Source organism: Bidens hawaiensis, unplaced genomic scaffold (assembly GCF_021521415.1).
Source record: "Bidens hawaiensis isolate Kalapana, Puna unplaced genomic scaffold, B.hawaiensis_p1.1 tig00009970_1, whole genome shotgun sequence".
Classification (NCBI taxonomy): domain Eukaryota; kingdom Viridiplantae; phylum Streptophyta; class Magnoliopsida; order Asterales; family Asteraceae; genus Bidens; species Bidens hawaiensis.
The window spans coordinates 57,045-129,133 of record NW_027491757.1 but is presented as its reverse complement, the minus strand read 5'-3'; the positions used below and the strand labels follow the sequence as shown (position 1 = coordinate 129,133).

Sequence of the window (72,089 nt, the reverse complement as noted above, 5' to 3'; positions counted from 1 at the left end):
ACGATACGCGTTATGAAAGTTTACTCCACATTGTTATATTATATTATATTATATTATATTATATTATATTATATTATATTATATTATTATTATATTATATTATATTATATTATATTATTGCAGGCCCCGCGCGTCTGGTACTTTAGAGATTCAGATGAGGGTGCGCGCCGATACGACACAGTCGGAGGTTTACTTCCGCATGTTCAGGCAGGACGTCCATCTCTCGATGGAGGAGTTCGCGGTTGCTCTGGGCTTATACACCGCGGAGGAGGTATGCAGCCCGATATACACGGAGAACATCCACCAGATGCCGGAGGACGACCTGCGGGTATGGTGGCGGGCCATCAACGATCACGACTTCGGGGATAGGGCCTTGGACACCAAGTCCAAGGTCTCGGCTATTAGGGACTCGCTGCACAGGTACGTTCTTAAAATGTATTGTATTGTTTAGTATATTATATTATATTATATTATATTATATTATATTATATTATATTATATTATATTATATTATATTATATTATATTATATTATATTATATTATGTGTTGTAAAACACACTTATTTTCCGCACCTTTTATCTACGTATTATATTATATTTTATGTATTTTAAGGTTGTTCTTCATAAGCTAATCTTTCATTTTAACTAATCTTTCATTTTAACTAGCTTCTTAATACTTAAAGCTTGATGTTACAACATATATATAATATACACTCCTTGTTTACCTTCGGTCTTTCATTTCTCCGGTCTCGGCCGGTTGAAATGTCGGGCTAGTAAGGCAAGGTTACATGGAGGACTTTGTAGTCCTTGTTTATATATTTAACAAATCTAACCATATAACTTGTTATACTTGCTTAACTTCTACATATTTTAGTTTATTTTTCATATTTGTCAAGTTCCATGGCATTGGGTATATGGTGACTAGCCTCGGTTTCATCCCGGGTTGAGAACCGAACCAAAAACCGAACTTTTGTTTAAAAGCTTTATTGTTAACTTTTTGAATGTAAAACTTGAGTATTATTATTTATAAGTTATTTTACAAGTTCCATGGTAATTGGGTATGTGGTAACCATCCTCGGTCTTATTCCGAGTCAAGGACCGAACCAAAAATACCGAACTAAACCGAGTTCACTCGCTTAAGACACACAAGTGTGTTTTTAGCCACCAAAACTCATATTTTTCTTCAAGATTATATTTTAAATCAATTTTAGTTAGTTTCTAAACATACTTGGCATGTCGGTAACCAACTTGATCTTATAACAAGTTCGAACCGATAAGGTCGTATACTCGCTTAACGAACGTTAAGGTTCTTCACAATAGAACTACATACTTGGTTATGTCTATTTTGATTTTATTGAGTTATCTCATAACATTTATTATTTTGGGAAGTTAACTGTGAGCTTGGTCAATTATCAAGTCTCGAACCGACAAACCCGAACACTCGTTTAAACCTCGTTTTGGGTATTCTTATAACCAAGGGTTTTGCAATATCGCATTTTAACCCACATTATTACTTAACATAGGTTGAGTAAAAAAAAGAAAAAAACTAATGAATAGAATACCGAGACCCGGTTTCGAGTAAACTTATTTTACAAAACTCGTTTCTTTAATTTCTCAAATATTTACATTTTAAATCCTAAACTTTATTTATTTACTTTATTTGTCATGTATTTTATTTTAAACCCTTCCAAGACTACCTACTAACACAAGACCCGTTTAATATAGGTCTTGCTCGTTAAACCGATCTCTCCGATTATTCACGACACTGTCTTTCAAGTTACTTGTTAATGTGAGTACTTTTTCATCCCCCGTTTTCCATCTTTCATTTTGGGGGTGACATTGCATACTTATTCAAATTCAAATGATTTATACTTGAGTCTTAAACCACAACACGTATTGTATATGTTTACTTAAATAAATGCTCGATTTGGTGTTATATGCTTTACATGATTATGTGCAAATTCTTGAATGCTAAGGCGGGTAGCCTTATCAAAGTATGATCATACGTTAATCCCGAGTATATATGGTATCCCCATATAGAAAGGTGTCGTCAATGTATTCTTATTGACGATTTCATTATTGTCGTCAATGTATTCTTATTGACGGTTTTATTATCTAAATTGTTGATATTATTTATTGTTTTCATATACTAGTTGTGGATTTCATACTATATACTTATTGTCTAAAACTATGAAAATTTCTCACCAACCTTCGTGTTGACAAACTTTATTTTATGCAATGTTACAGGTTTGATGTTAGCTTGATTGGATTACTTGAAGAAACTTATTATCTTGGCTTTAGGATATTAGAAAATAAAAGAACAAGTTATTTGTTTATCTATCTATTTGGTATTTTGTATGAACAATTGTTGTGTTATTTATGATGATATGGATTTAAATGAGTTGTTTAAATATTGTAACTTTATAGTGTCATTGTGCAATGAGCAATCATGTCGTGCCTCGATGTTTCCGCCTTCATTGGTCGGGGTGTGACAGCATCCGTTGCGTCGGCATGCACATTGTGCGTTCGTTCCCCAGGCCCAACGGCCCGCAGGAGCGACTGGTGGCCGGGCCGGGGGCACGTGCCCCTTACGTCCCGGTGCCTTTAGTCGAGCCTCCCCTGGTCGCGGCACCGGAGGTGGAGCTTGTCCATGAGCCTGTCGACGCGGGGGAGGGGGCGGGCGGGAATTCGGACGACGGTGGTGCCGGACGTGAGGATCCGGGCGCATCTCAGGTACGTTTTAATATATTATCGTTTTCTCGTTTCTTTTAATTTGACTTGGTATTAAGCGTATTTATGTGGTTTTGTTGTTAGGGGCCGACGCATCCACGCACATATCACGCGGTGCTTCTGAATCCCGCCACCGACGCTAGGTTGGAGGCCCTTGAGTTGGAGTTGAGGCAGATGTCGCGCCAGATTGACTGGCGGATGAGCCAGATGTCGCGCCAGATCGACTGGCTTGTTAGCAGTCCGGTAGCGGAGCTGTCTGGACAGCAGTTTACCGTGCCACCGCCACCACCCCTAGTTTTGACCACGAGGCGAGCACGTCTGTCTTGAGATGCGAACGGGTCGACGACGTGGATGCCGCGGACGGTTCGGGGCCGAGGCGCTGGGGAGAGGACGACGCCGACGTTGCCGACGCGTTCGGGGGGCTCGGCGGCCACGACGACGGCATGGGCATGAACATGGAGGACTTCATGTAGATTTTTATTTTATAGTTGTCGTATTTTCTTTTATTTGTACAGATATTTTGTTATTATTATTATTATTATCGGCCTATACGGGTTATAACCCGTTTAAGAGCTATATGGGTATAATATTAAATATTAAATAGATAATTAATATATAATCATAATAATAACAAAATAACAAAGAAAAAAAAACAAAAACATAATAAGACAAAATTGGTGGTGTTTTCTAGAAACACCGACCTATACGCCGTGTATAGTCCTATACGCGTGGCGTATAGGACGGTGTTTTAGCAAATGGGGTGATGTCCCTAGAAAATCCGTTAATAATAAATTGATCTTGCCACTTGATTTAAATATGTCACCCATTTGGGAATCGAAAGGTGACTTGCAAGCTTCAAACATATTACTATATTCAGAAGGTGGTGCACTATTTTACTTTACTTCAACAAGTTAATATTTTATTTAATTCCCCAAAATATACTATTTGTTCCTTACAAAATAAATAATATGCAATTTTATCTTCATTCGCATTTAAATATTTATTTTTTATTGTTTTATTCACTTAGTTGGTTGTCACCTTAAAACCATCTATTTGAGTTTCCAAGGCAAAACTAGTCATATTTTAATAATGCATTGTTCAAAAACATAAAGAATGTATGAATTGTACATTTGTAAAGCTTAGATGAACAAATTCATGCACCATTTTCTATATTTCAAATATACATTTACTAAAAAGGATTAACAACATTTATGTAGATTTTTAAAATTCCACTACAAATGGACCAACTACAAATGGCTTGCCATGGTTCGAGTCCTGATCTCACCCGGTTTTACCCGCTTCTCACTGTCGTGCCGTTTGGCGGGCGTGGGGGTCGGGTTTTATCCGGAGAATCCCTCAATAGGTGGACCGCTAGGGGCTCCGTCCGTTCGGACTCGTGGCCGGCTCGGGCTACCTTTAGCTATTGGGGCCGCGTACGGAGAACCCGGCGTTACTTAGTTGGTCGTTCCTAAAAAAAAAAGGGGAAGTTTATGCTATTGTAGTATTGTTTAGTTATAAAAAAGTATTATCAAGTTAAAGAAAATTGAATGTGATACAAACATGCTATATTTATATATATTTTTTTAGTGTTTATAGTTAACATGTACAATGTCAAATTCATTAAAGATACAAGCCCATTCAGACTGAAAATAGATCAGATAGAAACCTAATCGGTATGAAGCATATCTTAAGGATCTAATAATGCAATCATTTATTAGTTTACGTGACAACCTTTCTCACCTCACTCGCCTTAGATCTGTCTCTAATAACGTACTAGTGAAATTTACTTTAGTATAATCACACTTTCACATCAATTTAATATATGAATAAACAGACGTAATCGTATACCAGGTCATGTGAAATTCCTTTGAAGTGAGACAATTATGGCCACAAGTTTTAATGAAAAAACGTGTACTCTTTTGTTGATGTAACATGCCACAATTTCTTAAGAAATACTTGAACAATAGAAACATTTTTTTTATCTTAAAACATATTAGAAAAGGTCCAAGATACACATCTCAAGATAATTATAAATTCAATAGTTTTTAGTTCTTATAAAATGATTCAATCAACTATATTTTTTCAAACGTAATTAAGAGAAAAGTAAAAGTAATATGATATTCAGTGAAGATAACGTTTTTTTAGTGTACTAACATATGAGATGTTTTTTTATTGCCAGTAGAATCCCAATAACCCCTTAAATAACAAAATGAAAACTTAAATAAGAGGTTTTGGGAGTCTATGGGCAATCAAATTTAACGCTAAATAGATCAAAAGTTAATAATAATAATAATAATAATAATAATAATAATAATAATAATAATAATAATAATAATAAAATTGACACACCATCACAATAGGAGCTCTCCTAAACATATCCAATGGAAATTTTCGATTATACAATATTCATAAAAAGATATGAATTCCTTTTTCCCCATAATTTATGAATGAATAGAGGTAAAATTAGTTAGATTTTACTTATTTAGATACAATTTTACATAATGAAATACTTCTATTATTATTTTTAAAGTAATAAAATATGAGTGAAGTATTTTGGGTCCTTATTCTAATAAATTTTTCAAAATTAAAAATTGATTGACGTGATGCCACAATGATACAGCTTTTAAGGGGTTGTAGAAATTAAGACTTCTCTTTATTTTTTTTAATTTTAGTTATACAATAATATAAATAAATTTAAGATGGACACCATATAAAAGTTATTTGATTCTAAAAAAAATATTGGAGAATAGTGAAGCAATATTTAATCCAAAAGAATTTGACAATGAAGGTTTTTTCACTTTTTAACTTTTTTTCTCGGCGAGCAAGATTATATTACAAAAAGCGACAAGCGAACTGCTAATCCTTACAGTTTACAATCACCAAATTACAATCATCGCATAATTTTTTAACACATCGTACAAGTTATTTAAAATGAGAAACTATCTCATTCCATCCATTCTCCCCCATGATTTATCCTAAGGAATGAGAATCACTATATATCTTTCTTTAAACGAGCGTATCGATACTTTTGTGTTAAAAAGTGTTTATTTTCTTACCTTCAACAAACATTAATATGGTGTAAGGATTATCAATTGATTAATTTCTTCTTTCCAACGAGTATCTTTAGGTTTAAATGTTTTTTAAAACTTAAAAGGGTATCTTACCTCGAACGCGTAGCTTTTAACTATTTAGCCAATATTATTGTTTTTTCATCACTTAAGATTTTGCCATTGGCTCAATCTTAAATATTAAAAAAATTTGATTAATATTGATGACCTACTTCACACACTTTTTCACCTTTTGTAAATTTACTAATTGTGCCGGCCATAGTAGGAAAGAGTAAATGAACCAAAATGGAAACTGAAGAGGTAGGTCCCAGCAGAGCCCGGTTGGACCCGTAAGACTCACCTTTAAGAGGGACGTCTGCGCAGAAACCAACTGGGTCCGCAGGACCCACCATGCTCAGAGACGTGACGTCCTTACGCGCAGTACACAAGCTGTTCCCGCAGGAAAAGCCTCCCAATGGTGAAGTACTCTGCCTGTTCCCGCAGCTGCGGATACAAGCCATCAGGGAAGGCTACCTGCGCAGCAAAGCTACACGCACAAGGCACTTAACTCTTAATTCAGTATTGTCACCTGAAGAAGGAGTGAGCAAGCCGGGAACACTCCCGCACAAAGCCGGGAGAACTCCCGCCCAAATGAGCCAGTCCGTATGATACTGGAGGATCTTTTGTACTGTACCTGACGAGGTATGGACAAAAGATCTGACCAAGGATACGACAGCTCACTGACAACAGTATGACGAGCAGCACGCTCTTGTACTGTATGTCACTATTAGCCGCTGCCTACTCACCAACCTGTCGGAGGACGTGCATGGCATGGCCTGCAGTTGGTGGAACAGGAATAGTACACAGCCGGCCTGGTCACTATCAGCCGCTGCCTATCCACCAACCACCAGCATGGCATGTGCGTAGCCCACAGTTGGCAGAACAGGAACACTATTCAGCCGGCTGTACCTGCTTGGAAACCTACCTTCGGCTATAAATACTCCAACACCTTGGAATGGTATCATCTTATCTCATATCTCATATCTTGATATATTACCTGATATCTGCTCTAGTCATTCTCTTAATATACACTTATATTCAAGAGCAATCTAGTCTGATTCTCACGCCGGAGGGTGGTCACAAGGAGGTACCCCCCCCCCCTTCTCAGTGACGAGCTCACGGTCTGTTTTGTAGGTTATCAGAAGAACCATCTTTGCCGGATCTAACCCCTCGTGGGAAACATCTATTTAACCCCCAGATTATCCGTAATCTACCCGGGGTCGATTAGTGTTTCTTCATTGGCGCCATCCGTGCATAAAAGCTAGAACTTAATTCTCAGTTTTCTCAAAACTTCTAGAAAGATTGTTAAAGTTACTCCGGTCCCAAAACCAACGAGTGACCAAGAAACCCCGGTAACCACAACCCCAGCTACTGGGGGGAGTACCGGCGACTACACAGTTTTTACGAACACTACCCCGGTTACCCAAACCGGGGCAAGTGCAATAAAATTTACGAACACTACCCCAGTTACCCGAGCTGGGGCAAGTGCAGTAAATAATCTTTCACTGGGATTCACCGATACCCAGTTAGAGAGACAACGGACGAAGCTCCCCCGCCAAACACTCGATGAAGTTAAAGCGTGGGCGGAAGCACGTCAAAAAGAATTCCAAGCTGAGTTGAATGAACGCTTATGTTCACTCCAACAGGCTGATGAATTCGGCGAGTACTTGGACGATGATTCGGAGGAATCCGATAGTGACGCAAACCCTCGTCATAGGGCGAAAGGGAAGCGTAAGGAAACGGACTCCCCACCAAGAAGGCATTTTGGAGAAACCTTCAAACCAAAAAACGCGGGTGGAAACCCACGTGACTTCTCCAAAACCTTCAGACCAACTGCTACAAATGCGGGAACGTCCAAATTTGCAAGGGACATTGCGGAAGCAATCGCCCCGAAAAGTGCCAAACAGATGTCCAACATCGGCACTTACGATGGTATATCTGATCCAGATGATCATTTGAACAGATTCATAGCGGGGGCAACCGTCAGTAATTGGACGGAACCTACGTGGTGTTACATGTTCCAAATGACGCTTGTTGGGGCAGCTAGAGCGTGGTTCGATCGTCTACCGTTCCACCACATCTACGATTGGGCAGACTTCCAGCAGAATTTCAGCCAACACTTCAGCCAACAAAGAAAGTATACCGAAGAGCAATGGACAATCCTCAACTGCATCCGAGAGGAAGATGAGTCCTTACCAGACTTCATCACGCGCTTCAATTCAAAGAAGCTAAGTCTGGGCACTATTAGCGAAGATCTTGTTCGCGCTGCTTTCATCCAAGGCGCGAAAGACCCAGAGCTCATCCGCACCTTAACGGGTAAAGATGGCATGCCGTCCACATGGGATGCCATCATGACAGCAGCTAAACGCTTTGCGGAAACGGAGAAGCAACTGGGTAGAGATCTCCCCCAGAGCACAAACCTCTACACCCAGAAAACAAGAGAAGACAACGTCCTTACCGCCCGACTAAACAAAAAGCGGAAGCTAGGCATTTGGAAGTCAAGGGTAAACTTTGACACCTCATCCGGCTTGCAACATCGGTTAGGCGGAAGGGATAACGTACAGTCGAACCAGAACTCCAGATGGACGCCACTCACCAAAAGCGTCACCGAGATATTCGCCACGGAGAAGCTCCCATGGCCAAAGGCTCCAATAATCCGACATCGTCACAATGCTGATCGGAGCAAATACTATGACTTTCACAGAACAAAAGGCCACAACACTGAAGAATGCACAGACTTGAAGGACATCATCGAAGCATTTGTCAGAGATGGGACGCTCGCGCACCTCGTGGAGTAACGAACGCTGAGCAGGCTGATGCGTGTAGAACCCCAGTTGGGGAAAACACGAATAAAACTGCAGCTTCAATGTTGGAGACTACATACTGGGTAAACAACGAGATTCCGAACCAAGTGCATATCGGCTCGAAAGGCTCGATGACACTCCCAAGAACATGGAAGGGAGCTCAATTACACAGTCTGCATGTAGATCAATTCCAAACTTGTAAAAGAAAAGGCCCAGAACCACTTCTAATGGAAATGATTCTCCTTATCACATTGACGCTGATGGTCTTACATTTATACTTATTAACTTTCCACACTGATATGCCGGTCTTCACCGCATACATAAGTGGGGAAAGAAGTCGTTGCGTGTGGAAGGCGGCAAAACCCGCATAAACACAAAAAACGGCAAACCTTCACGCAGGTCAGTCATAGGTAAAGTTCGGTCATCCCACTAAATGAAAGTGCCGGTCTTAGCCGCACAAATCATGATAGAGGAAACCGAACTAACCTATTGATAACCGCGCGTCGAACGGTCAATTTATTCAAAACACTGATGCCGGTTTTCACCGCATAAATAAGTGAAAAAAGAAGTCGTTGCGTGTGGAAGGCGGCAAAACCCGCATAAACACAAAAAACGATAGGAATTTCTAACGAAAAGATGAGGAAAACCTTCACGCAGGTCAGCCATAGTTAAAGTTTGGTCATCCTACTAAATGCAAGTGACGGTTTTACCCGCACAATCATGATAGAGGAAACTGAACTTTTATCGACAACCGCGCGTCGAACGGTTAACTTATTCAGAACACTTAGAAAATATCTTCAAGAAAAAAATGAGGAAAACCTCCACGCAGGTCAGATATAGGTAAAGTTTAGCCATCCTACTAAGTGCAAGTGACGGTCTTACCCGCACAATCACGAAAGAGGAAGCAAAACTTTAACCTATTATCTGCCACGTTGATAGGTTAACTTATTCAAAGTACTTAAGAAATTGCTAAGTTAAACTACAGTATGCACAAGCGAATCATACATTGTTTATGCGGCAAAACAAGTGCCAAATTAAACTATAGTATGCATGAGCACGTCATATAACGTTTATAAAGCAAGTCATCCACTGAAAGTAGCGGTCCTACCCGCACAAAGATTTGTATCCATAATAATTCAAGTATTACAAGAATGGCCGAGTAACTACCCGCCTACAAGAATATAAATCTATACAATGTAAACCTATCCTAACAGTGGGAAGGGATCTAAAGGTTCAAGCTTCAGGACCACTCCCTCCAAACCCACTTGTATCCGCACCATCAGTTGGCTGTGGCGGTTCAAGGAAGGTCTTAAGAATGGTTAGCCCATCATCAGCAGCAGCAACTTCGTTCACCTTCTCCACCACCGGATGCGGGAAGGTGGCATACTGGTTCACTGCTTGGTCATATACAGCTTCAGTATCCACATCATATAAAGGGAAGTTGGAAGGCGGGATGCCCTTCTCAACGAACCCTAGACCAAGCAGGAAGCCAGCCTTTTCCCCATCCTCATGAGAAGCGTTGAGAGCTGCGCTCATGGCATCGTCGTATGATGTGTCCGTGAAGACTCGATGCACAACCTACAAGAAAAAATACAAGTATCAAAACCTTTTCTATGTACAAAGAAAAGCGTAAAGATATTATAAAATTACGCATACCTGAGACAACGCTTCTCGAATAAGCCATTCCTTGGCAACCAGAGCCTCCTGGAGGGCAGCTTGAGCTTGGTTACGAGCGCGTTTGGCTGCACTTTTGTTAAGGTTGGTGAGCAACACTTCCTTAGCAGCAGCCTCTTCAACGGCCTTTAGCTTCCGCTCAGTGTGGTCAAGCACGCCCCTCTAGTCCAAGATCTCTTGGAGCTTCTTGGCGTCTTCCATAGCCAAGGCATCATGAGCCTGCTGGAGCCTCTCTATCTTGGCTTTAAGCTCCTCATTCTCAATGCGTAGAGGCTCAGCAACAGCTTCAGCCTTGGTGGCCCTCTCAGTTGCGTTCCGTGCAGTTTCCTTAGCCAGCCGAAGCTGTTCGTTAACAGCTTGGGCAGCCTTGGAACGGGCCTCGAGACGGGCCTGAACTTCAACTTCAAGGGCCTGGAAGGCCTTCTCCTTTTCCGCAGCCACTGCGGCAAGCCTCTTGTTCTCCTCCCGGATGGCCCGCACCTGAGCCACTTCCAGGCTACGCGCCGTCTTTAACTTGTCGTTTTCACGACAAAGTAACTCGACGCGCGGCTGCATCCGGGCAAGAAGAATCCGCGGTTCATTCGACAGCCTACCCTCCTGGTAACTGGACATGGCTTCCCCCAGCGCACCGGCGGGGGCGGCGTGGCGCGCCCATTCGACGCATTCTACAGGCGTCCGAAGGGTTGTTCCTCGGCGGATGTTCCATCGTGGAACATACACTTCATTGGAATCCGACACTGCAAAAGCAAAAAGCAGTTAGGAAAAGAAAAAAAATATATATATATATATATATATATATATATATATATAATAAAGGCCAAAATAACCCTACGCACCTGTAGGGTCGACAACAGGCCTGTAGCCGCCAAACCCATCACCCGAACCTAACGGATATCCATCCAAGAGGTCAGGCAGATGGGAAGGAGGCAGAGATTGGCTTGACGCCCCAACCCCGGACATACCTGAAGGACCGGCCGTAGTCGCCGGCGCCGGAGGAGGCATAGCGGAGGCTGCCGCGGTAGAAACCAGCGGAGGTGAACTCACCAGAGGTGAACTCACAACCGTGGCCGCGGCTGCGGAAGAATCCACAGTAACACTCACCGCCGGCTAAGGGAAAGAATCAGTGAATATGGCACTGACAGCCGGCGGGGACGTCGTCACAGTTGGAACAGTTGGCTCAACAGGGTGAGCAACTGAACCAACTGAAGCAGGCGCAGTCGCCTGGGTCATCGCCTCAGGTAGGTTGACCAAACCTACCTTCATGGGTCCAGAACTGCTACCTCCCGCTCCACCCTGGAATGCGGTAGCATCCACGCCTGCACAAAGAAGATATAAGTATAATGGTGGAAAGCTATGCAGTAAAAGTAAAGGAAGATTATACTTACGGGTTTTCTTGAGCCTAAAGGTGCGAACAGGCGGGGACGAACCCGATGGAGCCGGCCTCTTTACGCCGGTCACCGTCGTCGTCCTGGGCTGCTCGGAGGTGACAGTCGTCTCAGCCTCCGGAGCAGTGGTCTCAACACCACCTGGGTTCCCCGCCGCCTCCTCGCTCTCGGTCTCCGAGTTTGACCGGTTCCCCTGATCGGCGGTGGAGGCAACCTTCGCCTTGCCCTTTCCGCCAGCAGCCTTCTTCTTCCGCGTGAAGAAAGGACCGTCTGCTGATTCCTCATCAGAAGATGACAGAATTAGAGGAATTCCAGCAGAGGTTTCAGCATTGAGAGGTCGAGGGTTGAATAACTCCTTACCTGGCCGCGTGGCGCTCAGAATCGGGTGGCCTGGCGGGTACACCTCCACAAACCGATCCCTCGTTTGCTCCAGGATGGGCAACTCGTTCTCATTAAGAGCACGAGTACCCATCCGAGCGGGACCATCAGCCTCCCGCGGATGCAGGAGCGACTGCAAGTCATTCCCCTCTGAAATAAAAAAAGAAACAGTTAGAAGAAAAACCTATATCAACAAAGACAGAGCATACCGTAAGGGACAGAGTTCAAACCGTATTCGAGGACGATGGGAATCTGTGACGCCTCTTTCCACACCCGGCTCATCCCGAGCATCACCATCCCGGACTCCGCAAAGCGGTACACCGGAGTCTGGATCCGGGAGATCTTGGCGAACCATTCCGCCTCCTGGTGGTTGAGGGCGTGAAGGGCGGGGAGTGCTCTCCCATTCTTAAACGTCATCGCAAGGGGTATGACGCGAGCGGGGATATAAAAAAACTCCCGCTTCCACGACCGAAGACTGCGCTCGGTAGCGCAGATCTTCAACCCCTTGATCTGATTGACCAAGGTGTACCACCCCTGGATGCACCTCCAGGAGTAGAAGGTCATCAATCGATCAACGTGGGGCTCCACGCCCAGAATGAGGCACACCCACTCAAAGTGGCGGATCTTGGCGATCGCCATCGGGTGTACCTCAATGAGATGCACACCGTGTCTCTCCAGAACACGGTATACAAACTTCGTCAATGGGAACCTGAGATTCCCATAGACGAAGAATGCAGCGTACACCCCTATCTTGCCCTTGGGGGCATCGTACACCGTCTGGTGTGGCTCCGGAAACTCAGGCTCAAACGGCTCGAGCATGAACTTCCGGACGGCGTACTGATAGAGGTCGGCCGGAAGAGCACACTGGCACTCGCCAGCAGTACTCTTGTCATCCTTATCGGAAGTGGACGACGGATTCTCGACGAACAACTCAGACTCCTCGGCAGTGGCCTCAAAATCACGGGTAGAAGACATGTTTTGGATGTATCAGAACAACGATTTCAGAAGAATGCTCGACGGAATAGTGAGTATTCGCCGGAAATCGTTTAGAAGATGAAGAGAGAAGTGAAAGTGTGGACTAAGGTGCACCCTCTCGCCCTTTATATACTCATCGCAATTAATGCGATGAATTTAATGCGGAAGAGAGAGAAATCGCAGGTGCAATGAAACTATGACACGTGGCAAAGAGCAAGCTGGCAACAGCTGTTGAAAGGACGCGTGCCATTAATTTCGCGGCCACGCGCTCGAAAAATCGCACCCACGCGCCTGAAAAAGCGCCTGGAATGACCATATACTGTCACGTCGCCATAACTTCCTGCACGTGCTGACACTGTCAGAAGAAACCGTCGGACGACGTTTCAACAGTTAGGACTGTTCTTATCCTTTCACCAACTCTTCGAATTTCAAAAAGATTCAAAAGTAAGCGGGAATATACCCCTTACCTTGGCAACCAAGTAACTATAAGACAGATGCGAGTACAGTGTTAAGGCAAAACCCTTCACATACTTAGCACCTGCAGGGAATTAAAGCCAAGAATACCTCGGCAACCAAGTAACCATAAGACGGGTGCGAGTACAATGTCAAGGCAAAACCCTTCACATACTAAGCACCCGCAGGGAATTGAAGCCAGGAATACCTTGGAAGTAAAGTAACTATAAGACGAGTGCGGGTACAGTGTCAAGGCAAAACCCTTCACATACCTAGCACTCCGCAGGGAATTGAAACCAAGAAGAATCTTCTGGGCCATGCTTGTGGAAACGAGAATGACATCCCCGCATAGCGGGAACGTCGAGAACTAGATTGTTTGAAGCTCCAAGATGGAATTGGTTGTTTAACATAATTGATCACTATGTTCAAAACTACCAAAACCTCATGGAGAATCTACACAAGAGGTACTCAACGCTCCTGACTTGCGAGGAGGTTACAGACCTACCCGCATCATACCCAAAGATCAAGCAGAAAAGTCGGGAATTTCTGCACGTGACATTAGGACTTCCGCGGGAAGAATCCCCATGGAAAACCTTAAAACTAAACCCTTTTCAAAACCCTTTGCTTAAGTCCAAAAGTTCACCTCACTTATTAAATTCATGAAAAGAACATTGGACTGGGGGGACTTGAAGAGGTAGGTCCCAGCAGAGCCCAGTTGGACCCGCAAGACTCACCTTTAAGAGGGACGTCTGCGCATAAACCAACTGGGTCCGCAGGACCCACCATGCTCAGAGACGTGACGTCCTTACGCGCAGTACGCAAGCTGTTCCCGCAGGAAAAGCCTCCCAATGGTGAAGTACTCTGCCTGTTCCCGCAGCTGCGGATACAAGCCATCAGGAAAGGCTACCTACGCAACAAAGCTACACGCACAAGGCACTTAACTCTTAATTCAGTAATGTCACCTGAAGAAGGAGTGAGCAAGCCGGGAACACTCCCGCACAAAGCCGGGAGAACTCCCGCCCAAATGAGCCAGTCCGTATGATACTGGAGGATCTTTTGTACTGTACCTGACGAGGTATGGACAAAAGATCTGACCAAGGATACGACAGCTCACTGACAACAGTATGACGAGCAGCACGCTCTTGTACTGTATGTCACTATTAGCCGCTGCCTACTCACCAACCTGTCGGAGGACGTGCATGGCATGGCCTGCAGTTGGTGGAACAGGAATAGTACACAGCCGGCCTGGTCACTATCAGCCGCTGCCTATCCACCAACCACCAGCATGGCATGTGCGTAGCCCATAGTTGGCAGAACAGGAACACTATTCAGCCGGCTGTACCTGCTTGGAAACCTACATTCGGCTATAAATACTCCAACACCTTGGAATGGTATCATCTTATCTCATATCTCATATCTTGATATATTACCTGATATCTGCTCTAGTCATTCTCTTAATATACACTTATATTCAAGAGCAATCTAGTTTGATTCTCACGCCGGAGGGTGGTCACAAGGAGATACCCCCCCCCCTTCTCAGTGACGAGCTCACGGTCTGTTTTGCAGTATCAGAAGAACCATCTTTGCCGGATCTAACCCCTCGTGGGAAACATCTATTTAACCCCCAGATTATCCGTAATCTGCTCGGGGTCGATTAGTGTTTCTTCAGAAACTTTCATCTTTGAGTATATCCAAATGTGCCGGCCATAGAAGGAAGAGAGTAAATGAACCAAAATGGAAACTTTCATCTTTGAATATATCCAAATGGTCCCCATCCAAATATGGTACAAAAGGTAAACAAGAAATGAGAGGATCAACCAAAATGAGTATGGTGTGAAACCAATTTCTATATAAGTGGCTAAGTCATCATTAAAGAATATTGTACATAAAAGTCATATTAAAAAGGTATATTGGATTTTCTTAATCTCAGATATTGTATTTTGGTCATTGTCGGTCTCAACTAATAAATTGGTTACTGATGGCCCCAACTTTTAACGTATTTGTTCATAATGGTCCACCACTAACATAATCCTAACGCCGTTAGTTTCAGGATGTCGCAAAACGCTTTTTGGCCGGAAAAGTCAAATTTGTTGCTAGAAAACACCACCTGAACACCGCAACCACCACCAATTGACTCACCGCCAACCAACTACCACCACTTGAGCACCATCAACCAATTCCGACGATAGTTCTAGGGTTTCCGACGACCTCAATAGTTAGGGCTTTTACTATAAAAAGGTTCCTAAATGTCCGATACAAAGTTACCGTGTTTGAGACGAAAATGTTGAGTTTTCGGGAAAAAATTGAATTTTCCGGCCAAAAACGTTTTCCGGCGCCCTAAAACTAACAACGTTAGGATTTTGTTAGTCGCGGATCATTAGGAACAAATACGTTAAAAGCTGGGATCATCAATAGCCAATTAATTAGTTGAGAACGGTAGTGACCAAAAGACGATAGCTGGGATTAATAAAACCCAATATACCTATTAACAATAAATCAAGCATCCAATTATTAATGCAAAAAAGCAAATGTAGGAAATGAGCAATGTGAGGTTAGACTCTTGGGTAACATGAAAATGTTGGGTGTATCTTGAATATTATGCCAAAGATTCCCTTTATTATTATAGTTTGTTTATTTTTAACTATAGTTGTTATATTCCCTTTATTATCCACTATTCTCATCAATAAACCTGAAGCGTCAACTGCAGCGGATAACGACCTATATAACGAGTCTACTTAGAGTGTATTTGAATCGTCTTCATTTAAGCAGGTTGGCTACTGGTTGAAGAAGCTGAACCCATAAACTAGATTGACTTGACTGGGTGGTTAGACTGTATTTCAATATTCATTTATCGATTTGGTGAGAACCTTATGCTTCGTAATACAATGGCTTTGAAAATATGTTGCATGCATACTCGCCAATCAAAATTAATCGCAATAGCTATTAATGACTTAAAAAATATATTCGAGGAAAATTATATGTACTCGCATGAGGTTCCCTTGATCGATGGCTTGATCTTCTATGTAACGCGTATAAATATGTACGGTTATTGAACCAAAATCTAAATCCGCCAAACATAACTTCTATATGGTTAAACTATCTAACAAGTTCGTGTACTACTTAAACTTCACCTATTTGAATCTAATGTTTAGTGTTAATATCATAAAATAATAATAAAAAAAACTAACATACTATCCTCTTCTTTTTTTCTTAAAAAGCCAAACAACATAATTTTGGCATATTAAGAACCTTAAATGTAAATTTGCACTTATATGAAAAACATGTGATTAACGTTTTTAAATTGTTCAAAACTTAATATAACAACATTTAACTTCTTTTACACACACACACACAAAAAAAAAAAAAAAGAACATTATAGAATCTTATTTTGACTTATTTAAAATGTAGCGATTCATTATTTTAAATATTTGTTTATAAGTTCATGCATTCTAGACAATTGATCAATAAAAATTAATTAAACTATATATTTTTTTCTAACATGCTTAGCGAGAACATGATTAAACTATGTTTTTTTTTCATATTTAAGAACGTGCGATGATTTTTTAAAAATATCTTATTTTCTTTAAATCAATATTTGTTAGAATTATTCATCTATGTATTCATGTTATTTTGGTGGCAAAATCAAGGGTAAAATTGTAATTTGAGTGGTAAAACGATGTCAAATCAGAATGATAGGACTCTTTTTGCCTTTTTGGTGATAAGAAGGGTAGTGTGGTCCATTTTATCTACTACAAGTTTTTTTCGTCCTCTTTCACTCTTTGCTTTTTGTTGACATTGATTTTCTTTCTACTTTCCAGTCGATTGATTTTTTGAACCTTCGTTTATCTTGAATTTATTATTTTTGTTTATTCAAAAGCATTTTTTTTTCTTTTTTCCCTAAAATATTTTAGGAAAATTACAGTTGGCGAGATATAAAATGAAAATCTGTTTGAGTTAAAAAAACTTGTTAAAAACCTATGAAACATCGGTTTTTTTACATTTTTTTATTTGTTAAAAATATTGTTTTCAGGAGAGAGAAATTGTTTCGTAATTTTTTTTTACATTTTTTTAACTTTCAAACATATTTTTTAGGAGAGAGAAAATGTAACTTTACTTTTATATTTTATATTAATTTTAATTGTGAACCGTAAGATTCAAAATTTAATTAAAATCATATGGTTAAGAATAAGTTTTTAAAGTTTTTTCAACTCAAATGGATTTTTATTATATTCACACTCATAATAGAATGTATATTTATTTTAACTACTCTATCGACTACAATTTGAAGGGCTAAGCAATTAAGTTATAGACACTATTCTTTGCCTATGGTATGGTATATACACTATTCTTCGCAATTGAACCGACTAGTTAACAGGTCCAGTTGATTTTTTTAACAGGGTCCAGTTAATTACTCTTAAACCTTTTCATATATAATTTATTTATCATTTCAAAATCATATTTACTAAATTGATTTATTTACTATTAGAAGCTCCCACATGCCCCACCTTATATTCCTTTTTTTACATCATAAATTCGCATAAAAATACTTAATTATATTGTTTTTTACTTAAAAAAAAAAAGAAACCAACATTATCCGACCTAATTATGAAAACACTAAATTCAACACAAAGCAAATTAATTTAAGCCTTTATTTTAACAATTAAACATGAATATATAAGCATACAAACATTTCTGTTTCAATATTGTTTGCATGTTCTTTTTTCTATAATTGGTATAGGGGTCAAATTTGTCCCATGCTATTCTATTTGCATATGTTATTGAAATTTGATTTTAACTGCTTGGCACCTACATAGCATGTGCATCATAATTGACATGTCCTTTTATTTATACTTTTTTGGGTTAAATTGATAGTGATGTGGAATATGTTTTTATTCTTAATTTAAAGTAAACAAGTTTAAATATAAAGATACAAGGGTTACATATTTGTACCAAGGACCCGAATTAAAATTCGAATCGGTTTCCACTCGTTTAGAGTCTTAATCTTTTGAAGGTAAAATATCCGGGGTAAGTTGTGTCTAACCTAATGGGTTTCCATTAATTAGCAGCCTACAATTTATCTAAAAAAATTATCGTGTTTGCGTAAATGTAGACAACCTTTTCATTTAATTGTATTTTTAACTACTCTCAGCTTGTTTATAATTCTAATCATTTTATATTTAGAGTAAAGATTAGCATTACATGGACAGCATACATTTATCATTTGTGTCTAAAATGTTAAAACCAACCCAAACCCTTTTCAAACTCTCAAGAACAAATGGTTTGACCCAAGTAGGCATTGTTAGGTAGTAAATAGTAAAAGGACTAAAGTGTAAATGTTTAATAGTTTATAGGTAGTAAATAGTAAAGGATTAAAGTGTAAATATTCAATAGTTTAGGGTTATAATTGTAATATGTTAGTATACATATTCAGGAGTCGTGAATGATGAATGTATCAATGAATTGAATTGGGTTTTACCCTTCCTTCTCTTAAGTGTTTTTTTTTTCTCTTTATTGATTTTATAGCTCAAGTACAGTTTGTATCATAATAGTCTTAACTTGGGCCACCCAAGCAATGCCCAAATTGGCTTGTTTCTTCATCTGTTAGGCTGAGCAGCTGAGCCTAGAGGTGTAAAAAAACTAGTTTGGGACCAGTTTTATGCAAACCGAACCGAACCGGTTTCACCCAAAACGGTTCCCAAACCGACCCAAACCGTCAGTTACCAAACCGGTTTGAGAAAAACCGGTTCTAAACCTGACCGAACCGACCTAGACCAGGCCGGCCTATCTTGCTTCTAAACCGGTTTATAAACCGAACCGGTTTAAGTCAAATCGGTTTTGACCAGCCGCTGACCAAACCGGTCTTGTACACCTCTAGCTGAGCCTATGGTGGAAGGTCATGGGTAGACAAGCACAAACCGGTTAACTGGTTATTCGAAGACCGGTTATTGGTCAACGGTCATCTAACCGGTTAGACCGGTTTATCGGGTCGGGTACTATCTTGCTTTCAAACACAAAAACCCTGACCGGTATTACCCCAGTTAGCCGATATAACAGAGAAAAAGCCGGTTTTAAAAAAATAATTTAAAACTAAAACCTGTTTCGTAACCGATTTTGGGGCCAAAATGAAAAACGGTTACTGACCGCTGGTTTTTTCCAGGTAGAAATCAGTTATAGAGGGACCGATTACTAACCGGTTAGAGAATCAGTTAGAAACCGGATAGCCAGTTTTGATGTGCACCTCTAGTCATGGGTTCTAACTCAGACAGGGGTATTTTAGTCATTCAGAAAAAAGTGTAGAGTAGCTTAATTATTTATAAGCACCATATACAATAATTGACTTATTTGGGTTCATGGGTCCTTAATGAAGTCTTGATCTACAATTATTATTATGTGAAATTGTGTTTTAACCATCAATTAATGACTAAAAAACATCTTTTGATATGTTTTGGATACTTAGCAATTTAGGAGCTTGTATTGCTGAGGCAGGTACATTATGTTTTATTCAAAAGAAAGTAGTCGCTAAATTATTCGCTTCAAGGTTAAGTATGTTTCAATGTGCCTCGATACTTTTCGCGCAACTAAGTAGTTCGGTAGCTTGTGTCCAAAATGGATTATGCCTATATGGATATAAGTAAAAGTATATATATTGTCGAAAACCGTTGGTAAAAGTATTAACAATATGCAAACACCGGAAAACGACGAATTTGTATCATCTTAGATAACATCATTCATGGATGAAATATAAATGCATCTTTTTTATACTTCACACGTTGATAAAGCGCAAAACTACATTTAGACAAGCAGCAGCAATGTTGTTGCGCTAAGAAGAGTAGAGGCAATCTAACACAACTCTATAGCATAAAGACAAGTTACAGGTAGCACACAGTTTATAAACAAATAATCATGACAACATTATTTCACATCAACTTCAATATGGTATCTAAAAGCATTATCTTGTTATAACCGTAAAATGGTTCGAAGGGTATCACAAAGGTTCTGAATCGTTTGTTGTTCCTGAGTCGCTTGTAGTTCCTGCAATGGCATCTCTTCATAGCACCTGCCACGCCAAATCAAGTTTTATTAATATACATAATTCACCATATATAATTTGTGGTTGCGAATGCTTACATTTTATGATATGATAAAGCCTGCGCAAGATTCATCAACGTCGGACTTGAAGTCAGTCTTTGGTACACACTTGGAGGAAGAGGCAGCTGCAACACATTAATAATAATAATAATAATAAATAAATAAATAAATAAATAAAAGTCAACCCGATACCTCATTTTGTCTTCGGGTCTTTTTAGATTGACCGTCACTAGTGAAAAGCTCTTGCAATGCTTCTACAGCTACATTTCCAACGTTATCCACGTGTTGACTTCCGAGCACGTTTTCAGATAATAATGCAATTGGAGAAATATCAGTTGCCCTTAAAAAAGGAATAGGAACTGTGTTGCCAGCTGCATATATTGACCATAACTACAAAAGCATAACAAACAACAATAAGTGTAACAGAATTTGTTATAACTGATTTAACAGAAAACGGTTTTAAAATTTACCTTGTCTAATGCTTTGCGGTTAACACCTTCATTCTTGGTTGTACCACTAATAGCTTGTGATGTGTGCTCGGTAGTTGGTGAGTCAACCTTACGAAGTGTATCTGCAGATGCGTTGACTTTCCTGGTCAACCTGAGAGAGATAATAACCGATTATATGCAAGATTTTATACAAATTATTATGAAAGATTTATATTACTAGATTCAAAAGAATGTACGGCTGTAAACGAGCCGAACGTTCAGCGAACTGTTCGTGGCCGTCCAACGGGAGGTTCGTTTACGTTTGTTCATTTAATAGACAAATGACCATGAACAGGGGTCATGTTCGTTCAATGGTTTTCGTGAACGTTGGGTAATGTGTTCATTCATTTACTTTCGTTAATGATTGTTCATCTACGTTCGTTTGATTGCATTTTATATTTGTATTAGTTTATTATCACTAGAAACCCAAGTACTTAAATTTATATTTATTTTGAGTGATTATGTCTAATACTTGAGTTTAAGAATGCTTATTTTTATTTGTTAAATTAATATAAGTTGGTTTGTGTTTGTTTGCTCATTACTTCATTTGTGTTCATTTATGAAATAAACAAACAATGCCCTGCTGGCGGTGCACGCATATAATGTATATATGTGTGAACTCTCGGGTGGGCAAAAGTAAAATTGCACTAATTTTGACGTTATTTTACTAATCTCGTGAAAATAACGTTAAAAGTGGGGGAAGGTTAATCAGGCATCATGTGGTGGCGTTGATAGCCGAAAGACAAGGGCACATGCACCAATCAGCCGGTGTCCCGATGATTGAGTGCTATGTGCCTTATGTCCAAGGCTTGATGCAAAACTACTATCGAGCCGGGGGTCTCATCGGAAGCAGCCTCTCTATCCCTATGGGGTAGAGGTAAGGTTGTCTACATCTTACCCTCCTCAGACCCTACCATAGCATTGCTATTGGTGGGATATACTGAGTACGATGATGATGATGATGATATGAAATAAACAAACACAAAATCATTTCCATAATGAATGAACACGAACAAGAAATTCCGTTCGGTTTGTGTTCGTTAACCGTGTGTTTGTCCAATAAATGCTTAACGAACGACCATGAACGATTTCTTGTTCGATTCATTTACAGCCCTAAAAGCATGTTTTTTATTACACTCAAAATGTTTTTCGACTACTAGTCAAGAACTATATTATGAAATAGAACCCTTAAATAAAAAGAAAATGTACCATGGACTAACTGAATCCTCTCCACGGTCAACTGTCGACAAACTTTGACCGTGTGCTGTTGAGGATGAAGCGTCCTTTGTGGTAGCAACCGGTGTTTTAGTAGCGGTCTTATGTATTATGACACTTCCAAAATCGCCTGCTAACAACACTTTCAGATATCACTTTTCTTTAGTGTATACTAAATTATAAAATTTATAAATTTGATACACAATAAAACTATAAATACCTTCTTCAGCCTCTTCCAAATCACCAGCTTTAACTGTACCTCCATTAGGGACCGGAAGAGGTTTCGATGGAACAGTATCACCAAACTCTTCATTCTTTTTTGCTCCAAGTGTCTACGTTATATAATACAAAGTACAAGTGAGACACATACACACATAATAAAAATAAAAATAATAATAATAATAATAATAAAAATAATAATAACATAAATAATAATAATAAATAACTAGCTTTTAAGAGCCTCACGTTGCGGCAGGACCGTTAAACCGAACATAAAATAGACGTAAAGACAAACGTTGAACCATACAAGCACCTTATTTCACAAAAATTAGACCGAAAAGTAAAACATAGAAAAGAATAAATAAGTTGAAATGGTAAATAACGTAAAGCATAGAAAAGAATAACTAAGTTAAAACGGTAAAGAACATTATTCAAGCACCTTCGTCTATTTTCAATGATCGATGAAGGATCAAAGGTGCATATTAACAGTGATCCATGGTTGTAATACATCACATGAATGCGTATGCAGCGTATCAAATAACCTGTTTAAATCGTGGTGCATATTAAATAATCAGATTACATGCATCACATAAGTTCATGTTAAATAATCAGATTAAAATTGATTTAATCATGGCAGATAAAGATGAGACAGTACTTGTACATGATGCACATCAACTTGTACAAATGATGAATAGTATATTTTGTGAGAGGAGTGGATTTTGGTTTTTAATAGTAATAGTAATAGTAATAGTAGTAATAATAATAATAATAATATAGTTGTATTTGCATACCCCGTATCCTGGTATTGTCTCTGAAGGAGCATTTTCTGCTTCAAGTGCCATTGCTGCCCTATTTTGCTTTGCTTTCTCAAGCTTAGGTAACATTGCAGAAGCTCCAATTTTGCATTTTTCTATGAATTTATGCTGTTTCAAGTGAAAAGAAACATAAATACGTAACAGTTATGATTTGGGTTTAAAGAGAACATCGTTACAATAATGTGAAACTTAACTTTACAATACCTTTAGTAGTTCAGCTGCAGTGGGGCGTATACGAGGGTCTTTTGTAAGGCATTTTGCAATGAAATCATGGAACACAAGAGACCTGGATCATGAATTATGTGAGCCAAAAATACAAAGATGAAAATATAATGAAAGATGGAAATAATAATATTCATCAAGACAAACCATTTCTCTTTATCTTCAAGCATTGGTGCTGGTTCAATGGAGATCATAAATAACACCTGTTACAGATATTAAGCATGTCAGTCTTCTGAGACCGAGTCACTTAGCTAAATGTTTTAACTTAAATAAAACACTTACTCTCATTGGATGCACATTTGACCTTGGAGGAAGACCCTGAAAGTAATAATATTACCAGACTTGGAAAAAAACCACTTGCATTGCTTAGAATTTATTATTATTATTATTATTATTATTATTATTATTATTTGTACAATATCAGTGATTATACCTCAGCCATTTCGATTGCAGACACCCCTAGGGCCCACACATCTACCTGCAGACAGAAAGCATATTATGCATAAGTTCATTTCCATGTTGTAGTGCCACGTGTCATGTTAGCCAAAAAAGGTTCATTTTACCTTCCCATCATATCGGCTCTCCTGAATAACCTCTGGAGCCATCCAGTGGGGAGTACCAATAAACTGAAAACGGAATATAACAAAATTAATTACAGAAACATGAACTCAATCAATCGATTGAGATGCAATGGATGAGGTTATGGACTGAAGACAATCATCATTTATGTGCACAATAAATTATGGATCATGATAAATCATCAGAGTGAATAATAATAACTCAAGGATTATACCGTATTACGTTTGGACATCGTTCTTGTCAGTTGTGCAGCAACTCCAAAATCACCTGTTTAGTTGTAAAGAGAATTAACCATGCACTTAATATCAGTATACAGCAAAAAAAAAAAAACTGCAGTTTCAAATGTCGAAATTGTCAAAACAAGACAACAGAGTTCTAGGTCATTTTTTTTTAAATGCAATATTCTAAATGCAACTCACCCAATTTGACTTCTCCTTGTTCAGATAACAAGATATTACCGCCCTTAATATCACGATGCACTTTAAAAATTGAGTGCAAATAGGATAAACCCTGCATCAAATGCAACAGACGATCAAAGGTACGCATTCCAAATTTACAAACCTAATGGCTAGAACTTGTATAACTCTAAATCTAAGTGTACCTTTAATGCTTCTTTACATATATATGCTATTTGATACTCCTCTAAAGGCTCATCAGTAACATTCATCAAATCAGCAACACTTCCTCCACCACAATACTCCATTACAATCTGCCAACATATTGAAATAAATTATAAAATCAATACAATGAACAATCATTGTAAAAAAACACAAGTAAATTTAGGATTTTTATTTCATACCCATAGGTACTCTTCACCCTGGTAGCTTCCAAGATAACGAACTACATTAGGATGACTGCATTGCTGCAACATTTCGATCTCACCACGAATCTCTTCATAACCTTCTTCCTGATATTAACAAAATAGCAAAAGATATTTGAGAAGCTAATTACTGTACTCAAGATGAATAAAATGCAACTACAGCATACTGCATACCCCTTCCGATAATGATATCACTTTGACTGCAACCATTTCTGAAGTCTGTAAATCACGAGCTTTGTAAACTGATCCGTAAGAACCTTTACCTGTCATTTTCATGAGCACGACACTGATTTTCAATAACTGAGGTGTTAGGATCAAATACAAACGGATCTTAACATGACAAGCGTACAATAAGTAGAGTAATTATATTAACCCTAGAGTAGGGGCGTAGGGCACAACATGACACAAAACAACGCCGAGTTAAACAAGTTTGGGTTTGAGCTTAACAGGTTTCGTGTTCTTAAACATGTCGACGCATTTAAAATCACAGTTAAATTCCTGTCTAAATAAACTTTTGGCAGCCTTTGTTTAACTACATATGTGATATTTATCGTGTCTCTAAACATGTCATGTCGTGTAACCTGTTTCTAAACAGTTTCGCGTCAGTGCTTGAAAAAGCTAACACGATTAGTTATCGTTTCGTGTTCAGTCTTACCCAATTGTGTCTGACTTATTTTAAACTAGAGTCATTATTATTACTCCGCCACTGCATTTCATTGTATCATAATAATAATCATAACAATAATAATAATAACTTCACATAAAGTGTAATTGTACCGAGTTCATGCAGCAGTTCATACTTCGTAGACGGGTCTTCCCTCGTAACACTCTCCGCAATCGACCCCGACGACATTTTACTTGTCTGCTGCCTCGAATGCCCCAACTCACCCGACGCAGTCCCGCCCGCCTTCTTCCTCCCAAACCCTTCTCCCACCGCCTGCATACTCGCCACCGCCCGACTCATCGTCCCACCCCCACCACCAGCACCGCCGCTAGTCCGCCGTACAAATGTACCGGAAATTGACTCATCATCGTCATCATGATCTCTATCATCAGATCTAACCACAAACGTACCAAACCCACTTCCATCTTCATCTTCCTCGTCAGATTCATCCATTTGGTACGGCAATTGACCACTCCGGCGGCCGGATTTGACAACCAGCGTGCCGGAGATGCTGTCTCCGTCGTCGTCGGAGTCCACGGCGGCGCCAAAATCCTTTGGCAGACGCTTCAGTAGCGGAGGTAATGAATCATCGTCGTTTGGATCGTCTTCATCGTCGTCATCATCTTTACATAACATTGTGGCGTATATATCTCCGGTATCGGAATCTTTAGGGTTTGTTTGTGGTGGGTTATTGTTATTGTTATTGGTGGTGGTTTGTTGGTCTTTGTCTTCGTCGCTGTGGACTACAAAGGTGGAGTATAAGTCGGGTTTTGTTGGGTTTTTGGCCGGCCGGCGAGTGGCCGGAGAGAAAGCCATGTCTCCGGTGAGTGTGTGTGGATTTAGCTGGCGATGGTCAACTAACTAAACATTATTATTTTTTTTTATAATAGTCCTTCGACTTATATAATTAGTTAATTTGGAGTTTTGGACTATTATTTGTTAATAGATTTAAGTTATCAGGGCTAAAGTTGTAACCGGATTGAGTTAAATGTAGGGCTGGCATAGTGGCATATCATGTAAACCCGTAGACGATAAGATACGAACAAGAAACATGTATACCTGTGTACGACACGAAAACTTATCGTGTACCTGTATCCCAAAAACGAACTTGTTAATACCAAGTATACACGATAAGAGATTACCAAGCAGGGGTTAAAAAGCAGCAAGCCAACAATGATGGGTTTTGAACTACGATGAGGCGGGAGGGAGCACTGGAGAATGGAGATTGGAGGCCGGAGGGAGCAACGGCGGTTGCGGCTGACGGCTGTGAATGTGGCGACACGGTCACGCAAGGAATGCCGGAGTGGGAATGTGACGACTGTGAATGTTTAGACTTTTAGTTATAAAAAATCTAATCAGGTAATTAACAGGTAAACAGATATTTTACTTGTTTAGACACGAAAATTAGAAGGTAGATTCGTGTTTGCCTATTTAGTACACGAAACCTATTAAGGCCTTACCCGATACCTGTTAAAGTCATGTAAGTTCGTGTTGTGTATTCGTGTATCGTGTCTAAGTTGCCAATCCTAGTAAATGATAAAACTTTATTTGTTGCTCATTTAGTTTGAACCGAATTAAAATTCTCAAGTCTAGTTATGTATGTTTGGTTATTGTACGAATCTAGTTCTCTAGTTCTGAATCTACTCACTTAATCATGTATATGTTGGAATGTTTTAAAAAAAAGTTATTGTTTGTTTTATTTTAATAAAATAGTGTTTTAGTTAAGAGACATTTGAGGTTAGAATATAACATGAATTCGGTTCAAAACAAGTATGTCGAGTCACAAGATTTTTCATTAGTTATGAATGAAACATGAGTTCTGTTTCACATGCTCAAGACAATCAAGCCTCCGTAGCATAGTGGTAGTGCGTTCGCTTCGTAAGCGAAAGGTCGCGAGTTCGATCCTCGCCGGGGGCTTACTTTATATTTTTAATGCTGTCATTTTTTTAACAGGATTGATCTGAAGAGTATATTAAAAACCAATGTGCTGCTAATAGTTTTAGCAGCCTTTCGGGTTCTACGATAGCAAGCTTAACCGTGGTTCTAATTTCGGAATGCTCACCTTTCATTTCAATACATTTGTAAGGTTTCGTGGCGCTATATGCAGGTTGAGATTGGGAACTATGATTCAATTTAGGTGCGTGTATAACGTATACCCTGATGTGACCCTGATGTGACCGGTGTATTTGATTATTTCCAAATATACAAAAATTAATTTTCTCACTTCATCCCAATAAATAATTCATGTTCAAACTTCACAAATATTGTATTGACATTTTCATCACATACATGTTTCAGAATACAGCCTTCAAATAATAAAGCATATATTATTGTTTGTATGGTCATGATTTTATGACTTGTAACAAACCATAGGGTTATTTTATTCAAAATTCTAACTGACAACATAATATTCTCATGAACTTTATAAAAAACATACATCAGTACAGTTAGAACACTTTTATTTCAAAATCCTTTTGTATCATCGCGATAACCAACTTAACCGATCTACCGTTGAACAGACGGGGCAGGTATAATGCCCCATCTAGACCTCACTACATCCAAATCTTCATGAAAATGTTTTTCATAATAAACACACATCAGGTCAGTTGACTTCATACCAGCCCGAACTGCCCAAGGGAAGTAATGCGTATAGAACAACGATCTTTGTTTGTCGTTAAACCTCGCGGTTCCTCCTATGACAGACAAGAAGCACATTGGAAGCATCATTTGTTCAAATTCTATGACTTTAAGCGCTGACTCGCCGATCAAGTTTGTTGGAAGGTTAAAAAGGGTGTGCCAGAAATCATGCACTTCGCGTGCACGCATTGCCACGTAAGCAAGTTCTTCCGTTTCCATGAATCTCACGGGTGGTCGGTCGTCTGGTGAGAAGTTTCTTGATCCCATGAACTTTGCATATGCAGCGCCAAATGTGTTTTCTGGTAGGTCCCACGCGTGGCCCACGTTGCTGGAAATGACACGTGGACGGTCCAACAGTATTTCCTGGAATATAGGATGTTATTACTCATAACTCATAAGTGTAAACGAACCAAACATTCAGTGAATAGTTTGAGAACCGTTTGCCGAGAAGTTCGTTTGCGTCTGTTTATTTTATAAATGAACAAACATGAACACAGGTCTCGTTCGTTCATTTATGTTCGTGAACATTCAATTATTTAAATCCGTTTATATTCATTCGTTTATGTTTGTTTAAGTTCATTCAGTTACGTTTGTTAATATATTCATTCAAATTTCTTTTTGCCTGTTACAACTTAGTTTAGTTTAAAAAAGTTTTTAGCCCAATACTTTTAGCTGGTTTTAGCTCAATTATGTTCATTCATCTATGTTCGGTTATGTTCGTGAACCATTCTTTTATACTGTTAATAAACGAACATAAACAAACACAAGCATATCCACTTTCTTAACAAACAAACACGAATAAAATAACCCACATTACTTGAAATGACATGCGTAACGTCCAACAGTATTTCCTAGAATATAAGATGCTATTACTCATGGGTGAGCCTGTAAATGAACCGAACGTTCGAACAACAAATTTTGTTCATTTAGTTAAACGAACGAACATGAACACACGTCTCGTTCGTTCATTCATGTTCGCGAACATTCAATTATTTAAATCCGTTTACATTCGTTCGTTTACTTTCATTTATGTACGTTTGCTTAAGTTCATTCACTTACATTCGTTAATATATTCATTTAAAATTTTTTTGTCCGTTTGGCGGGAACTTCATTTATTTAATAAATGAACAAAATGTTTTGTTTAGTTAGTTAGACGAACGAACATGACCACATGTCTTGTTCGTTCATTCATGTTTGTGAACAATTACATTCGTTAATATATTCATTTAATTTTATTTACTTTTTGCCCATTCATCTATGTTCGGTTACGTTTGTTCGTTTGCACCGTTAACAAACGAACACAAACAAACACGCGCATATTCACTTTCTTAATGAACAATCATTTGTTCGGTTAAAGTTAAATGAATCATACTCTGCCTTCGGGATTCCTTTTCATTCTATCAAGCACTCTTTCAAAAGCCGGTTTCCCGGTTGTTTCACCCAAAGCGGCTATCAAATCGGCTCGCCTCGGGTCCACTAGCGCCCCAACCGCAGACCCGAGAGCCACTGCCGCTTGCTGCCAACCCCTCAGTCGGACCCGGGCACCTACCACCATGCTGATGAATCTGAAAATATAAAATCTAGGGTTTTAAATTTTAATCTAAACTATTTAGACAATTAGTGACATAATAATAACAATAATAATAATAATGCATTTGATTGAGTTAGGGTTTAAGCTCAAAGGCATCTAGAAATGAACATCATATAATTAATTATGAATATGCAAAACTCAAATTGTTACCTTTAGAGTTTGAGAGAATTTGGGCTCCGATTTGGGATCCGTTTGGTGTTAAAGGAAGAGGAAAGTGCGGTTCTTCTTTTATTTACTTTTAAACAATGTGGGTATTATTATCAGTATCAGTAATCGGTTAGTAATGGTAATAATTTATTATTATTTAATTTTGGAGGGTATTATTGTCTCATTTTGGCCAGACTATATTGTCTTAACCAGACACTCGTACGCTTTGGAGTTTGGTTTGGACGTTTCCCCGGAAAACCATACAGCTGTCAGTCTGCCACTTAACAATCGTTGTGCTGCCACAGGAGCAGAACTCTCTGGCGTAACACACGGTGGGACGTAAACCCGGGAGGGCTCGGGGTTCGAACTAACAACCTTGCACATGGCATAGCTCAAATCCTATATTGTCATAATTCATCAAAAGTGTCATAAGTGAGGATCGAATTTGGGTTAACTGGATAACTCAAGTCTTCTACCACTAGACCACAAATAGTGGATTTGGTAATAATTTATTTAAGGATCAAAATTATTTATTATTTATTAGATACTTAATTTATATATTTGTTTTTGAAGAATTTAACCAAATTGTTATGTTAAACTTAGGGGAATAAACTTGCCAAATAGGCAAAGTTTTATGTTTTATGTTTCTAAAGGACCAAAATTATAAACGAAAAAAATGTTCATGGTTCATTCATATTTTTTTAAGAAAAACTAGAAGCGAACAAAAAACCAGTTGTCTGTAAACACCAACTGAGACTGTTTTGGACCTCAAACCAAACCGTATAGTTTTGGGGTAAATGGGTTTTAACCCGAATAGACCGTCTACCCCTAAAAACCAATTTCAAATCATATTGATTTAAGCCGAAACTAGTGTTGATCAGTTTCGACAAAACTCAAAAATAGATTGAGCCCAAAAGCCAAATTGCGCACCTCACAATCCTATCAACGTTATATATTTTGGTATTTATAGATTAATTACATTTTTCATCAAACGGTCAAATCAAATGGTCACATAACCATTGTAAACATCATTGGCAAACGTATCCTCATTCACGATTTTTTTTCATTGTTAGCGATTGGGACTAGCAAGCGACTAGACAAGAAAACGTACACATGATTACAAAGGACTAAGTACATTAAAGTTATGCCCTATCTAAACGAGACAAGTATCGCCCTATTTTTTTTAATCCAAACTTATATCTCCTATATAATTCTTAACCAGTTCACCTCCTTTCTGTTGAGAACTTTAGAGCGTTATATACACCACACTATGGTTAAGAACACCGTTTGTAAAACAACCTATCGAGACTTCCTTGGAAAAGAATTGAGAGGATGCGCCAAACCTCTGAAATAGTTGAAACTATGACTATGGGATTTTACACCAAAACCCGATTTGCCTCCATATATATCGAGAAACCTCACAAGTAATCAATAGATGGTCGCTATTTTTTTTCTCAACACCACAAAATGAACATAAAGTGCTTGTATTCGGACGACTACCCTCGAAAGTGCACTTAGAGTCGGTCTTTTTTGTTGAATTGTCTTTCAACCGAAAAAGTTTACTTTTATCCGGACAATTTATTGCATGCAAAGTACAAGTTATAATTGGGAAACAAGCTGTTCTCGATCAATACTGAAGAAACACTAACCGGACCCCGGGCAGATTACGGGTAACCTGGGGGTTAGATAGATGTTTCCCACGAGGGGTTAGACCCTTGGAAGATGGTTCTTCTGATAACCTGCAAAACAGACACCGTGAGCTCGTCACTGAGAAGGGGGGGTTCCTCCTTGTGACCACCCTCCGGCGTGAGAATCAGACTAGATTGCTCTTTAAATATAAAAGTATATTAAGAGGTTGCTAGAGCAGATATCAGGTATATTATGATGATAATGTAATAAGATATGATAAGATGAGATGATCATACCATTTGTGGTATTTATAGCCGAAGGTAGGTTTCCAAGGGGTTTAGCCGGCCCAACACGCTACCAACTGTAACCTATGCACGTGCCCTGCCTGTGAGTGGTGGATAGGTAGCGGCTGACACAGAGCAGGCGTGTCGTGCACTCTTCCTCTTCTGCCAACTACAGGCTAGGCACGTGGTATGGCAGGAGTTGGTGGGTAGGCGGCGGCTATTGGTCACAGTGCTGTGGCGTGCTGTCTGCCATGCTGCTGTCAGTGAGCTGTCGCATCTCTGATCAGATCTTTTGCCCATACCTCGTCAGGTACAGTAAAAGATCCTTCAGTATACGGACTGGCTTATTTGGGCGGGAGTATTCCCCCTCCCGCCTCTGTGCGGGATTGCTCCCGGCTTGGCTCATTCCTTCAGGTGACACTGAACGATTGAGAGCTAAGTGCCTTGTGCGTGTAGCCATGCTGCGCGGGTGGCCTTCCCTCATGGCTTGTATCCGAGGCTGCGGGAACAGGCGGAGTCCTTCACCATGGGAGGCATTTCCTGCGGGACCAGCTTGCATACTGCGCGTAAGGACGTCACTTCTCTGAGCATGGTTGGTCCTGCGGATCCAGTTGGTCTCTGCGCAGACGTCCCTGTTTAAGGTGAGTCTTGCGGGTCCAACTGGGCTCTGCTGGGACCTACCTCTTCAAGTCCCCCCAGTCCAATGTTCTTCTCATGAGTGTTTAATGAAGTGAGGTGAACTTTTGGACTTGAGCAAAGGGTTTTGAAAAGGGTTTTGTAAGGTTTTCCATGGGGATTCTTTCCGCGGAAGTCCTTGTCACTTGCAGAAATGCCCGAGTTTCCTGCTTGGTCTTTGGGTATGATGCGGGTAGGTCTGTAACCTCCTCGCAAGTCAGGAGCATTGAGTCCCAGTTGTATGTATTTTCCATGAGGTTTTGGTAGTTTTGAACATAGTGATCAATTATGTTAAGACCACCAATTCCATCCTGGAGCTTCAAACAACGTAGTTCTCGATGTTCCCGCTATGCGGGGATGTTATTTCCGTTTCCGCAAGCATTGCCCAGAAGATCCTTCTTGGTTTCAATTCCCAGCGGAGCGCTAGGTATGTGAAGGGTTTTGCCTTAACACTGTACCTGCGCTCGTCTTACGGTTACTTTACTCTCAAGGTATTCCTGGCGTCAATTCCCTGCGGGTGTTAGGTATGTGAAGGGTTTTGCCTTAACACTGTACCCGCATCCGTCTTACGGTTACTTGTTCACCAAGGTTCTTGGCTTCAATTCCCTGCAGGTGCTAGGTATGTGAAGGGTTTTGCCTTAACACTGTACCCGCAGCCGGCTTACGGTTACTTGTTTGCCAAGGTTTATTTGGCTTCAATTCCCTGCGGGTGCTAGGTATGTGAAGGGTTTTGCCTTTACACTGTACCCGCATCCGTCTTACGGTTACTTGCCAAGGTTTATTTGGCTTCAATTCGTGCTAGGTATGTGAAGGGTTTTGCCTTTACACTGTACCCGCATCCGTCTTACGGTTACTTGCTTGCCAAGGGGTAAGGGGTATTTTCCCGCTTACTTTTTAATACTTTCGAATTTTGAATTTTGAAATTCGAAGAGTTGGTGAAAAGATAAACCTCTGAAACGTCGTGCGACGGTTTCTTCTGACTGTGTCAGGACGTGCAGGAAGTTATGGTGACGTGACAGAACATGGTCATTCCAGTCGCTTTTTCAGGCGCGTGGGAGCGATTTTTCGGGCGCGTGGCCGCGAAATTACTGGCACACGTCCTTTCAACAGCTGTTGCCAGCTTGCTTTTTGCCACGTGTCATAGTTTCATTGCACATTTGATTTCTCTCTCCTCCGCATTAAATTCACCGCATTAATTGCGATTACTATATAAAGGGGGAGAGGGTTATTTGCAATTCACACTTTCCACTTTCATCTCTTCTTCTCAAGTAACTTCCGGCGAATTTTTCTGTTCAGTAAAGCATTACCCTGAAATCTCTTTTCGTCTTTCTTCTACCATGTCTTCTCATGATGCTGATGACCAGAAGACTGCTGGCGAATGCCAGTGCTCTCTTCCTGTCGATCTGTACCAGTATATCATCAGGAAGTTCATGCTCGAGTCTCTCGAGCCTGAGTTTCCTGAACCCCACCATACTGTGTACGATGCCCCTAGTGGCAAGATCGGGGTTTATGCTGCATTCTTTGTCTACGGGAACCTTAGGTTTCCGTTGACAAAGTTTGTGTACCGTGTCCTAGAGAGGCACGGTGTGCACCTGACAGAGGTGCACCCCATGGCCATTGCCAAGGTCCGGCACTTTGAGTGGGTGTGCCGGATACTGGGCCTTGAGCCCCTCGTTGATCGCCTGATGACCTTCTATACATGGAGGTGCATCCAAGGGTGGTACACTCTTACAACCCGTATCAAGGGTTTAAAGATTTGTACCACCGAGCGGAGTCTTCGCTCATGGAGAAGAGAGTTCTTCTTCATATCCGCTCGCGCCATCCCCATCGCCATGAAGTTCAAGAATGGCCAGGCACTTCCGAACCTTCCCGCCCTCAACTACGAGGAGGCGGAATGGTTCTCGAAGATTTCCCGGGTCCAGTCCCCGGTTTTCCGTTTTCCGGAGTCGGCGATGGTGATGTTGGGGATGAGCCGGGTGTGGAAGGCGGCGAATGCGGATAAGGTTCCGATCGTCCTTGAATATGGTTCGAACTCTGTCCCTTATGGTACGTCTTGTTTCATTTTGCTGACTTCGATTTTTACTAACTTTCTTGTTGATTTCAGAGGGGAACGATCTTCAGTCGCTCCTGAACCCGCGGGAGGAAGATGGTCCCGCGCGGATGGGTACTCGTGCTCTGGACGAGAACGAGTTGCCCATCTTAGAGCAGACCGCGGGTCGGTTCGTGGAGGTTTACCCGCCAGGCCAAGAGATCCTGAGCCACCGACGGCCAGGTAAGCCTATCTTCTACCCTGAACCTCTCAATGCTGTGCCTGCTGCTGGAGTTCATGACATTTCTTCTTCTGAGGAATCCGCAGAAGGTCCTCCACTGGTGCGGAAGAAAAAGGCTGCCGTCGGGAAGGGCAAGGAGAAGGTGGCCTCTACGGCCGACCCGGTAATCCTATCTGACTCGGAGTCAGATAATGCAGAGGTGGCGGGGAAGCCCGGTGGTGAGGAGACCACCGCTCCAGAGGCTGCAGGTGTTACCTCCGGGGAGGCAGCGACGACGACGGTTACCGGTGTCAAGAGGCCGGCTCCATCGGGTTCGCCCCCGCTCGTCCGTAGCGTTCAAGCTCAAGAAACCCCGTGAGTACCCCCATAATTCTTGTCTAGATTTGTTGTTTCAAATAAATTTTTCTAACACTTTTGCTTGTGCAGGTGTGGATGTTGACGCATTCCAGGGTGGAGTTGGAGTAAGTATTCCCCCGCCAATGACGGTAGGCTCGGTCAGCCTTCCCGAGGCGTCGACCCAGGCGTCTACGCCTGCTTCCGCTGGTTCCAGCCTTCCTGAGGCTGTTCCAGCTGAGAAGGTGTCTCCGCCGGCCGTGAGTGCAATTTTTACAGCATCTTTCACGGAGCCGGCGGTTACTGTTGCTGAGGAGGTGGCGCCAAACATGGCTACCACAGCGGCTGCCACTATACCTGCGCCACCGGCACCGACGGCCGGACCATCAGGTATGCGCCAGGCTTCCCGCCGATCTATGCCACCTTCCCGTCTGCCTGACCTGTTGGATGGATTTCCTTTAGGTTCAGGTGATGGGTTTGGCGGCTATCGGCCTGTTATTGACCCTACAGGTACGTAGGGTTCTTTTTCCCTTATATATTTTTATCATCTTTTCCTAACTGCCTTTGTTTCTTTTGCAGTGTTGGATTCCAATGAAGTGTATGTTCCAAGATGGAACATACGCCGAGGAACAACCCTTCGCACCCCTGTGGAGTGCGTGGACTGGGCTCGCCACGCTGCTCCTCATGGTGCGTTGGGGGAAGCCATGGCTAGCTACCAAGAGGGTAGGCTAACCAATGAGCTTCGGGTTCTCCAGGCCCGAACGCAGCCCCGCGTCGAGCTGCTTTGTCGTGAAAACGACAAGTTAAAAGCAGCTCGCGCCAAAGATATATCTGAAGCGCGGGCTCTTCGGGAGGAGAACCGGCAGTTGGCCGCTGCCGCAGCCGAGAAGGAGAAGGCATTCAAGGCCCTCGAGGTTGAAGTCCAGGCGCGACTCGAGGCCCGCTCCAAGGCTGCCCAAGCTGTGAATGAACAGCTTCGGCTGGCCAAGGAGACTGCGCGAAACTCAACTGAGAGGGCTGCCAAGGCTGAAGCTGTTGCTGAGCCACTTCGCGAAGAGAATGAGCAGCTTAAATGCAAATTAAAGGCTCTTCAGCATGCTCATGACGCCTTGGCAATGGAAGATGCCAAGAAGCTGCAGGAGATCCTTGACCAGAGGGGGGTGCTTGACCGCACTGAAAGGAAACTCAAAAGCGTCGAAGAGGCTGCCGCCAAGGAAGTTCAACTTGCCAACCTTGATAAAAACGGAGCCGAACGTGCTTACAAAGAAAGTCAAGCTACCCTCCAATGGTTGCTTCGAGAAGCGTTGCCTCAGGTATCTTTATCTTTTTCTTTACGCTTTCCGCTCGTAATTAGAAAATGTTCTAACTTGTATTCTTTTGTAGGTTGCGCGTCGGGTCCTTTCAGAGACCTCTTATGACGATGCGATGAGCGCAGCCCTCAACGCTTCTCATGAGGATGGGGAGAAGACTGGCTTCCTGCTTGGTCTAGGGTTTGCTGAGAGAGGCTTTCCGCCCTCCAACTTCCCTTTATTCAATGTTAATACTGAAGCTGCTTATGACCAAGCTGTGAACCAGTACGCTGCCTTCCCGCATCCAGTGGTGGAGAAGGTGAATGAGGCTGCTGCTGCTGATGATGGGCTAAACATCCTTAAGGCTTTCCTTGGGCAGCCACGCTCAGACGGTGCTGGTCCAAGCGGAGGTGGCCCTGAAGCCTGATCCTGAAGATCTCTTCCCACCGCTAGGATAGACTTAGCTTTGTATAGATTTCTTTTAGGCGGGTAGTTACCCGGCCACTGTTGTAATACATCATTGAAATATTAATCTTTTTGCGTATAAGACTGTTATTTCCTTCTTTGGGTTCCTTGCTTTATAAACTTATGACTTGCATGTTTAAATTAGCAATTTTCCAAGTGTTCAGAATAAGAACCTTTGAACGTGGTTGATAGTGGGTTAAAGTTTCGCTTCCTCCTTCGTGATTGTGCGGGTAGAACCGTCACTTGCACTTGGTAGGATGGCTAAACTTTAATTTTTATCTAACCTGCGTGCTGGTTTTTCTTATTTTTTTTAGGATAAGTTAACCTTTGAACGTGGTTGATAATAGGTGTGAAGTTTTGCTTCCTCTTTCGTGATTGTGCGGGTAGAACCGTCACTTGCACTTAGTAGGATGGCAGAACTTTACCCTTATCTGACCTGCGTGTAGGTTTCTCATCTTTTGAGGATAAGTTAACCTTTGAACGTGGTTGATAATAGGTGTGAAGTTTTGCTTCCTCTTTCGTGATTGTGCGGGTAGAACCGTCACTTGCACTTAGTAGGATGGCAGAACTTTACCCTTATCTGACCTGCGTGTAGGTTTTTCTCATCTTTTTAAGAATTTTGTTTTGAACCGTTCGACGCGCGGTTGTTGATAGGTTAGTGTTCATTTTCCTTTCATGATTCATGCGGATAGACCGGCACTTTCATTTTTGGGTGCTGAACTTTTTCCCCTTCAACTGACCTGCGTGAAGGTTTGTCACGTTATTGGGTTCGTGCGGGTAGGACCGCCTTCCCATGTAATGACTTCACGTAATTATGCGGTGAAAACCGGCATATTAGTGTCCAGAAAAGTATAAATGTAAAATCATCAGCTTCGATATTCTTAAAGAGAATCATTTCCATTAGAAGTGGCTCTTGGCCTTCTCTTTACAAATTGGAATTGATTACATGCAAACTGTGTAATTGAACTCCCTTCCATGTTGGGATGGGAGTGCCATCGAGCCGATACGCACCTGGTTCGGGATCTCGTTCTTTACGCAGCATGTAGTCTCGATTTTGAAGCTGGAATTGGTTCGTGTTTTCCCCAGCTGGGGTTCTATACGCACTCGCCTGCCTAGCTTTTATTTCGCCACGAGGTGCGCGAGCGTCCCATCTCTGACGAATGTTTCGACCATGTCTTTTACGTCTATGCATTCTTCGGTGTTGTGGCCTTTTGTTCTGTGATAGTCACAGTACTTGCTCCGATCAGCATCGTGACGATGCCGGATTACTGGAGGCTTTGGCCATGGGAGCTCCTCAGTAGCAAATATGTCAGTGACGCTTTTAGTAAGTGGCGTCCACCTGGAGTTCCGGTGCGGCTTTACATTATCCCTTTCACCCAATCGGTGCTGTAAGCCGGATGAGGTGTCAAAGTTTACCCTTGACTGCCAAATGCCTTGCTTCCGTTTTTTGTTCAATCGGGCGGTGAGGACGTTGTCCTCTCTCGTCCTCTGGGTGTAAAGGTTTGTGTTCTGCGGAAGGTCTCTACCCAGTTGCTTCTCCGTTTCCGCATAGCGTTTGGCTGCTGTCATGATGCCATCCCATGTGGATGGCATTCCATCTTTACCCGTTAGGGTGCGGATAAGCTCTGGGTCTTGCGCGCCCTGGATGAAGGCTGCGCGAACAAGATCCTCGCTGATATTGCCCAAACTTAACTTCTTTGAGTTGAAGCGAGTGATGAAGTTTGGCAGAGATTCATCTTCTTCCCGTGTGCATTTGAGGATTGTCCATTGCTTCTCGGTATACTTTCGCTGCTGGCTGAAGTGTTGGCTAAACTTCTGCTGGAAGTCTGCCCAGTCGTAAATGTGGTTAACCGGTAAACGATCAAACCAAGCCCTAGCAGCCCCCACCAGCGTCATTTGGAACATGTAACACCACGTGGGTTCCGTCCAATTGCTAACGGTTGCCCCCGCTATGAACCTGTTCAAATGATCGTCTGGATCAGATATGCCGTCATATGTGCCTATGTTAGGCATTTGTTTAGCACTTTTCGGGGCAATTGCTTCAGCAATGTCCCTTGCAAATTTGGACGTTCCTGCATTTGTAACGTTTGGTCTGAACGTTTTAGAGAAGTCTCGTGGACTTCCATCTATGCTTTTTGGTTTGAAGGCTTGTCCAAAATGCCTTTTCGGTTGGGTTTCCGTTTCTTTACGCTTCCCTTTTGCTTTATGACGAGGGTTCGCGTCGGAGTCGGATTTCTCCGAGTCATCCTCCCAGTATTCGAATTCGTCGGCCTGTTGCACGGAACGCAAGCGTTCATTTAACTCAGCCTGGAATTCCTTTTGTCGTGCCTCCGCCCATGCCTTGACTTCGTCGAGAGTCTGGCGGGGGAGTCTTCGTTTTTCAAACTGGGTATCGGTGGATCCCAGTAGGCGGTCATTTACTGCACTTGCCCCTGCTTTAGTAAGTGGGGTAGTGTTCGTAAAATTTACTTCACTTGCTCCGGCTTCGGTAGCCGGAGTAGTGTTTGTAAAAACTGTGTTGCCGGTATTCCCCCCAATAGCTGGGGTTGTGGTTACCGGAATTTCTCTAACCATCTTTTGTATAAAGTTTTGAAAAAACTGGAGAAAATTGTAGTTCTAGCTTTATGCACGGATGGCGCCAATGAAGAAACACTAACCGGACCCCGGGCAGATTACGGGTAACCTGGGGGTTAGATAGATGTTTCCCACGAGGGGTTAGACCCTTGGAAGATGGTTCTTCTGATAACCTGCAAAACAGACACCGTGAGCTCGTCACTGAGAAGGGGGGGTTCCTCCTTGTGACCACCCTCCGGCGTGAGAATCAGACTAGATTGCTCTTTAAATATAAAAGTATATTAAGAGGTTGCTAGAGCAGATATCAGGTATATTATGATGATAATGTAATAAGATATGATAAGATGAGATGATCATACCATTTGTGGTATTTATAGCCGAAGGTAGGTTTCCAAGGGGTTTAGCCGGCCCAACACGCTACCAACTGTAACCTATGCACGTGCCCTGCCTGTGAGTGGTGGATAGGTAGCGGCTGACACAGAGCAGGCGTGTCGTGCACTCTTCCTCTTCTGCCAACTACAGGCTAGGCACGTGGTATGGCAGGAGTTGGTGGGTAGGCGGCGGCTATTGGTCACAGTGCTGTGGCGTGCTGTCTGCCATGCTGCTGTCAGTGAGCTGTCGCATCTCTGATCAGATCTTTTGCCCATACCTCGTCAGGTACAGTAAAAGATCCTTCAGTATACGGACTGGCTTATTTGGGCGGGAGTATTCCCCCTCCCGCCTCTGTGCGGGATTGCTCCCGGCTTGGCTCATTCCTTCAGGTGACACTGAACGATTGAGAGCTAAGTGCCTTGTGCGTGTAGCCATGCTGCGCGGGTGGCCTTCCCTCATGGCTTGTATCCGAGGCTGCGGGAACAGGCGGAGTCCTTCACCATGGGAGGCATTTCCTGCGGGACCAGCTTGCATACTGCGCGTAAGGACGTCACTTCTCTGAGCATGGTTGGTCCTGCGGATCCAGTTGGTCTCTGCGCAGACGTCCCTGTTTAAGGTGAGTCTTGCGGGTCCAACTGGGCTCTGCTGGGACCTACCTCTTCAAATACCCTAAGGAATTTTGATGTGGACTGTCTTGAATCCCCGATAATCCACTTTCATCGGTCTTTCGAGTTTGTGGGAGCCATCTCGTTTAAAGCCTCTAGACCCTGTTCTATTTGTTTCTTTAAGAATCTTCTCTAAGGGGTCTTCTCTAATGGCAATTTCACTCAAGAGAATTACTATTTAAAAAAAAAAAAGCTATTAACATGTATAGATGTTAGTCGCACTAAGTTGAACAACCAGGGTAAACTTTACAAATCGCTTTGTTGTACATTGTACCTTTATAATTATGACATGTCGTATCTCTGTTAGGCTTGAATATGTTTGTAAAATACATGGTATGTATTTGGCACATCAAATTCTACAATGGGCACAACAATGATAAGCCCGTCAATAGGCAAGCCCATTAGGGTTTGGATCAAGGATTCTACTATAAATAAAAGCTTTCTCTTCCCATACAATTGTGTTCTTTATAGCTCTTTAAAATCTCTCTTATGATTTACACACTTGTATGCACAGAGGGATATCAATAAAGGCGATGATGACGCCATTCCAAGTCAGAGGTATCCCCTTAACACCACCGCACTACTAATAATGTTCGGGTAAAAAATTAGTGAATAAGTTTTATGATTAAACGAAGTAGTGAGGTGGTGTGCTTTCCGGATTATAGTAAAATGTGTGTGTAATAAGACATCATGCGACTTTGAATAGTACGAGGAAAGCCCTTAATACCTAGGGATGTTCAGCGTAAAACCTCGGGAGGTGATAATTATCACCTTCCTCCAGTAATGTTATTAAGATCGAAAAATGTTATAACTCTAGGACTGATTACAGAGAGTGCGAGTGTTGTGTGTAAAAGATAATATGTCCCTATCCACTATAATCAGCCTCGTTTTATATAAAAAGGAATAAACAAACTATTAAGTCTTTAGGCAGTTGGCGCAAAGATCTAATAGAACAATGTACGAAAAATGTTAGCATAAACTTTTCAATAAGTTCAGGACACCGACCTATCCAAGATCCTGCGTTCCAAACCGTAACCATGTATTAGAATCTCTACAAAAAAAAAGAAACAAAAAAAAAGGAAAATAGGCCCTATTGCATCGCTGGCAGTCTTTCGTGAGTGCAGCATGCACTTTTTGTTTGTTTCGGAGCCGTTTTGGCGGAGCGTACTAAACCCACTACGTACCACACCACTGAGTGGCTCACCTGAATGCCCAGTCTTTCTCTGTCGTCAACTTGATGTCGCCTCACCTACAAGATAAAGGCCATGGATCAATTATTAAATCTTGGATGAAAATTTGTTTTACCTATTTCTCAAGGTAATCTATTATTAACAACTTCCTTTTTCTTTTTCTACTTAAACTATTGTTATTCATGTGTTATTGTTGTTTAAACTTCTTAATTAGGGAATCAATTTAATAAACTATATGTTTCTACACTATTTTTTTCGTAAGCGCACACCAACTATTTGATGAAATGTCTGACTCAGTTTCGCTCATAATCACTTGCTCGGTTGATCATAGCAGTACAGTATAAGGTTGAATTGGAATTTTATTTACTTTCAAGTAAGCCGCATGTGTATTTTTAGGGTTATGGCTCACGTATCCTGTTTTTTTGGTTACTAAAATTGGTTCTTCGAGTTTTAGTTGATCTTTACTGGACCCGACCCTACTCGAGACTGATTGGACATGATATTTAAGATAGGATGTATAAGTTTGCAATTAGGGTTGGTCAGGGTTTGGGTTTTTTCGGTCCAGACCTAAATCTGCACACCCCTAAGTCAATGTGTTTGATTGGATGCTAGTTTCTATGTAGTATGTATAAGAATTTTTTTCAAAAGGCAAAGAAAAGTAGGCATCAATGCATTGCTAATCTAAGTTTAACAACATGATTTGTGCTTAATTATCTAAGTATGAGTACTCTAATAGGATAGGCTAATGTGATAAGGTGATAGCTAGTAATTGCTAGCTTGGTACAAGGAGGGGCGTTTACATCATTGCATATTATCTTCAAGGTCTCATATTAACCAAGTGTATAAATCAAAATGTATTCCTAATTTTTTGTTTTTATTTTGGTAGGTTAATAACCAAAATGGAAGCTACTGGCAATCAAAGTTTAGAAACTCAGGTTCAAAGGGTGATCAACCTCCTTAATGAGGTACATACTCGTAAAAACTATCACTACGTTTTGACTTATGAACATGAACAGCTGCATAACCCACTCTTTTTAATATATTTGCAGAAAAAAGAGCCGCTTACCGCTCATCAAGTTCTGCGACTGTAATGTCGATATCAATGCCAATAGTGTGGTGTTTGAGAGCCTCATAAGCGACTCAAAGGTTAACATGCTTCTCGCATATAAGGTAATATATAACACATCATTTATATATCTTTAATTTGCAAGTTTCTTAATTTTTTCGGTTATGTGTGTGTTGTATGTTATTTTTGTTGTACATTTGTCTTATGGTGATTAATATGTTGCACTACTTGTTTCTTTTGTTGTGAGTCTTCTGCCAGATTGTGTAGTGGCCACGTGTTTGTTTCCATGTTGTTTTGACGGACGTGCCTTCTTTTCTCTTAAAGTACTTGCATCATACTGGATTTGTTTTATGTCGTGCTTTCTCCTTATCGTTGGTCGACTGCTTCGGCTGTGGTTATCGCTGTTTTGTTTACTCAATTTAAGTTCGTTTTCTTGCTTCTAAGAGTTAATTATTGGTTTACTATTTGTTGTTTGACTGGTATTTGTTGTTTGAAGGACAGATGCATTGTGCCATTTGTCATTGTGTATTGAGAGTGTTGTTTGCTTTTGGTATTTAACTTGCCTATCAACTGTTTGATTAAAGGTCCATCGAAGATTTTGTTTTGTTTTGTTTTTTGGTCTTTTGCAAATGTTGTTTGCCTATCAGGTTTTGATGTAATGCTCTTGAAAGATTTTCTTTTTATTTGTGCTTTAGTCAACTTGTCGTTTATCTTATGTTTTTTCTAAATGCATGGTATGTTCTACTTATCCTATGCTTGTTACTTTCGTGGCATACTATTACACTGCTTAAGACGTTACTGTAGGAAACTGTTCATAAAATAAACTAAAACTGAAAATTTTATTAACAATAATCCATATTACAATACAGTACAATAAAGAAAATTACAATACAGAAACTAGATTACAAAAGATTAGAAAGAAATAGCAAAACGAGCAACAAGGTGACTGAGGCACGTGCAAAACACGTTTCCCTTAAAACAGATTTTTGGGCCACCCATGTGACCCGTCTGTTTCCCAGGGTACAACAGCCTAAGCAGATTGTATTGTCGGGATTAGCCTAGCACCTGAAATTATACCTGAAACAAGAGTACGTAAAGCAGATAAATCTAGAAATTCGTTTGGAGTTGTGTGTGGTGTATTGTTCATAAGGTTTTTTTTTCTTCTTTTATCAAAAACACAAACCTCTATTTATAAGGTTTCCAAAAGCATGTAAAGAGTCTAGACTAATTTAATACATAATTGAATTTATCATTCAATGTAATTGAATTGCAAACATTTAAATGGTATTGTCATGTAACCAGTATTATTGTGAAGAAAGCGATTGGGCAATTGTAGCATGCGTCATACCCTACAGCTTTTCCAGAATTGGAGGTTATGTAGTACTTCAGGTGGTCAATCCTCACAACTTATTTGCAGGGAATCAAGTTAGTTGTAGAAACATGATAGTAACAAAAAACATAAAATAGCGCGTTATACAATATATTTACTTTTTTATTTTTATTTTATAGAACGACTCATAATATACTCTTAATTCACTCATATTAACCACACATATCTTTGACATGAGTTTATGTATAAATGAAAGACAAGGTATATTACAATGGTTTTCATGAGACGATAATGCAGTATAAGCTAATATGCATACAACACGGTATATTACATTACCAGACCGCCATTTGGCTCAATTGGTTGCCTAACGGCACCAAACTTCTATTTTATACTATTAGATAATTGTACGGATGAGATAGGTATTGATTAACATAAACTAGTTGTTCTTTGTTGTTAACAACTATTCTAAGTATCTAAATATGTATACCCGAGTTTCATTTAAAGAGAGAAAAGAAACGACAGAGAATTAGAAGAGAAAAAAAAAGAAAGGGAAAATGTGTCATTTTGTGTACTAAAGTTTAATAAAAAAGAAAAGGAAAAAAAGAAAATTAAACATTTTTTTTTGTTCCTGAGTCAAGAGGAAAAGAAAAAAAAATACAGTTTTACTATTATACCCTTTAAATAAAACTAAATACAATTTTGTGTGTTTTGAATTTGTTTCAACTTCCTTACGACATGCCTCATTGGCCTTCCTGAGGCTGCTTCCACCATGCAATTCAATCCTAACTCCAACAAATCCAGTAACACCTTTTCCGGCCCCGATTCCCACATCGGCCGCAAAAGCCTCCTCCATCCGCCCCTCTCGACGAAGCATTGTCGCCCACGTAACAATAGTGTAACCATTTTGTTCCCTAGAAAACGACGGGTCCAATGCCCGCTTATTTGTTATTAATTCAAGCAACATAACTCCGTAGCTATAAACATCTGCTCTGTCAGATACCTGACACGCCAAAGCATATTCGGGTGCCACATATCCAAATTTCCCCGCCACCCCAGTTGTGACATGTGTCCTAAACCCCTCTAGAAGGCGTGATAACCCCAAATCTGGCAAGTAAGCGTCGAGGTTGTCGTCTAGTAAGATATTGCTTGGCTTCACGTCTCGGTGTAGGACACGTGGATTACACTCATTGTGTAAAAACGCCAGCGCGACAGCTATGTCGACTGCTATTTTATTAACTGTTTGCACAGACGTAACATTATTCTTTTTCAAACGGATAAAGTCTTCCAGGTTTCCGCCTAATAAACTAAAAGCCTTTCTGACGGGCTAGCGTAGTACTTGATTAAAGTTATTAAATTTGGGTGTTCAATTTGTTGTAGACTACGGATTTCCGCATTAAACTACGGGACCCCTTGACACATTTCAACCGTAAGTCGCTTAACCGCCACGGTGGTCCCCGGGATATCTTCGCCCGATAAGTTGATCCGAAACCGCCGCTCCCAATGCAATTTTTCAAAGCAAAATTTTCGGTTGCTTGAATAAGGACGTCGAAAGTCAACGGTGTGTTGACCGGTTTGAAAATAACGAGGCGCTCGGTTCCTGTGCGCGGTGGGGACTGGATGGTCTCCACTGGGGAACTGCGCTTAAGCTTCTTTCTATAAACGTAAAGGATGATTAGAGCCTTAACAATTAGAACAATTAGTAATGCTACCATAATAATCTCTAATTCGGATGGCCGCAACCCATTTTTCGTCCCAACGAGCAACTGTCGGTGGTGCGGTCGTGATCCAATGTCACCGGAAACAAAAGACATAAACATTAGATGAAACATAAGATTTAAAAGGTTCATTGTTTTAAAGAGTTTATTGTTGTGTTTGATTTTGCATGTACTTAAACTATGTGTTAAGATTTGTTTACATGTTGGTGGGGCCCACAGGAAGTCAGAGTCAAGAGTATAAGGAGTTGTAATATGGCCAACATTGCGCAGCCATTTGTGAATGTTTTATATAATTAGACAAAAGAGGAGTTGTAACGTGTATAGAACGGTAAAAAAAGTTTGGTAATTTGAGAGACTTTGGGTGTTTGTGGGACCATGTTAACTTGCTTTGAGGATTGGAGACAAATTATTGTTTGAAAAAGTTGTAATCATATTGTTATCAACTTTGTAACTTATATCATAGTGTAAACTAGTTTTTTCCCAACATGTTGCATCGGATGGGCAGGTAAAACTCAGACGGTGGTAAACACTTGACAGTTTCACTCAAGAGAATTACTATTGTTAAAAAAATAAAATAAATTAAAAAAGCTATTAACATGTATAGATGTTAGTCGCACTAAGTTAAATAACTAGGGTAAACTTTACAAATCGGTTTGTTGTACCTTGTACCTTTATAATTACGACATGCCGTATCTGTGTTAGGCTTGAATATTGAAAACATCAAATTCTACAATGGGCACAACAGTGATAAGCCCGCTAATAGGCAAGCCCATTAGGGTTTGGGCCAATGATTCTACTATAAATAAAAGTTTTCTCTTCCCGTACAATTGTGTTCTCTATAGCTCTTTGCTATCTCTCTTGTGATTTACACACTTGTATGCACAGAGGGTTCACATTTATTGAGGCGATGCTGACGCCATTCCAAGTGAGAGGTGTCTCCCCCCCCAACACCACTGCACTACATTTTTTTCCCGGAAAAATAATGTTTGGGTAAAAAATTAGTGAATCAGTTTTATGATTAAACGAAGTAGCGAGGTGGTTTGCATTCTGGATTATAGTAAAATGTGTGTATAATAAGACAGCATGCGACTCTGAATAGTACTAGAAAAGCCCTTAATACCTAGGGATCTTCGACGTAAAACCTAGGGAGGTGATAATTATCACCTTCCTCCAGTAATGTTATTAAGATCAGAAAATTTATCACCTCCCTCCAGTATTGTTATTAAGATCGGAAAATATTATAACTCGAGGACTGATTGCAATGGTGAACTAGATTACTAAGAGTGCGAGTGTTGTGTGTAGAAGATAATTTGTCCCTATCCACAGTAACCAGCCTCATTTTATATAAAAAGGAATAAACAAACTATTAAGTATTTAGGCAGCTGGTACAAAGACCTAATAGAACAATATGCAGAAAAAATGTTAGTATAAACATATCATTAAGTTCTAGACACCAACCTATCTGGAATCCAGCGTTTCAAACCATAACCATGTATTAGAATCTTCTACAAAAAAAAAGGAAAATATGCACTATTGTATCGCTAAAAGAGCCGCTTACCGCACATCAAATTATGCAAGACTGTAACGTCGATATCGATGCCAGTAGGTGGTGTTTGAGAGCCTAATAAGCGACTCAAAGGTTAACATGCTTCTCGCTTATAAGGTAATATACAACACATCATTTATATATTTTTAATTTGCAAGTTTCTTAATCATTTCGTTATGTGTGTGTTGTATGTTATTTTTGTTGTACATTTGTCTTATGGTGCTCAATGTGTTGTACACTTTGTTTCTTTTTTTGTGAGTCTTCTGCCAAATTGTGTAGTGGCCACGCATTTGTTACTTTGTTTCCATGTTGTTTTGAGGGATACGCCTTCTTTTCTCTTAAAGCACTTGCATCATAGTGGATTTGTTTTATGTCGTGCTTTCTCCTTATCGTTGGGTGGCTGCTCAGCCTGTGATTATTGCTGTTTTGTTTACTCAATTTATGTTCGTTTTCATACTTCTGAGACTGAATTATTGGTTTACTTTTTGTTGTTTGACAGGTATTTGTTGTTTGAAGGTCATATGCATTGTGCCATTTGACTTTATGTATTGAGAGTGCTTTTGCTTTTGGTATTTAACATGCCTATCAACTTTTTGATGAAAGGTCCTTCGAAGATTTTGTTTATGATTTTGCTTTTGTTTTTTTTTTTCGAAAATGTTGTTTGCCTATCAAGTTTTGATGAAATGCTCTTCAAAGATTTTCTTTTTACTTAGTGCTTTAGTCAACCTGTCGTTTATCTTATGTTGTTAAATGCATGGTAGTGCCATGTTCTACTTATCCTATGCCTGTTCCTTTCGTGACATATTGTTACTCTGTGAATAAAAGTATACAATATTGTATATATTTATATAAACTAGCATTAAGCAACTTCACAAAAGTAACATGTATTGTACCATGGTGATTTGATTATATACTTTTATTTACTGAAAACAGGAGCATGATGTGAGGGACAAAGAAAACTTTTGGTTTGATTCGTACTTATGAAGATGTCATTTATGCTAAGGATGCTCAACAGTCATACCTGAGTGCCATGACGAATATAGACACTTTGGAAGCTAAAGGCGAGATTAGGGTGTTAACGGGAAAAACACATAACACACACTAGAGAACTTGTACATTGATATCTGTCGAATCACGAAATGAATCTAACCAGATCCATGACGATGTTTTCACGGATTTTCGAGATGAACGAACCACGTCTTGATCTTCTTCTTCTGCGGCTGCGCCTGTGACCTGCAATGGTTTCGGGGGTGTGGAGGTGACTGCTAAGATATCCTGAGGATTTCTTGTTCACAGACACAAAAAGGTGGTGGTGGCTCTTATTGAGCATGACCCTTGATAAGGAGGTGGAGACCTCCTTATATAGAGTCTCATAGCCACCATCATGGTACCCTAATGGGCCTAGCCCAGTTAGGGTTGCCTCCACAAAACCCCCTCAGCCCAATAACATTGTATTAGTCCATGTAATGAAATAAGCCAAACATAATAGATTTAGGGTCGTAGAACCGGGTTTTAGTACCATACCCCTACAAGCCCCCCAAGTCCAGTGTTGCTCCTGGGCGCGCAAGCGTCTAGGTGGAGCGCTGGACTTTATAAGGTGTGAGGCGGTTTTTTCCCCTTTTCTTTGGCCTTGTCTTTATTGTCTGAGTTTTGGGAGGTTTTCCTCATGACGGTGACAAGCTGTAAAAATAATGAAGCCTGCGCGTGAGGCGGCTTACGAGCTATAATAATAGAGCCTGCGCGAGAGACGACTTGCGAGCTATGAGAATAATAATGCCTGCGCGCGAGAGGCGACTTACGAGCTAAGAATAATAAAGCCTGCGCGCGAGAGGCGTCTTACGAGCTGAGAATGATATAGCCTGCGCGTGAGGCGCCTTACGAGCTATGAGAATAGTAAAGCCTGCGCGCGAGAGGCGTCTTATGAGCTTTGAGAATAATAATTAAGCTGGCGCGCGGGGCGACTTACGAGCTGAGAATAATAAAGCCTGCGCGCGAGGGGCGTCTTACGAGCTGTAGCATAATAAAGCCTGCGCGTGAGGCGTCATACGAGCTAAGAATAATAAAGCCTGCGCGCGAGAGGCGTCTTATGAGCTTTGAGAATAATAATTAAGCTGGCGCGCGGGGCGACTTACGAGCTGAGAATAATAAAGCTTGCGCGCGAGGCGTCTTGCGAGCTAAGAATAATAAAGCCTGCGCGCGAGAGGCGTCTTATGAGCTTTGGGAATAATAATGCCTGCGCGCGAGAGGCGACTTACGAGCTAAGAATAATAAAGCCTGCGCGCGAGGCGTCTTACGAGCTAAGAATAATAAAACCTGCGCGCGAGAGGCGTCTTATGAGCTTTGAGAATAATAATGCCTGCGCGCGAGAGGCGACTTACGAGCTAAGAATAATAAAGCCTGCGCGCGAGAGGCGTCTTATGAGCTTTGAGAATAATAATGCCTGCGCGCGAGAGGCGACTTACGAGCTAAGAATAATAAAGCCTGCGCGCGAGAGGCGTCTTATGAGCTTTGAGAATAATAATTGAGCTGGCGCGTGAGGCGACTTACGAGCTGTGAAAGTAATAAAGCTTGCGCGCGAGAGGCGTCTTATGAGCTTTGAGAATAATAATTGAGCTGGCGCGTGAGGCGACTTACGAGCTGTGAAAGTAATAAAGCTTGCGCGCGAGAGGCGTCTTACGAGCTATAAGAATAATAACTGAGCTGGCGCGTGAGGCGACTTACGAGCTGTGAAAGTAATAAAGCTTGCGCGCGAGAGGCGTCTTATGAGCTTTGAGAATAATAATTGAGCTGGCGCGTGAGGCGACTTACGAGCTGTGAGTATAAAGGCTTGCGCGTGAGGCGTCTTACGAGCTATAAGAATAATAACTGAGCTGGCGCGTGAGGCGACTTACGAGTTGTGAGTATAAAAGCTTGCGCGTGAGGCGTCTTACGAGCTATAAGAATAATAATTGAGCTGGCGCGTGAGGCGACTTACGAGCTGTGAGTATAAAAGCTTGCGCGTGAGGCGTCTTACGAGCTATAAGAATAATAATTGAGCTGGCGCGTGAGGCGGCTTACGAGCTGTGTGAATAATAAAAGCCTGCGCGTGAGGCGACTTACGGGCTGTAAGAATAATAACAGCTTGCGCGCGAGGCGTCTTATGAGCTGAATAATAAAAGCCTGCGCGTGAGGCGACTTACGGGCTGTAAGAATAATAACAGCTGGAGCGCGAGGCGTCTTATGAGCTGTAATAATAGTGGAGCTTGCGCGTGAGGCGGCTTACGAGCTACTTTATGTCACGCGCCACGTGCAGATGTTGCATGCGCGTGCGCGTAGACTTTGGTTTTGTGTTATGCGCCACGCGCAGATGTTGCGGGCGCGTGCGTGTAGACTGTGACATGTGTGAGCATGTGATGCGTAAGCATGTGTAATATGCGTGAGCATATGTGATGCGTGAGCATATGGTATGAGGATTCCCAACCCTTAAGTTTGGCGCGTAGCCATATGGGATATTATGAGGATTCCCAACCTTGAAGTTCGGCGCGTAGCCATATGGGATATTAGGAGGATTCCCAACCTTGAAGTTTGGCGCGTAGCCATATGGGATATTATGAGGATTCCCAACCTTGAAGTTTGGCGCGTAGCCATATGGGATATTAGGAGGATTCCCAACCTTGGCGCGTAGCCATATGGGATATTAGGAGGATTCCCAACCTTGGCGCGTAGCCATATGGGATATTAGGAGGATTCCCAACCTTGCGGTTTGGCGCGTAGCCATATGGGATATTAGGAGGATTCCCAACCTTGAAGTTTGGCGCGTAGCCTGATGCGCGCATGCACGGCGATAGAGTGATGACTCGTGAGTGCGCGTGCATGGCAGAGGTCTCTTGCGCAAAACCCAGATGGTGGTTTCCGCGGCGGCACATGCACGGCTGCGGAGTGAGAATCCACGGGCGTGCGTACATGGCGGCGGAAGTCTGGTAATTTCTGGATCTGCAGTTTTAGAGTCAGATCTGCAACTTTAGACCTAAAATCCAGGTCTGTAATCTAGACCTAGATCTGTAAATCAGATCTGGACAGATCTGAAGCCCGGAGCAGATTTAAAACCATCACAGATCCGGAGACCTGATCATTCGAACCAGGCCGTTTCTTCTTGCCCAGATCTGGAAGCCTCTTTTTAGATCTATGGATCTTTTTGAGCTTTAATAGAACAAGCTTTGAAGCCTTTTTCTGTAAACTTCCAGATCTGTGTTTTTCTTGGGAGAGATCTGACGGCCGAGATGAAGATCGAAGGGCAGTTCGTTGCCGTCCCACGGATGGCGCCAATGTCGAATCACGAAATGAATCTAACCAGATCCATGACGATGTTTCCACGGATTTTCGAGATGAACGAACCACGTCTTGATCTTCTTCTTCTGCGGCTGCGCCTGTGACCTGCAATGTTGAGACCTGCAATGGTTTCGGGGGTGTGGAGGTGACTGCTAAGATATCCTGAGGATTTCTTGTTCACAGACACAAAAAGGTGGTGGTGGCTCTTATTGAGCATGACCCTTGATAAGGAGGTGGAGACCTCCTTATATAGAGTCTCATGGCCACCATCATGGTACCCTAATGGGTCTAGCCCAGTTAGGGTTACCTCCACAAAACCCCCTCAGCCCAATAACATTGTATTAGTCCATGTAATGAAATAAGCCAAACATAATAGATTTAGGGTCGTAGAACCGGGTTTTAGTACCATACCCCTACAACATCCATTCATGTTTCCACTCAGACATGAGCTTACAACCTATAGTTCATGAATTTGGTTTAGTAGACACAATTGTTATCCCGAGAAATAAAGACACCATGTCATTGCCTGTGTCAACGGGTTTGGGTCAAAACACTTGTCCAAAAAAGTTGTACATTTACAAGTAATTATCAGTTATAAAGTTTGTATTGTTTAAATGATAATCTAACTTTTTCACTAAACCAGAAACAAACCCTAGAGAATCCAACCTCGCCCTTGTGGGATAAACAAAATTAAACTCTAATACCAATAAGCACTTTAACTAAAATGATTTAGAAAGTTTTATGCAAAATGCACTTTAAGCAACTTTTGAACTGTTTGACCGTTTGACACGTTTCGTTTTGACTATTTTCTTGTTTTACCGGTTTCAACTGTTACATATAAGATGAATCAAAACTGCCACGTGCCCACGTGTACTTAGAGATTTATAACTATTTTAAAAATTGACAAGCAGTGGTGAACCTTGTAAATGCACTTGCTCCGGTCTTCTCGGAAGCTTCAGTGATCCAATTGGTTCAAAGCACTCTACATCTTCAAGTGCTTCATTTACTATCATGAACACAATATATTGATCTTTAACATCATCAACTTGTGCCACCTGTTTCCTTTGATGATCTCTACTAACCACTAACAACCTAGGTTCGAGAACGATGTCCTATTAGAGTTATTTCCACTAACAGCATCTATGTTATTTTCAAAAATCATCCCCGCCTTGTTCCTGTTTGATTCTGAGTTAGACATTTTATCAAACACTTGGCATGTGTATTGGTTCACTCGTGATGATAACACAGGTGACGATTTCGATGAGGTTTTTTTTGCCTGATAGCTGCTGAAACCACATTAAGCCTTTTTTTAATAATGTGACGACATTTTCATTTTTGATTTTTGCCTCCTAATAATATAATATAACGTTATAAAAATCTTAAAGTATTTGCGACGTGTTATTACTATCTACATTTCAGTAAAAGTTTCGTTAAAAACCAAACAATATTAGTACCGTATCATTATTACTGAAAATCAGTACCGATATTCGTTTGTAATTTTGTATGCTTTTCATCTAACTTAAAAGAATAACTTAACTTTATTAGTATCAACTTTTACGTAAGACAAATTTCCTCTCTTTTTTTTTGTTTACATTAGACAACTTCAGTGTCACAAATTAAACTTAAACTCACATTATCAAGTAAATAAAAGTCAACAGTCAAAGGCGCGCTGCTTCCACCGTGCAATTTAATCCCAACTCCATCAAATCCAGTAATGAATTTGTTTGTATTTGTGTTGTGATGAGATATAAGTTAGAATTCCATGTGTCATAAATTTAATGAATTTATATTTGTGTTGTGATGAGATGAGATAGAACTCCATATATATCACAAACTAGTGTTACACCCGACGCGTTGTATCAGGGCAAGTCAGTAAAACCCGAGCGTTGGTAAAACTCAAGCATTGTCGGCCCAAGCGTTGAGGCGCTAAATCAACGCAAACTAGGTCGGTTTTGATTACATGCGTTATTGTATTGGAACCAAAACCAAAAACAAAACAAAAAAATGTAATATAAAAGTTAAGGTGGACCAATGAGGTGGCGTCTGTGAGTAAAACTCGATGTTGTCGATCCCAAGTGTTGAGGTTGCGAGTCTACAAATTCGGTCGGTTTTCATCGCGTTTGTTACGATACCGGAAGCCAAGACTCAAAATGGTTGAAAATATTTTAGCCAACATTATTGTGAAGAAAGGGATTGGGCAATTCTAACATGCGTCGTACCCTGCAGCTTTTACAGAATTAGAGGGGTTGAAAATATTTTAGCCAACATGATTGTGAAGAAAGTGATTGGGTAATTCTAGCATGCGTCCTACCCTGCAGCTTTTCCAGAATTGGAGGGGTTGAAAATATTTTAGCCAACATTATTGTGAAGAAAGCGACTAGGCAATTATATCATGCGTCGTACCCTGCAGCTTTTCCAGAATTGGAGGTTATGTATGTTGTACTTCTTATGGTCTATCCTCAACTTATTTGCAGAGAATCAAGTTAGTTGTTGAAACATGATAGTAACAAAAAACATAGAATAACGCGTTATACAATATATTTACTTTTGTATTTTTATTTTCTAGAACGACTCATAATATACTCTTAAATCACTCATATTAACCACACATATCTTCGACTTAAGTTTATGTATAGATGATAGACACATTATATTATACTGGTTTTCATGAGACGATAATGTAGTATATGCTAATGTGCATACAACATCTAGGATCATGGTTTAAAAAAACGGTCTAAGGCGGCGCCTCAAGGTGCGCCTCGAGATGAGGCGGTGAGGAAACAAATATGAGGCGGCGCCTCACATGGTTCTTTAATGTGTATGCCTCTATGGTCTGAGGCGGTGAAATTTGAGTGAGGCTGGGCGGATGAGTGAGGCGGTAGCAGTGTTGGAAATGATTTCAATGGGCAATTGCTAGGGTTAAATGGAGCAAAATGTGTACCTAGAACATGCGAGGGTCTTCAAACGACGCTTAGAACCCAAGTTTTGTTTCCATTGCTACCTTAACCCTAGTTTTTATATTTTCTAAAACACGTTCTTTCCTTTTAAGCTTTTTTTTTTCACAAAACTTCATTTTTTAACCCCAACTTTACATCTTTATTGAATTTAACCCTAGACATTAATACACAAATTTATACCTTATATTTAACTTTTTATAAAATATATATTTTTTATACTTATCTTTTATTCCGCCTCTGGCTTACGCCTCGTTTCGCCTCGAGGCATACGCCTCATGAGGCTTAGAGGAAACGCCTCGAGGCACGATTCCATACTTTTAAACCTTGTCTAGGATAAGCTGCTAACATTTAGAACATGCGCGTTGCGGTGGTGAGTTAACGTGAATTTGGTCGGTCTCAGTTACGTTCATTACGGTATCAGAACTAAAACAAAAAGGTCGGTAAAACCCAAGCGTTGTTGGTCCCAGGCGTTGCGGCGGTGAGTCGATGCAAATTCGGTCGATCTAAGTTGCGTTCGTTACGTACAGGAACTAAACAAAAAGGTCGGTAAACCCGGGTGTTGCGATGGTTAGTTGGTAAACCCTGAGCGTTGTCGCTCTCGGGCATTGTGGTGGTGAGTGTGAGTCAACGCGAATTTAATGATTTCAATTACGTTTGTTATAGTATTGTAACTAAAAACAAAAAAAACACAATAATATTGGTGTGGTCCAATACCAGACCGCCATTTGGCTCAATATGTTGCCTAGCGGCACCAAACTTCTATTTTATACGTATTAACATAAACTAGTTATTCTTTGTTGTTAGTAACTATTCTAAGTATCTAAATCTGTGTTCCCCAATTTCATTTAAGGAGAGAAAAGAAAGGATGAGGAATTAGAATAGAAAAGAAAGAAAGGGAAAGGAAAATGTGTCATTTTATTTTATGTTCTTAAGTTTAATGAAAAGAAAAGGAAAACAAAGGAAATTAAACATTTTTTGTGTTCCCAAGTTAAGAGGAAAAGGAAAAAAAAAACAATTTTGCTATTATACCCTTTAAATAAAACTAAATACAATTTGATGCAAGTTACCCTTTAAATAAAAAAAATACAATTTTACTATTATACCTTTAAAATACAATGTTCATTCACTTACATTCGTTAATATATTCATTTAAAAATTTTTTGTCCGTTTGGCGGGAAGTTAATTTATTTAATAATTGAACGAACATAACAACAAATTTTGTTCATTTAGTTAAACGAACGAGCATCAACACAGGTCTTGTTCGCTCGTACATGTTCGTGAACATTCTACTATTTAAATCCGTTTGTTTTAAGCTCATTCAATTACATTCGTTAATATATTCATTTAATTTTATTTACTACCATTACACTGTTATCAAACGAACATAAACAAACACGAGCATATTCACTTTCTTAACGAACAATCATTTGTTCGGGTAAAGTTAAACGAATCATACTCTGCCCTCGGGATTCCTTTTCATTCTTTCAAGCACTCTTTCAAAAGCCGGTCTACCAGTTGTTTCACCCAAAGCGGCTATCAAATCAGCTCGCATCGGGTCCACTAACGCCCCAACCACAGACCCAAGAGCCACTGCCGCTTGCTGCCACCCTCAGTCGGACCCGGACACCTACCACCATGTTGATGAATCTGAAAATATAAAATCTAGGGTTTTAATCTAAACTATTTAAGCAATTATTATTATTAATAATAATAATACATTGGATTGAGTTAGGGTTTAAGCTCGAAGGCAGCTAGAAATGAACATCATATAATGAATATGCAAAACTCAAATTGTTATTACCTTTAGAGTTGAGAGACTTAGGGCTCCGATTTGGGTTCCGTTTAGTGTTAGAAGGAAGAGGGAAGTGCGGTTCTTCTTTTATTTACTTTTAAAACCCGTCGGTATTGGCATCAGTATTGGTATCAATAATGAGTTAGTAATGGGAATAATCTATTATTATTTTAATTTTTGAAACGGTGACTTACTTTTGTGTTAGATCACCGTGCTCTTTAATCTTGGAGAGTCCCGTTGTCTCATTTTGGCCAGACTATGTTGTCTTAACCAGGCTCTCGTTAGCTTCAGAGTTTGGCTTGGACGTTCCCCCGAGAAAACCAAACCGCCGCCTGTCAGTCTGCCACTTAGCAGTCGTTGTGCCGTCGCATGAGCAGAACTCTCTGGTGTAACACACGGTGGGACGGAAACCTGGGGTTGGTCGGGGTTCGAACTAATAACATTGCCTAAGACGTAGCTCAAATCCTTTATTGTAATAATCCGTCGAAAGTGTCACAAGTGGGGATTGAATTTGGATCTCCACTAGATAACTTAAGCCTTTCTATCACTATACTACAAGTAGTGGATTTGGTAATAATTTATTCAAGGATCAAAATTGTTTATTATTTTATTAGATACTTAATTTATATTTATGTTTTTGAAGGATTTAACCAAATTGTTAAACTTAGGGGAATAAACTTGTTCATTACTAAGGAGACAAAAGTTGTCAAATAGGCAATGTTTTAATTGGGTCCAATGGATGATAAATATGTCTTTTAATATAGTTAAGTCATTTTTAAATGACCAAAATTATAAACGTGATAAATATGTCTTTTAATATAGTTAAGTCATTTTTAAATGACCAAAATTATAAACGTGATAAATATGTCTTTTGGTTTATTAATATTTTTCGAAGACAAACTAGAAGTGAACAAAAAACGTGTTGTCTGTTAACACCAACCGAAAACGTTTTAGACCTTAACCAAACCGTACAGTTTGGGGTAAGTGGGTTTAACCCGAATAAACCATCTACCTCTAAAAAACCAATTTGAAATCATATCGATTTTAGCCGAAACCCGTGTTGACTAGTTTCGGCAAAACTCAAAAATAATTTGGGCCCAAAAGCCGAATTGTGCACCTCACAATCCTATAAACATTATAGGTTTTGGTATTTATAGATTAATTACATTTTTCAGCAAACGATCAAATCAAATGGTCACATAATCATTGGAACATCATTGGCAAATTTATCCTCATTCATGATTTTTTTCATTGTTATCGACCGTAAGGGGGTGTTTGGTAGAGGGAATTGAGGGGTGAGAAATGGAATTGGAAAGAATTCTCTTGTTTGTTTATGAAAGAAAGAGGTGAGAAATGGAAATAAACCATTTCCATTTCTCTGATTTTGTTTCTCTAAAAAAAGCGGAGAATTGGATTTCTAGGGTTTCATTTCTCAGCCTCACTCTCTCACGCCTCTCCCTGCTGTTCGATCTACAGCAGCAAACTCACGCCTCTCCCTGCTGTTCGATCGACTTGCAGCCTCTAATCACACACAAATCATCTCCAATCCAAGAACCGAGTTCGTATTCGCGATCCTTGCTTCGATTCCAACGATCCTAGGTATGAAACTTTCATTTTTTCGACTTTCTTATGCTCGACCAGACCTAAACCTCGATCCAAACTCAGCTGCTGATGTCGATTGTTATCGTGGGATGTTTGTATGTTGTTGGTAATCGATTTAGATATGTTAGATTTCAATGGTTTATGTTTAATTCGACTCTTGATGAAATCTTTGATGTCTAGGTTGGGAATTGAACATTATATGGTATGAAATTGATGAGTTTGAATCATGAATTTTATGTTAGAATGATATTTAGATGCTAGGTTGAATGTTGGAACCGATAAATTGAATGTTTACATGAGTTGCTTGAATGCTGTTGCTGATGAAATCTGTAATGTTGTTTTGTTCAAACAATATTTTGATCATAACAGATGCAAATTGATCGTTTCTTGATTCTAACATTAAGTTCAAAGAGTCTAGTTTCAAACCCCACTGGTTTCGTAATTTTTAGAGAAGTTTTGATTACCCAAACGTGAAAAATAAAACCGAAGGTCAAATCTGTTTTTGACTGACAGATTTTAGGTCCAATTCTAAAGAGCATAACTCTCTTGTTTTTGAAGTTTTAGACTTCATTCCTCTTTCTAATGAACATTTTAAGTGTCTAGAATATTTCCCAATTGGCCTTGTATGCAAATCCTGAGTAGTCAATTTTTGAGAAATTTTGACATTTACAAACTCTGAACAGTAAGTTTTAGATACCTTTGATAATTAGCATTTTAGTTGAAAACCTTATGCATACTTTAAAAATTTGAGAAAAATATATAAACACCTAGAGATGTTGAAGTTTCTGTGAAAATATTTTCATAATTTATTTCAATTGTTTTGTTGATAAATAAATCTATATTTACAAACTCAAATCTGACCAAAAAACTCAGATTTCTACATATCAACAAATCATCACTTTTTACACCATTTTTATCTAGAAATTGACTTGTAACTCACATGGAAACCTTAGGGATCTTGTATAACATTGACTTGTAACTCACATGGAAACTTGGATGTTCAATTTCATCCAAAATAACATATATATTGATGTAAACATTGGCAATTAAACAACATTCAGCAAGTCAGTGAATAAAGTAGCCTGTAATCATTTTTCTTGCTTTCATGATCACTTTGTTGCTAATATTTGGATTATATTTTGGAGTTATTTGCTTTTCTTGAATTTTCTTATATTTTTATGTGTAGATGGCAAGATCACCTTCCAGACAAAGAATAGTTGCCATAGGTGCATTTTATGTCATTTATGTTACGATTCGTTGGTGGGTGTTGTGTACTTATCATTTGCGTCGGTCGATTGAGTCAATGACTTTACGTACAAAATATTTAATGAGTTACCATAATAGGCGTGAAAACATGGTGAGGATGGTTTATGAAAGTGATGTTACGAGTGTTGTTAACATAAGAATGAATATACATGCATTTACAACACTTTGTGATATGCTAGAAACTAGAGGGGGACTAAAGAATAGTAAAAACATGCTAGTCGATGAGCAAGTTGCTATGTTTTTACATACCCTTGCTCATAATGCAAAGAATAGTAGATTTCATCGGTCCGGGGAAACTGTAAGTCGGTATTTCAAGTTAGTCTTAAATGCTATATGTCGATTACACAAAGAACTCTACAAGTCACCCGTGCCAGTGCCAGATAATAAAACTGATGAAAGATGGAAATGGTTTAAGGTTAGTCAAACACATTTTTTATTAAAGATATTTTTTGCTAACATAAATTAGTAAGTAATGTTTTCTTTTAACTCAGGGTTGCTTAGGAGCATTAGATGGAACATACATTAAAGTTAAAGTCCCTGCAATTGATAGAAAACCTTATAGGACAAGAAAAGGGCAGATTTGTACTAACGTACTCGGAGTATGTACGAGAGACCTTTTATTTATGTATGTCTTAGCGGGATGGGAGGGTTCTGCAGCTGATAGTAGAGTTTTGCGTGATGCAATCAGTAGACCCATTGGTCTTAAAATAACTCCGGGTATGTGATAGACAATTTTCAAAGAATATACATAGATTTAAGTATGATAATTAACATAGAGTTTATGGTTAATTGTAGGAACATACTACCTTTGTGATGTCGGTTATACAAATGGTGAAGGATTTTTAACTCCATATCGAGGTCAACGTTATCATCTTAACGATTGGTCTCGTCCTCCTACGAATGCTAAGGTGTTCTTTAATATGAGACATTCATCGGCCAGGAATGTTATAGAAAGATATTTCGGAATGATTAAAGATAGATGGGCTATTTTGCGTGATAACTCATATCATCCCATAGAGTCCATGCCACGTATCATCATTGCTTGTTGTTTATTGCACAATTTCATACGAACAACAATGAGTGAAGACCCTCTTGATAACGAAATCCCAGTAAATCACACACAACCTGCAAATGACCATGACAATGTTTTTTCTATGATCGAGCCCTCACAAGAATGGACCGATCGTAGAGACCTTCTTGCTAATGAAATGTTTAATAGTTGGACTGCGATGCGTGCGCAGCGTGCCAACAATGTTTCTTAATTATGTTTGACAATTATGTATTTTTTATTTGTAGAACCAAGGATGTTTCTTATTAATGTTTATTTATGCACTTTATTTGTTTCTTATTAATGTTTCTTGTTATATTTGTATTTGTAGTTACATGAATTATGATTTTTAATTGTATAATTATGCATTTGTACGTAGACATGGCAGATTCAAATATAGTGAGAGGAGTTACTCGGAGCAAGCATACCTGGACAAATGATGAAGATGCAAAGCTAATTGATGCATTAATGGAGATACATGCATCCGGAAAGTATGCTGGTGCTGACAATGGATTCAAACCAGGTTATTTAAATGGTGTTCAACAATTGCTAGATGTAAGTCTTCCTAACTCTGGCCTCAAAGCAGAACCACATATAAAGTCTAGGATGAAGACATGGAAGACACACTTTAGCATTGTATATGATATGGTGCATACAAGTGGGTTTGGTTGGGATGAACAAAAATGTTGTATTATTGCCGATGATAGTGTTTGGAATGAATACGTGAAGGTATATTCTAAAAAATATATTTTTTAGATTTTAAAATTTTAGTCTAATTTATTTGTAATTGTCTTGTAGTCTCACAAAGGTGCTGTGAATTTTCGTGACAAGTCATTTCCTTTCTATGACAAATTGTGTACCATATTCGGTAAGGATAGAGCTACTGGTAGTAAAGCAGTTGACCTTGGAGAAGAAGATGTTGTTCAAGAGACGCAAAAAAGCTCACCTATTGATATTGAAGACTTTGATTTTGTTGATGAAGCCGTTCCAAATGTTGATAGATCTGAAGGACAAACAGGAAGTGTAACAAGCAAGCGCAAAAGAGGTAGAAGCACGGATGCAGATGAGATATATCGAGAGTCTTGCAAAGATATCAAGGAAGTTTTGCTTCGATTTGGGGAGATGGTGGGTGAACAACTTAGCAAAGAAGGTATGGAGGCTCGTGAAATCTATGAAAAGGTTAGTGATGAGTTGAAAGCTTTACCAGGTATCACTACGAAAAAACGGTTCAAAGCAGCTCATTTGATTGGTAAAGATGTGGATCTAGGACGTTCTTTTCTTGCGTTGACAATAGAAGAGAAAATTGAGATGGTCGAGTTGTATACCGATGGTTCAATGGGATAGTTGTGTATGGTTGAAGTATGTTTTGTATGTGAATTGGTTTTAACTATGGTTGATGTTTTTTGCTTAAAAACTATGTTTTGTATGTGAATTGGTTTGATCAATGCATATTTTGGTTGGAATTTATGCATCTTTTTATATGTTTTTTATTTTTTATTAAATATTTGTTATGAAAAAAATACTTGTGCTAATGATAAAGTTGATATAATTCTCTGTTTATTTCCTATGTACCAAACAAGAGAAATGATTCTCAGCTATATTTCTCTACTGAAATCTCTGTACTACCAAACAGAACAGTCAATTCTCATTCTCCAGACCAATTCCCTTTCTCTGCAATTCCATTTCTCTATTTCATTTCTCTACAATTCCATTCTCTGTACCAAACACCCCCTAACTAGCAAGCAGCTAGACAAAAAAGAGTACACATGATTACAAAGGACTAAGAAGATCAAAGTTACGCCCTACCTGATTGAAAAAAAGTCTCACCCTATTTTTTTTATCCAAACTTATATCTCCTATATAATTCTTAACCGGTTCCCCTCCTTTCCATTGAGAACTTTATCTAACTAAGAGCGTTATATACACCACATTGTGGTTAAGAACACTGCTTGTAAAACAACCTAACTAAGAGGATGTGCAAAAACTCTAAAATAGTTGAAACCAAGAACTACGGGATTTTACACCAAAACTCGATTTGCCGCCATATATCTCGATAAACCTCACAAGTAATCAATAGATGGTCAATATTTTTTTGCTCAACACCACAAAATGAACATAAAGTCCCTGGATCCGGACGCCTGCCCTCGAAAGTGCACTTAGAGTCAGGCGTTTTTTGTTGAATTTCCCTCCAACCGAAAAAATTTACTTTAATCCGGACTATTTATTGCATGCAAAGTAAAAGTTATAATTAGGAAACAAGTTGTTCTCGATCAATACCCTAAGGAATTTTGATGTGAACTGTCTTGAATCCCCGATAATCCACTTTCACCGGTCTTTCGAGTTTGTGGGAGCCATCTCGTTTAAAGCCTCTAAGACCGCTGCTCTATTTGTTTCTTTAAGAATCTTCTCTAAGGAGTCTTCTCTAAAAGCAGTTTCACTACGGATAATTACTATTAACCAAAAAAAAAAAGAGCTATTAGCATGTATAGATGTTAGTCGCACCAAGTTGAACAACTAGGGTAAACTTTACAAAGCAGTTTGTTGTACCTTGTACCTTTATAATTATGACATGTTGTATCCCTACTAGACCTGAATGTGTTTGTAAAATGCATGTTATGTGTTGAAAACATCAATATCTTTAATGGGCACATTAATGATAAGCCCACCGATAGGCAAGCCCATTAGGGTTTGGCCCAAGAATTCTACTATAAATAGAAGTTTTCCCTTCCCACGCAATTATGTTCTTTATAGCTCTTTACTATCTCTCTTGTGATTTACACACTTGTATGCATAGAGGGATCTCAATAAAGGCGATGATACGTCATTCCAAGTCAGAGGTGTGTCCCCCCTTAAAAAATAATGTCTGGGGGAAAAGTTAGTGAATCAGTTTTATGATTAAATGTAGTAGTGAGGTGGTGTGCTTTCCAGATTATAGTAAAATGTGTGTAATAAGACAGCATGCGACTCTGAATAGTACGAGGAAAGCCCTTAATACCTAGGGATCTTCAGTGTAAAACCTCGGGAGGTGATAATTATCACCTTCCTCCAGTAATGTTATTAAGATCGAAAAATGTTATAACTCGAGGACTGATTGCGATGGTGAACTGGATTACAGAGAATGCAAGTGTTGAGTGTAAAAGATAATATGTCTATATCCAGCGTAATCACCTCGTTTTATATAAAAAGGAATAAACAAACTATTAAGTCTTTAGGCGGTTGGCGCAAAGATCTAATAGAACGATATGCGAAAAATGTTAGCATAAACTTATCAATAAGTTCAGGACACCGACCTATCCGGGATCCTACGTTCCAAACCATAACCATATATTAGAATCTCTACTAAAAAATAAACAAAAAAAAATGGGGGAAATAGGCCCTATTGCATCGCTGGCAGTCCTTCGTGAGTGCGGCACACACCTTTTTGTTTGTTTCGGAGCCGTTTTGGCAAGGCGTACTAAACCCACTACGTACCACACCACCGGGAGGCTCAACTCGACATCGTCTCACCTGCAAGATAAGGCTATGTGTAAGGCCCCGTTCCCGGTAACCCTACTGTGGTGTTGGATTTACTTATAAACACAGTTCTAAAATCAGAGTTAATTTAAACTTTCGCGGAATAATTTAAAACTTCAAACATCACATTACAAACATTCATTTTTGTCTTAACATATAAATTGTCTTTTCATAACATAACATAAAATAGTCTTGACACTTCTTCATAGATGCCAGTCTCTTTAGCTCGTGCCATGTGTCCTTCCTCAAGCCAGCTGCCTCAACCTATCTGTCTGCGTGCATACTAAAAGTCAGCTACGCTGAGTGAGTTCTAGTTAATCAATTTAACATACAATACATTCCACGTGTCAATTATCCATTACTACTACTTCCTACATCTAAGTAAGTCAGCTTACGCCGTTAATGGTAATGCCCTTCCTTAGTTGAGCACGGCTAACTGTACAATACGTTACATGTGTCAATTATCCATTACTACTACTTCCTACATCTAAGTTAATGAAACTCTCATCTAACGGGGGTCCGGGGGCAGCGCCCCTGGTAGCGGGGTCTAGGGGTGGCAGCCCCTAGCAGGGTCCAAGGGGCAGAGCCCCTGGCTGGGGTTGAGCTGCCAGGTCAGCTCGGAAAAATTTTATTTTCGTTAACGGTCCTTTAATAAAAACGCATCAAAAAATTAATCGGGTCACAACTTAAACAATTTCGCATGGGAGGTTTCGTTTCGCTTCGCATCGGAGCGCTTCGCTTCGCATGGGAGCATTTCATTCGCATGGGAGCGCTTCACTTCGCCTGGCTGAGCGAAGGGAAATGCCTGTTTCGCTTCTCAAGGCTGAGCGAAGCGAAATGCCTTCCTTTCTTCGTTTTTACCATTTTAAAGCCATTTTACTTCGTGGCTCTTCCTCAGGACCTAATTTTTACTCTTTCCCAACTTTTGACACATTCTGACCCCATGCACCTGATCCTGAACCCATCTCTCAAAGTCCAAACACCACCTTTTTATCACAAAGTGCACCCGAGAGGTTATAAATTACCAAGTTTATATTTTTTCTTACATTTCACAACTCGATCTATCATTATATCTATTTGCATGCCGGTTCTAACCATAAAACTTAACCATTTAAACCGAAACCTACCTTTTGCTTCGGGTTCGAGTTCAGATCGGGACAACACGCAGGATCTTCCAAACATTTCTTGTTACTCGATGACGTTGAACACGAGATTCACCTTTCTTTTGCTCGGATTTGGATCCAGGTGTTTGAGAGAAGAAGTGTGTGTTTTTAGTGTGTGGGGAGGGAGACATAAATGGTGAAATGGTGGGTGGGTTGGGTTTATGTAGTGGGTTATGGGTCACACCACCCACTCTCCATTCCCATTTCAAATCCTTATCCAAACATTTAACACACGACTAACTTAACGACACACAGTTAATAACAAAATTTTCCGTCATTTATTATATAACAAAAAGTTGGAAGTTACACTATGGATCAATTACTAAATCTTGGATGAAAATTTAATTTGCCTCTTTCTCTAGGTAATCTATTTATTATTAACAACTTCTTTTTCTTTTTCTACTTAAACTGTTGTTATTCATGTGCTATTGTTGTTTAAACTTGTTAATTAGGGAATCAATTCAATAAACTATATGCTTCTACACTATTTTTCATAAGCGCACACCAACTGTTTGATGAAATGTCTGACTCAAGTTTCGTTCATAATCACTTGCTCGGTTGATCATAGTAGTACGGTAGAAGGTTGAATTGGAATTTTATTTACTTTCAAGTAAGCCGTATGCGTATTTTTTTAGGGTTATGGCTCACGTATCCTGTTTTTTTGGTTACTAAAATTGATTCTTCAAGTTTTAATTGGTCTTTACTTGGCCCGACCCGAGACCGTTTGAACATGATATTTAAGATCGGATGTATAAGTTTGCAATTAGGGTCGGTCTGGGCTAAATCTGCACATCCCTAAGTCAGCATGTTTGATTGGATGCTAGTTTCTATGTAGTATGTATAAGAATTTTTTTCAAAAGGCAAAGAAAAGTAGGCATCAATGCATTGCTAATCTAAGTTTAACAACATGATTTGTGCTTAATTATCTAAGTATGAGTACTCTAATAGGATAGGCTAATGTGATAAGGTGATAGCTAGTAATTGCTAGCTTGGTACAAGGAGGGGCGTTTACATCATTGCATATTATCTTCAAGGTCTCATATTAACCAAGTGTATAAATCAAAATGTATTCCTAATTTTTTGTTTTTATTTTGGTAGGTTAATAACCAAAATGGAAGCTACTGGCAATCAAAGTTTAGAAACTCAGGTTCAAAGGGTGATCAACCTCCTTAATGAGGTACATACTCGTAAAAACTATCACTACGTTTTGACTTATGAACATGAACAGCTGCATAACCCACTCTTTTTAATATATTTGCAGAAAAAAGAGCCGCTTACCGCTCATCAAGTTCTGCGACTGTAATGTCGATATCAATGCCAATAGTGTGGTGTTTGAGAGCCTCATAAGCGACTCAAAGGTTAACATGCTTCTCGCATATAAGGTAATATATAACACATCATTTATATATCTTTAATTTGCAAGTTTCTTAATTTTTTCGGTTATGTGTGTGTTGTATGTTATTTTTGTTGTACATTTGTCTTATGGTGATTAATATGTTGCACTACTTGTTTCTTTTGTTGTGAGTCTTCTGCCAGATTGTGTAGTGGCCACGTGTTTGTTTCCATGTTGTTTTGACGGACGTGCCTTCTTTTCTCTTAAAGTACTTGCATCATACTGGATTTGTTTTATGTCGTGCTTTCTCCTTATCGTTGGTCGACTGCTTCGGCTGTGGTTATCGCTGTTTTGTTTACTCAATTTAAGTTCGTTTTCTTGCTTCTAAGAGTTAATTATTGGTTTACTATTTGTTGTTTGACTGGTATTTGTTGTTTGAAGGACAGATGCATTGTGCCATTTGTCATTGTGTATTGAGAGTGTTGTTTGCTTTTGGTATTTAACTTGCCTATCAACTGTTTGATTAAAGGTCCATCGAAGATTTTGTTTTGTTTTGTTTTTTGGTCTTTTGCAAATGTTGTTTCCCTATCAGGTTTTGATGAAATGCTCTTCAAAGATTTTCTTTTTATTTGTGCTTTAGTCAACCTGTCGTTTATCTTATGTTTTTTCTAAATGCATGGTAGTGCCATGTTCTACTTATCCTATGCCTGTTAATTTCGTGACATACTGTTACTCTGCTTAAGACATTACGACAGCTTTGTTTTTTTGCTTAGCAAGAACTGGTTAATGAAAGATTAATTGAATATTAATTTAGTGTCAGTGGGGTTGCATATGAGGTTGTGAATAAGATAGGGAAGAAATTTGGAGTGATGTCCATGTGATCAAAGAGGCCGTTTTAAAGACTATTCAGGTTGAATGTGGATTTTTAAAAGATGATACATAGAGGTAACTACTTAAGAAAACCGTGAGACAATGATGCCAGGTTTAGGGATTATTATCCAACATCTATTAAATTTGAATTGGTGTTACGGATTTTGGTTAGATGATGTCAGGTTTAGAGTTTATTGTCAGTTGTTTTATATTTTCTTTTGCTTTTAATTCTAAATTCAGTTACGGCTCAGAAAGTGGTTTGGCGGGTCATTACGGGTTTCGTGTCATAACAGACCGTCTAAAAAAAGTGTTATTTTTTGTTCGATTCGGTAGGGGTTTGGCCGGAACGGTTTCGGGTTGAGACGGGTTAAGGATGGAACGGGGTTTGGCCGGATTTAGTTACGGGTCATAACAGATTAACTAAAAAAGGAGCGCCATACTGTGTTTACTGTGTTATCTTTCACCTCAGTTTATTTTCATTACATTTCACATGTGACGGATGTATACTACTGTATTTGTTAAAGGTATTGGTGGTTGTAGTACAAGTACACAATACATGTTATTTTCGGGAAGTTTCTCAATGCTAGTTTTATATAAATATACACAATATTGTATCATGGTGATTTGATTATTACTTTTATTTAGTGACAACAATAGCATGATGTGAGGGACAAAGAAGAACTGTCGGCTTTGATTCGTACTTATGAAGATGGCATTTATGTTAAGGATGTTCAACAATCATACCCAAGTGCCATGGCGGATATAGACACTTTGGAAGCTGAAGGCGAGATCAGGGTGTTAACGGGAAAATGTATAACACGCACTAGAGAACTGGTAGCCTACCCACAATATGGAAATCTCCCATCTTGATAATGATGAGCTTTAAAAATGTAAAAAACTGGAATGATTGTTGTTGTGTACATTGGTATCCATTCATGTCTCCATTCAGACATGAACTTACAACCTATAGTTCATGAATTTGGTTTAGTAGACACAATTGTTGATAATATGCCAATTGTTATCCCGATAAATAAAGACACCATGCCATTGCCTGTGTCAACGGGTTTGGGTCAAAATACTTGTCCATAAAAGTTGTACTTTTACAAGTAATTAGCCAGTTAAATATGGTTACAATGTTTGTATTGTTTGAATGATAATCTAATTTTTTCAATAAACCAGAAACAAAAAACTCGCCCTTGTCGGATAAACAAAAGTAAACTCTAATACCAATAAGCACTTTAACCAAAATGATTTAGAAAGTTATATGCAAAATGCACTTTAAGCAACTTTTGATCTGTTTGACCGTTTGACACGTTTCGTTTTAACTATTTTTCTTGTTTTTCCGGTTCCGACTCTTACATATAAAATGAATCAAAACTGCCACATGTACACGTGTATTTAGAGATTTATAACTATTTTTGAAATTGATAAGCAGTGGTTAACCTTGTGAATGCACTTGCTCCGGTCTTCTCGGAAGCTTCAGTGATCCAATTGGTTCAAAGCACTCTACATCTTCAAGTGCTTCATTTACTATCATGAACACAATATATTGATCTTTAACATCATCAACTTGTGCCACCTGTTTCCTTTGATGATCTCTACTAACCACTAACAACCTAGGTTCGAGAACGATGTCCTATTAGAGTTATTTCCACTAACAGCATCTATGTTATTTTCAAAAATGTTTATGCTTTAGTAGTAGCTTATACAAATAGGGGTGAGCAAGATAAGGGTTACCGCAAAGCCAGATTACACAATCCCCAAACCAAGTAATAGACCCAGATTAAAAAGAAAGGGTCAATTCTTGGGTTTTAAAATAGGGGAAAAGGGTACCGAGACGGGTCTAGAAAATTTGAGACGACTCCTTTTGAATCTGGTGGGTTTGTATGTTGTTTTGATTTATTGTTAAAACTTAAAAGTGAGTTATGAAGATTTAGTTCAGGTATTGAAATTGAATTTACGTTGATTGTTTATTGCGTTTTGTAGCAAGTACCTGAATAAATTAAATACATGTTTAATAGAGATGAGATAGAACTCCATATATATATCACAAACTAGTGTTACCTCCGGCGGCTGTGTCGAGGCAAGTCAGTAAAACCCGAGGGTTGGTAAACCCAAGCATTATCGGTCCCAAATGTTAAGGTGGTAAACCGGCGCAAACTGGGTCGGTTTTAATTACATGCGTTATTGTATTGGAACCAAAAACAAAACCAAAAATAAAACAAAAAAAATATAATATAAAAGTTGAGGTGGACCAATGAGGTGGCTTCGGTGAGTAAAACTCAACGTTGTCAATCCCAAGTGTTGAGGTTGTGAATCTACGCAAATTCAGTCGGTTTCCATCACGTTTGTTACGGTACCGGAAGCCAAAGATCAAAATGGTTGAAAATATTTTAGCCAACATTATTGTGAAGAAAGCGATTGGGCAATTCTAGCATGCGTTGTACCCTACAGCTTTTCCAGAATTGGAGGGGTTGAAATATTTTAGCTAGTATTATTGTAAAGAAAGCGATTGGGCAATTGTAGCATGCGTCGTACCCTACAGCTTTTCCAGAATTGGAGGTTACGTATGCTGTACTTCAGGTGGTCAATCCTCACAACTTATTTGCAGGGAATCAAGTTAGTTATAGAAACATGATAGTAACAAAAAACATAAAATAGCGCGTTATACAATATATTTACTTTTTTATTTTTATTTTCTAGAACGACTCATAATATACTCTTAATTCACTCATATTAACCACGCATATCTTCGACTTAAGTTTATGTATCGATGAATGACACATTATATTACAATGGTTTTCATGAGACGATAATGTCGTATATGCTAATATGCATACAACATCTAGGATAAACTGTTAACATTTAGAATGTGTGTGTTGCGGTGGTGAGTTAACGTGAATTTGGTTGGTCTCAGTTACGTTCATTACGGTATCAGAACTAAAACAAAAGGGTCGGTAAAACCCAAGCGTTGCCGGTCCCAGACGTTGCGGCGGTGAGTCGACACGAATTCAGTCGGTCTAAGTTACGTTCGTTACGTACAGGAACTAAACAAAAAGGTCGGTAAACCCGGGTGTTGCGGTGGTTAGTTGGTAAACCCTGAGCGTTGTCGGTCTCAGGCATTGTGGTGGTGAGTCAACGCGAATTTAATTATTTCAATTACGTTTGTTACGGTATTGTAAGTAAAGAAATAAAAAAAAACAATAATGTTGACGTGACCCAAACCAGACCGCCATTTGGCTGAATAGGTTGCCTAGCGGCACCAAACTACTATTTTATACGTATTAGATAATTGTAGGGATGAGATAGTTGATTAGCATAAACTAGTTATTCTTTGTTGTTAGCGACTATTCTAAGTATTTAAATCTGTGTTCCCGAGTTTCATTTAAGAAGAGAAGAGAAAGGGTGGGGAACTAGAAGAGAAAAGAAAGAAAGGAAAAAGAAAATGTGTCATTTTATTTATATTCTTAAGTTTACTATTATATCCTATAAATTAAACTAAATACAATTTTGTGTTTTGAATTTGTTTTAACTTCCTTACAACATGCCTCATGCTTGGCCTTCCTGAGGCTGCTTCCACCGTGCAATTCAATCCCAACTCCAACAAATCCAGTAACACCTTTTCCGGCCCCGATTCCCATATCGCGGCCGCAAAAGCCTACTCCATCCGCCCCTCTCAACGAAGCATCGTCGCCCACGTAACAATCGTGTAACCATTTTGTTCCCTAGAAAACGACGGGTCCAATGCCCGTTTATTTGTTATTAATTCAAGCAACATAACTCCATAGCTATAAACATCTAATGTCCCCGTATCCAAATGTCCCCGCCACCCCTGTTGTGACATGTGTCCTAAACCCCTCTAGAAGACGTGACAACCCAAAATCTGACAAGTAAGCGTTGAGATTGTCATCTAGTAAGATATTGCTTGGTTTCACGTCTCGGTGAAGGACACGCGGATTACACTCATTGTGTAAAAATGCCAGACCGACTGCCACGTCAACTGCTATTTTAATAATTGTTTGCATAGACGTAGCATTGTTTTTTTTCAAACGGATAAAGTCTTCTAGGTTTCCTCCTGGAAGATCATTATAAACTAAAAGCCTTTCTGACGGGCTAGCGTAGTACCCGACTAAAGTTATTAAATTCGGGTGTTTGATTTGTTGTAGACTACGGATTTCCGCATTAAACTGCGGGACCCCTTGACACATTTCAACAGTCAGTCGCTTCACCACCACCGTGGTCCCCGGGGATATCTCCGCCCGATAAGTCGACCGAAACCACCGCTCCCAATGCAATTTTTCAAAGCGAAATTTCCGGTTGCTTGAATAAGGACGTCGAAAGTCAACGGTGCGTTGACCGGTTTGAAAATTACGAGGCATTCAGTTTCCGTGCACGGTGGGGGCCGGATGGTCTCCACTCCGGAAGTGCGTTTAAACTTCTTTCTATAAATGTGAAGGATGATTAGAGCCTTAACAATTAGAACAATTAGTAATGCTACTATAATCATCACTAATTCGGATGGCCGCAACCCGTTTTTCGTCGCAACAAGCAACCGTCGGTGGCGTGGCCGCGATCCAGTGTTACCGGAAACAAAAGACATAAACATTAGATGAAACATAAGATTTAAAAGGTTCATTATTTTAAAGAGTTTGTTGTTATGTTTGATTTTGCATGTACTTAAACTAAACACAAGATTTGTTTGCATGTTGGTGGGGCCCACATGAAGTCAAAGTCAAGACTATAAAGATCGTAATATGGTCAACATTGCGCAGCCATCCGTGAATGTTTCATATAATTAAACAAAAGAGGGGTTGTAACGTGTATAGAACGGTAAAAAAAGTT

The 72,089-nt window shown here is 39.9% G+C and overlaps 2 protein-coding genes, 1 non-coding gene and 2 pseudogenes across 4 annotated transcripts; 1 reads left to right on the top strand and 4 right to left on the bottom strand.

The window, feature by feature from the left end:
- Window positions 1-20,268: 20,268 nt before the first annotated feature.
- LOC143534012 (serine/threonine-protein kinase 1-like) lies at window positions 20,269-26,439 on the bottom strand. The gene is made up of 18 exons (XM_077028622.1): window positions 25,731-26,439; window positions 25,128-25,216; window positions 24,933-25,040; window positions 24,735-24,842; window positions 24,553-24,643; window positions 24,348-24,400; window positions 24,118-24,180; window positions 23,988-24,032; window positions 23,837-23,872; window positions 23,702-23,757; window positions 23,537-23,618; window positions 23,309-23,440; window positions 22,519-22,630; window positions 22,293-22,428; window positions 21,066-21,195; window positions 20,788-20,985; window positions 20,635-20,720; window positions 20,269-20,563 (listed from the first exon to the last, which is right to left on the bottom strand). The coding sequence occupies exons 1-18, from the start codon at window positions 26,431-26,433 to the stop codon at window positions 20,464-20,466; spliced, it is 2,328 nt and encodes a 775-aa protein (XP_076884737.1). The 5' UTR covers window positions 26,434-26,439; the 3' UTR covers window positions 20,269-20,463.
- A 1,023-nt stretch (window positions 26,440-27,462) lies between these two features.
- On the top strand, window positions 27,463-27,534 carry TRNAT-CGU (transfer RNA threonine (anticodon CGU)). Its single transcript has one exon. It is a non-coding gene; the product is annotated as a tRNA-Thr (tRNA).
- A 553-nt stretch (window positions 27,535-28,087) lies between these two features.
- On the bottom strand, window positions 28,088-56,490 carry LOC143533982 (ubiquinone biosynthesis protein COQ4 homolog, mitochondrial-like). Of its 2 annotated transcripts, XM_077028598.1 has the most exons (3): window positions 56,462-56,490; window positions 29,627-29,819; window positions 28,088-28,617 (listed from the first exon to the last, which is right to left on the bottom strand). In XM_077028598.1, the coding sequence occupies exons 2-3, from the start codon at window positions 29,807-29,809 to the stop codon at window positions 28,123-28,125; spliced, it is 678 nt and encodes a 225-aa protein (XP_076884713.1). In that variant the 5' UTR covers window positions 29,810-29,819; window positions 56,462-56,490; the 3' UTR covers window positions 28,088-28,122. The 2 variants fall into 2 exon arrangements, with proteins under 2 accessions (XP_076884713.1, XP_076884714.1); XM_077028599.1 differs by lacking the exon at window positions 56,462-56,490 and having other exon boundaries at window positions 29,627-29,920.
- LOC143533999 (putative LRR receptor-like serine/threonine-protein kinase RPK1 pseudogene) lies at window positions 44,822-45,981 on the bottom strand (annotated as a pseudogene).
- A 14,250-nt stretch (window positions 56,491-70,740) lies between the features above and the next one.
- LOC143533978 (putative LRR receptor-like serine/threonine-protein kinase RPK1 pseudogene) lies at window positions 70,741-71,883 on the bottom strand (annotated as a pseudogene).
- Window positions 71,884-72,089: the final 206 nt, after the last annotated feature.

Excerpts from the sequence above, each read along its gene's own strand:
- LOC143534012 (XM_077028622.1), bottom strand. The coding sequence starts at position 26,433 with ATGGCTTTCTCTCCGGCCACTCGCCGGCCGGCCAAAAACCCAACAAAA. Across the intron at positions 22,631-23,308 it reads AGACAATACCAGGATACGGG|ACACTTGGAGCAAAAAAGAA; the intron begins GTATGCAAATAC and ends TATATAACGTAG. Across the intron at positions 21,196-22,292 it reads GAGGATTCAGTTAGTCCATG|GTTGACCAGGAAAGTCAACG; the intron begins GTACATTTTCTT and ends TATCTCTCTCAG.
- LOC143533982 (XM_077028598.1), bottom strand. The coding sequence starts at position 29,809 with ATGGTGGTAGGTGCCCGGGTCCGACTGAGGGGTTGGCAGCAAGCGGCA. Across the intron at positions 28,618-29,626 it reads AAAGGAATCCCGAAGGCAGA|GAAATACTGTTGGACCGTCC; the intron begins GTATGATTCATT and ends CCTATATTCCAG.